We start from the raw sequence: 66,965 nt of genomic DNA, 5'->3' as shown, positions 1-66,965 counted from the left end.
ACACAGCAAAAACGCAATGCACTCATAATCTACAGCGTTCTTAAGAGAACAAAACTGCTCTGATACCAATAATGTAACATCCCAAAATTATACAGTCATCAACTATATACTTAGAATAATTACACGTATCAATAATCCAAAACAGTTTTAAAAGTAAAGGAAACGGATTAAACAAATGGCCGAACGGCCTTTCATATATAAATTAACGAGCGTTTACAAAAAGGCAAGGACGAACGGTGTACAAAATAATGACCGCACGTCCAACTATTTACAATCAAAAGAGCGCTCGCTCACAGCCGCTCGCTACTCTAAATACACTAACTAGAATCGAACGCTCACTGTTCGGCCTTCACTTCAACTTCGACGAGGTTGGCTTCCTCCAAATTTTCTTCTTCCAGCGCTTCTTCAAGTAACGCCTCACCATCTGCTCACATCCACACGAATGATCATTGCATAGACAAGACGGAGGTTCAAGTACGAACGACAACACAATAAATAACACAGGGTAAGCTTATAGAATTTAATTCAGGCCAATGCATACATTTCATATATACTAAATACAGCAAGTAAGTTCACAACATATTCATTCAATTCATACGTAAATGTCATTTAAAAATCCTGATACTAGACGACCGTCCGGACTGTATGAATTCTGTGTAGCTACGACGTCCATGCACCCAGGTGTGATAGCTGGAATACTCGTCAGCAGCCACCTGAGGTTAGTCCGTTCTGTCCAAGTTACAGTTATGGACTAAGACCTCCTACCATTCCCACGCATGACATACTCCTCTCTACTTGAGAACGAGCACTCACGAAATATCAGGATGACCCGCCAGCTAAGCTTGCCACATTCATACTTCACAAATCTCAATTTCCAACCAAGAGTCGTTCCACCCTGGAACGCTCGTTCAAAATCAAAAATCACAATTTCAGTTCTCATAGTGGTCGCACATCTTAATTTATCTTCTTGAATACATTTTCATTCTATGTTCCACTTTCATAAAAAGACGAACGTTCACTCTTCTTCATAATGAGGACGAACGTCGAGGGCGAGACCAAGAAAGAATTATTGAATTAGTTAAATGAACTAACTCTAGTACAATCGGAAAAATACTTAGAATCATTTAAGTTTAATGACTCTGGAACGAATCCAATGGATAGATACCTCACCAGTTGGTTGAATAAAATAAACCGAACACAATTTAATTTAGGGGACGAACCGCCAGTAATTGACCGAGCGCGAAAGTAGACGTTTAATAATTAATTTGGACGAATGTCACCGAATAATTGGACGAACGTCACTAAATAAATTGGACGAACGCTATTCAAATTTTAGGACAAACGCATATGGAAATTCAGGACGAGCGTTATCCTCGCTCATTATAATTTACGGAAAATGGACGAGCGTTCGGTCTGAGACCGAGCGCCACTTAGGACGAACGCTCATTTCAATGTCGAGCGCTATTAAGAACGAACGTTCAGTGTAAGACCGAGCGCTACTTAAGACGAACGCTCAAATAGCATTTCAAAGGAAGACGCTCGCTCTACGACACAACCTTTTTCCGTATGAAGGAATCTCACTCTAAGTCATTTTTAAAAGGAACCGAACGGTATATGACCGTACGATGACGAACGTTCATTTTCATATGATTTTCATATTTACATTACACATACAGTAACCATATTTTCTAGTATACTTACATTCATTTAATCATATCATAACATATCTCATACTTCTCAAGCGTTGAATTAAAAATCATATCCAATCATCCAATACCAAGATCATACGACATACAACTTTACAGATTCATTCATATACTCAAGCATAAAATTCTCAATACATACATGCATCACTTTTTCATATATTATCTCAGAATCATAATCATATTTTCAAACTTCACACACGCACATGCAGTACAGAGATCACATGAATTAAATCTAATAAGCTTCCCTTACCCGGATTGCAGTGAACGTCCTAAACTGAGTGGATCTTGATTCGTCTAACCGAGACTCTTTCAACGTTTCACTTACGCTTTCCAACTAAACTAATCAAAGAAAAATGGAAGGACTTAGTCCACGCCATTGCATGCAACGGGATAGGGTTTGCAGGAACTTCCAGAAACGAGCGTCCAAAGAAAACTTACCAGAACTGTAAGTTGTTCGGTTCAATCTGGAGCTCTTGGTGCAGTGATCGTCCTCACGGCTCTGAAACGTGATCGGAGTGCAGAATGATGAGTTACAGAAGAGAGAAGAAGAAAGGTTTTAGAGAGAAGATGGAGAATTTAGGAGATCAGAAATTTGGGGAAGAAGATGAAGCGTTCAGAGGAATGGGAAGAGTTTTTCAGAGAAATTAATTTTCTCTTCCCACGTAGGACGAACGTCCATTCGCGTGCTGCCACTTGGATCCCACTAACTATTTAGAACGTTCCAAAGTGACACTTGTCAGCATGCATGCAATGTGAGCGTGAGTGCGTTTTAATGGAAGGGTGTGTGTGTCACGGTGCATTAATGGAAGCACAGTGGTGACTCATCAGTGTAATTATTGGGGCGTGACAAAAACTAAACAAGATAAATTGAGAAGAACGTACTACAAATAAGTACATGCCATACACACGGCAATTTTTATTTCCTGCATAATATCATTTTGTATTTTTTTTATTTGTATCACTGTTTAAAAGCGATATGATATTTTTCAAATTATTTTTGTCATTTTCTAATTCACTAATTTTATCTGTCATTAAATTAAAAAGTATATAACCGTCCAATCTTTATATCTAAAAAGAAAAATTCATAATTCTTTAATTAAAGAATACATCAAGAACATAATTCTTCAAGTATATATGCAATTGATCTTACCTCTTATATTTTGTCATTCACAGAACACTTCAACATTGCCTCAAACCACATGAATATCAAACATTCAACATTGAAAGTCTTTGAATCATATATAACATTAGTAAAATTGCTGAAAAAATCATAAACAATATTAACGAATCTTCAACCGTTCTTACTGCTGTTATTATCTTCTGGTTCATCATTTCATACCATCTACCAAATTCTGTTCATTTAAAATACGAAAGTGTTATTTTAGAATTCTTGTACAAACAGTTACAAAATCATTTATCATTCTAATTCTTTTACGTAACGGCCAATTATAGAAGCATGAGATGGAGAGAGAGATTATTAATAGTTGAGTAGTAATAGGGTGACACGCCTACGTGTCACTTACACTCATTTGACACGGTCCACGTCAGCTTTTTTCAAAAAAAACTGCAAAGTGATGGAGGGTAAAAGTGGAAAAACACCTACTAGGGTTTGTTTTTTCAGAATCGAAATCCCCATTTGAGTTTTCTTAAGAAACTCGATTTCCACCACTGTCATATGGTTCTCAGTTTCATCTTTCAGACACCTTAGTCGTTTGTTGTGAACGTTATTGAGGCGCTTCATTGGTTTATTGTGGAGGCGTGTGCTTGGTGTATCGATTTGTGTCGCGCGTTTCGTCTTCGAATTTTACGGTACAGGTTTTTGATTTTTTATTTTCTGTCTTAGGCTGTGTAGTTTTTGTCGCAATGTAATTTTTTGCTACATCGGTTTATTGATGTGGGGTTGTGGGGGACCAATCTCTGATTTTTGGGTTGATGGGAGGTGGGGTTGGTTTGTTGGTGATGTGTTCTATGTTGGAGGTGGGGTTGGGGTTGCTTTGCTGGTAACGTGTTTTATGTAGGAGCTTTATGTGTGGTGCGACAGGAAGCAGAGTAGTAAAAAGGTTGAGACTTTTGAGTTTCATTTTGACCCTAGGGTGTAGGCGTGATACGGGGTCCATTTGGTTTAAAATTGGGGAGGTGGTTTTTTACACTTTTGAGTTTGTTTTTGTCGCTATGCCGTTGACTGAGGTGGGTTTTTAAGACCCTTTATGCATGCATGAGTTGAGTAATGAGTTGTAGTAAGTGGTTATGTTGTTAATCCTATGTGGTTATTTGTAAATCTGGTTTTGTACTGCCGTAGAAGTTTTTTATATTCAATGAGACAATGAGAGCCTTAGAAACAATGAGACCCTTCACAACCTGCTAAGCCAGTGAGCTTGCAGGACAACCTTTTCTTCCACTCCCAAACGAAATCAGATTGCAATATTCTCCCTGCAGTAGCTGGTTATCTTGTTAGTCGGATGTGGTTATTTGTAAATCGGTTTTTGTACATCTGTAGCAGTTTTTATATACAATATCAATGTCCACATTTTAAACTGCAATAAGTGGTGTTATGGTTAGTTATGCATGCATTAGTTAGATACATTGTATTTTTTGGTACAGTAAGTGGTCAATGTTCAAATTTTAATATCACAATTCCACTTTATGCATGCATTAGTTTGATAAATTGTATTTAACCAATTTATTAATTTGAACATGTGACTGTCAAGTGAGATACATAGTATTATACAATCAATTTTATTTTGTTTTGTTAAATTTGCAGGATATAGTGATATGGACAAAGAAGTCAGTGAAATGGTAAGTATGGTGTATTTTTATTAATTTACTATTAAATATGCACATTGTTGTATTGAATTAAGTAACATATGGTTTGATTTATACTTGCATGCCTCACTTAGAGTTAGGCATCGAGTCCAGACACAACATATAGTTCAAGTGAACGGTTGCCTATCATCCTTTCAAAAGGAACGTTTAAAGTCAACACCTTTCAAGTGGTTGGTGGATATGGTTGATGATATGGTTATTTCTAGCCCTATTCTTATAGAGTTAATCAGTAGGTGGGACGTGGTTCATAAGGCGTTTAGGATTAGGGAGAATTTAGTGCCTTTTAGAGTTGATGAAGTTTGTTTGTTTTTAGGTTTACCTAATGTTGGTGAGAGTGTTAATTTAGAGAATGATGTCGGTGGCATTGTCAATGACTTGTTTAAGGATGAGGACATCACAATTTTAAGTATAATGGAAAAGATGAAGCATAAGACATTTAAATCCAAAAGAAGTGTTGACATGTTTTGCAAGTTGTATATTTTGTTAGGTTTTGGAGCATTTTATTTTCCTAGGAATAGTAATGTGATAAACAGTGTCCCTTTTAGTAAACTAGATAACATTAATGATCTAAATATATACAATTGGGGTGATGCTGTACATGGTTTGATAGTAAGTAGTTTGAATCGGGCATGCAATAAATACAATAGCAGATCTTACCACGAAGTTATACACATGGCTGGGTGTGCAACAGTTTTGCAGGTATGTTTATACATTCATTTATTTAACTATTACAAAATAAATAATGATATTTTTTGAAAGAGATATAACTATTGTAATGAACTTTACAGTTGTGGGTTGTTGAACACATCAGTTTGTATCATCTTGATGGACGATGTATTTATCCCCGATTTCTTCATTGGGTTGTTATTAAAGATAAAAGGAAAAATGCCCGATTACACAATGGTTGGTCTTCTTTAAGTATATGTTTGTATTGTTTTATATGGTTTTTGAAAACAGGTTATTAATTATAATATTTCACAACTGTAATATCAATGCAGGAGCAATTACAACTTATTCGACAACAAACGGTTTGTGATTGGGTATTACATGAAGGAAATATGCATAGAAGTACAGTAATGAAGAACTGTGGAATGCTATAGCAAATGAAGAAGTGATGAAGTAGGATATAACTTGTAATGATGTTGGTGGAATATGATAGAATATGAAACAATTTTTGTTATCGTTTTTTAAGTTGTTTACTATGTATAATGAAGGATCACAAATTGCATTACTTATGCACTAGTATCACCAATGTCCAATGTAGTTCCAGGAGGTGTTAAATGACCAATGTCCATTTTGTGTACATAAGCTATTAACTAAATTAGCAGAACATGCAGTGAACAAAAGTTATTGAGCAAATAACCATATAAAACTTAACAGATAACCAGTTACTGTATGAAAAATATTTGACATTGAAATTGAAGTTGAACACTTGTATTGTTGTACATAACCTATTCAGTAAATAACCGAATAAAGTTGTCCATATATCCAGTTACTGCATCAAAGAATTAAAACTTTGATATTGAATTTAACCAGTAATATTGTTGTACAAAATAAAATTCAAAAATAACCACATAGGTCTAACAACATAACCAGTTATTGTAACCAAATCAGCGCCTATGCATGACGTGCCCGAGCGCTCTCTACACGTGACCGAGCGTCCACTATGTCCAGCTGACCGAGCGTCCAGCGTTTCAGCACATCACCGTGTCGCCCAGGACGCTCGTCACATAACGAGCGCACGAACATTTCATAGCAAGCTGACGCTCGTCGCCCCCTGCACACACAAGAGGACGCTCGTCCACAGAATATCAAGTCGACGCTCGATCTGCTAGTGGACGCTCGTCCATACGTCCGTCGCTGGCACATGGACGCTCGTCTAGCGCTCGTGCAGACGCTGGACCAGATGGACGCTCGTCCAGACGCTCATCCAGACGCTCATCCAGAAGGACGGTCGTCCAGAAGGACGGTCGTCCAGAAGGACGGTCGTCCAGAAGTGGACGCTCGTCCAGACGCTCGTCCAGAAGTGGACGTTCGTCCAGAAAATTGGACGTTGGTCCAGCGAGACAGCCGTGACTCAATAATTGGACCCTTGTCTTTAAAAACCAGATCTCGAGTCCAGAACCAGAGAGTTCTGACGGGGAGGAAACCAGAGGACGCTGCAGCCGTGGTGGTGTAGAAAACCAATTCAATAAATAACCACTTGTATTGTTGTAGAAAACCAATTCAATAAATAACCGAATAAAGTTGTCCATAAAGTTAAACACTTTTAATTTTCACCAAATGAACTTCATATAAAACTTATAACATAACGAACATTACATAAGCACTTAATGCAACAACAAATTGATCAACATAAGTTAAGTAGTTCACAAATTTTTCTAAATAACACATCCATGTAACCACGCACAATATTCGACAACAAACAACAACGATAAATCTGAAATACAGGCAAGGAAATTATGAAAGTTTTAAAGTTGTTGCATTTATATTGTTCTTCTTTCATCCAGTGCCTTCAGGTTTGTGAAGAGGTGGAATCAATTTCGATAGAATGTCATCAACGGAGCGTGTTGGTATCAATTGGTATTGATAGACGTACTAGGTTATTAGTTGGGCCCCCAATATCACTTCCAAAAACCTGCACAATCCGAGAGTATCATTTAAAGTCATAGAAAAGTTTACAACATATATAACAGTACAATAGAAAATTGTTCACAAAAATCCCTTTTGCAAATAAGCAAAGCAAGCCCAAAAACACTAAGGACAGTAAATAATCCTACAGGTTTGCCCAATCCAGAATTTTATCTCTCACGACATTTCCCCCTTTAGTCTAGGGTTTCCGAAAATAAACCAAAAATATAAAGAAAGATAGACAAATTATGACAAAAGAAGAAAGGAAGAAGAAACTCATACTTTATATTCTTCAAACGGTACAAAGGGGAGAAATTAGAAAGGGGACAAACCTTCCGCGCTCCACATCGATGACGTCCGGTACGAACTTTTCCTTCGGCTTCACCTTCGCTGGTACAAACTTTTCCGATCACGTCCAGCCTCCGGTGGCAGCAATGGAGTTCTCCTTTTTTTTCTCCCTCGATCTCTCTCGTTCTCTCGTTCTCTCTCGTTCTCTCTCGTTCTCTCTCAATCCTAACCCTAGCTCCAACTTTCGAAATTTCAAATCTCACACACGATCCTAACGCAACAAGTGAAACGCAACGTTTCATTTACTTTTTTATAAGGCAACTCAGCACCAGCCCATAAACTGAAATGACCAAGCTATCCTTCATGATGTTGACAATTATCGGGTCCCACTGCGTGTCAAATGAATGTAATTTGCTTTAACCGTGTCAAAGAATCATTTTTGTTAATAGTTTTCATTATGAAAGCTGAAAGGATCATGAAACTCAAACACCATCACTCATCATTGCACCTTATTATATATCTTCATTTTAAACTTTAACTTAACCAAATATTATATTAAGAATCATACATAAATTGATAATTTCACTGCCATTTTACTCATTAATTTGACATCATCTCAACTCATATACTTTGCAAAACAATAACAACACTTAAACATTCACACTGGTATCTGAACCATAACTTGAAAAACCCAGCTCAAACCACATGAAAATCAAACATCCAGAGTTACAGAAGAAAAAAAGAAAAGGAAAATATTACCCACATGCAAAATATTTCAAAATGTTTAATTTTTTTCTTAACAGGTGGTAACGGTTACTATATATATATATATATATATTAGTTTTTTATTTATGTATAAAGGAGGGGAAAAGAAGAAGCAAAAGAAAAGAAAGATTCACGAAAAAAGGTGGTATATTTGGGAAGTTACACTAAAAAATTTGCATCCCATGAATCTTTCAACTGCTCTTACGTTGCCTTCATCACTTCACACCATATAGCACACGTTCTGTTCATTTATATGATAAACTTTAAAAAAGGATAAACTTTAAAAAGAAGTACACTTTCAGTTACCCAACACTCTTTCTTCTGCATTTGGCAAAGTCTTATTTTTTCAACGTTTATGCTAAGAAAAAGACAAGAAAACTACAGTCACATAGACAAGGTTGTCTAAATTCCTTGTATTAAACCCAGAAACGAACCTATGTTTATTTTCTTAGATGTTTCATAAAAACGATTTGCATGGCTTACTAGGATTGGAACGTGTATATATATATATCACCATAACGCTCTCACATTTATTGCTATCAGCTACTCCACGCCTCAACTCTAAAAATAAACCGTTACTCCACATATTCATCAGTAACACAAGCTTTTTGTTCTCGTTTGGAGTTTCATTTTCTCACTTTGATCTTATAATAACACCCCAACATTTTTGACACACGCACACCCTCTCTCCTTCTTCATATGTTTGGTTTCTTAATCTTTGTGGGAACACAATGATGACGATGCAGTTGGTGTCTTCCGGAGTTGTGTTCTTGTTTGTGACGGTTTTCTTGACGTGGGTTCATGTGGTTATAGCAGAAGGTGAAAATGGTTATGGTGGTATTAGGAACTACATCAGTTGGGAAGATTTGCAGGTGGATGAGCAAAGGTTAACCTTAAAGCGCCATGATGATGTTAGAATTATTATTGTTAACAAATATGGTTGGGGGCACTCCAAAACTGTTCAAGGTGCCGTGGATATGGTTCCTGTTAATAACAAACATAGGGTGAAAATTTACATTTATCCAGGAGTTTACAGGTCAGTAATCACTCATGCTAGATTTGGTGATGTTTTTCTTCTAAAATTGCAGTTTTGTCATATTCAAAGTTAGATTTCATCACCACTGTGTCATTATAATTCAGTTCTAATCAAAAGCCTTGTTTCTATAATGCCTATTCTTCTTCTTTTGAAAGCACAATGTTATATTTTGGGTAATGAAGCTGGGATTTGGTTGATGTTTTCAATGAAAACTTTACTTATGTTTTTGTATACCCTTTTGTTTGTATGCAATATTTGCAGAGAGAAAGTGCGTGTGCCTGTGAGCAAGCCTTATGTATCATTCATAGGGAAAAGAAACCAAACAGCAACTCCTGTTATTACTTGGAACAGTAAGTCATCTGATAAAGGCACAAATGGCCAAGCATTGGGCACCTTTGATACAGCGACAGTTGGAGTGGACTCAGATTATTTCTGTGCAAGTGGGGTCACTTTTGAGGTAAGAACACATTTTTTGTATAAAATTTTCAACACATTCATTACAATTTATCAGATGAAAATTGGACTACTCTTGTTTTCTTACTCAAGCAACCTGAAACACATCCAAATTCATTCAATTGCAAAAATTGGATGACTGTGGAAAAGTGACTGCATTACATTACACATGACAAGTACAATTTGGATCATGTCAAACACCAATGTTTGTGTACAGAACTCAGTGATTGCAACGGCTGGTGTGAAAGGGATGCAAGGAGTGGCACTGAGGGTGAACAGTGCAAGAGCCATGTTCTATCAAGTGAAGATTAAGGGAGCACAGGACAGTCTCTTGGACAACACAGGAAGCCATTACTTCTTAAAGTGCCACATCCTAGGAAAAGTTGATTTTATCTTTGGCAATGCAAAATCACTGTATGAGGTAATAATATAAGATGAGCCTTCCTTTTTCTAGTGACTAAGTTAATTTGATTCTGACCCTTGAGAGCTATGGAGCAGAATTGCCTTCTTCAGTCAATAGCAGACAACTTTGGAGCGATAGCAGCACATCATAGGAATTCAGCAACTGAAGACACAGGTTTTTCTTTTGTGGGGTGCAGTATCAGAGGAAGTGGCAGAGTATACCTTGGCAGAGCATGGGGGAACTACTCTAGAATTATATACTCCAAATGTAATATGGATGACATTATTATTCCTGAAGGGTGGTCAGATTGGAATCACTCAGATAGAAAGAAGTGAGATATTATTATAATTAAAGAGATTACATAAAAAATACGACTTAGTTAGTAACTTTGTTCTTTGTTGAGATATGACAGTATTATTGCATTAAAGAATTGATGTACAGAATATATGTATGGAATTTCAGGACTGCAGTGTTTGGGGAGTATGAATGCAATGGAAAAGGAGCAGATAGAAGCAACAGGGCAGCTTGGTCAAAATCATTCAGCTATGATGAAGCAGTGCCTTTCCTGCAGAAGAGTTTCATACATGGAGACCAGTGGCTCAGACTATAGCATTCCGATGCATTATATAATTGATTAGGTTTTGTACTTGTTAATTATCTTATATATCCCACATATTGAATGCTTTTTATGTGTATGTGTGATATGTGATTAGAGTACGTACAGGCTCCCATATGCTTAATCTGTATCATAGTAATAGAGAATATTGATGTGCTCCTACCCTTGTTAATACTTGAAGCAGCACTTGCCATGAAATGAAAGCACTATCTTTGCCATGTTATTTGGTACCCTGATATGCTTCTATTGAATGCACTAAAATCAGAAGGACAATGGATGAAAATAAAAGGCTTGTGAAGAAGGAAAAATAAAAATGATTGGTGGGAGGACCATTTACTTTAAATAAATTAAATAATCTGTTATTATCTTGGAACGCGAAATGGAACGAAATGTTTAATAGATCGGACCGAGATAGGAAACATATATGTTATCTTATTTCAAATATGTATAGATTTACTCATATTTCGAATAGTGATAATTTTAAAAGAATTATTATTAATATTATTTATCGTAAAATATTAAAACCTTTGACGTACTTAAATAATTAAAAAATTAAAATCTTTGATCAGCGAATTAAAAAACACTAATCCCAATAAGACTAAAAGCATACTTTATTTTTTAATTGCTATCATCAATATCATTACACAATTTAATTCCAAATATTAAAAAAAAGACATTTTACAAAATAAAAGAACTAAATTTTAAAAAATAGTTGAAAGAACAGTACAAGTAATTCTCCCTGATGACTATCAAAGAACTTAACATCTATGACCTATCATTTTTTAAAACTCCACTAGTCGTATCTCAATAATCACTACGTTCTTCCTCTAAAGTGAAATATAAAAATAAAAACTTCCAATATTTTCTTGGAAATTATAAAGCTCAGACAAAATGAAAACCGTTTTTTATTACTACATCGATATTCAATATGAAATTGAAGGAATAATTAATACTCATATGAAAGCAACTAGCATCAAATGTTCAAAATAAAAATGATATACCCTGAACAAGTGACAACAGAAAGTTCCAACTAAATGAACTATAACTCGTTCGGGTAAGATCTTCTATTATGTCAGTTGTAAAAACTGTGCAACTGAATCCATTGGCCAATTCTGAGCAAATATAATAAAGATTAATAATAACCTTGCTCGGGCATCAAAAACTCATCAGGTGAAAAGGAACTCCATTCACCTAAATTGATATGTGCTTTCCAGCAACAAAATTACAACAGGCAAAAAAATAATTGTTCAAAGACATGGGTTGCAAGACTCCCATAAAACAAAACCTACATTTTCTCTATTGTACGTAATAACTCGTCAACTCGCAGTGACCTCAAAATCAATGGAAAACTGATCAATCGACTTGCAATGAAATTGACAATCTCATTTGCTAGCCCCAACAAAGAACAATTGTTATCGACTTGCAATGAAACTGGCCATCTTATTTCCAGAAGCGACCACGATGCTTCTGTTCTTGCATTCTCCTGCATCATTTGGAAACACCCAGAGTAAAAATGTTAGCCAAACAGAACAGGATAAATTACCAATGTATCAACCAAAAGCACAAAAAGAACCTTCATCCACCAACACGAACTCAATCTCTATGATTGAACAGCAATTTCATCACAATCTTATGGGGATATACATAAACTACCCAACAAATATAGTTTGACTTCACATCCAACACTTATGGGAATATTTTGAAGCTCGTAACATCTAGTACAGACTATCTCAATGCACCCAAATCCTTAAATAAAATGGTCAAAACTTGGGTCGGGTGCGGGTGGGGGTGGGGGGAGACAGCAATTGTAAATTATGATATCTATGAAAACCACCCCATCTGTTTCCCACTCCCAAAATCCCATTGTGTAATATAAACCGTGCTCTGATAGATGGATCAGAAAACAAGAAAATACAACAACACTCTAACTTCAGCATCCATGCTCAAGACCGTCCCTTGTGCCACATTAACATAAAGGAAAGATAGAAATATCCTCAAACTTGATGCAAAAAAACCCTGCGAACTTGAAATGCAATTAGACCAGACAAGTAAAGGTGCATTAGGTTTAATTCCTGATTCATTTAGAGTAGATATTTTCAATGACAAATACGTAAATGCCACTTTGTTTTCAATTTGTTTCTTGTTTTCAAAGATATGCAAAGGAAAATCAAATAACAACAAAAGCTTAGTTTCGTCATTTACTTAAAAAAAATTGAAAACAACACTACATTCACATAACTATCGGTAAAACACAATTGAACACAAACCAAATGCCATCAAGAACATGTTTGACTTGCTCTCTTGTTATTAATTTTACGTGTTCATTATAATTATAAAAATTATATACACTGCTTTCATTAGTTTTTTATTTTATAATTAAGAAAATGCTAAAAATAAATCTTCCAGGTTTGCTAAAAGATTAAATGTTACCTCTGATGCTCTTTAGAGCGCCTGATAAATTCACTGGGAATATCACATCCTTCGTAAGAGGCTAGCACTGGTCTTATATCAGATGGACTACTACGGGCAACAACTGCAAATAGATATAGGAGAAGGCAATGCAACTTTTATAAGCATTAAAGTCACCACAATAATTTCAAGCATGAATTTGTTTATAATTACATCTCAAGGGAACAGAGTTACACTGAAGGAGTGATATGAAAATAAAAAATTATAATTCAAACATGATCTCATTCTTCAACATATCTTAAAGGAATGCTTACACTCAAGAAATGGTATAAAATCCAAAAGGGCCGTGTCATCTATATCTTGCTGCTGCCATGCCTTAATGGGGACACAGTTCTCAGGCTGCAGGCAACTTTCCAGAGCATGGCCGCTTAAATAAAGGACTTTTCCTGGATTTCTGTTTAGTTTAGAAAGATCCTGCCAAGCAAAGGATGGAAAAGGGGAAAAATATCTCATTAAAAGAATATCCAGAAAAGCACATGCAACGTATCATGATAAAACCGTAGGTTTTCTGTTTACATTCTTCAGATGTAAGTAAAATTATCTATTACTATTATTATATTATACACACAACGATGCAATATCGCCAAGATACTTGTTCTTATTATTTGCCATGATTGGCTATACTCCTTTCACAGGAATTTATATGTATAATTTGAGAGACAATACTATAAGAACATAAAAACATACTCTGAAGTGTTTCCCATCTTGATACTTAGTAGCTGGCCTTGACAGCCTATATCTAATGCAATGCTTGGTATCCAGCCTTTCTATAACAGGGTCAACAAACTGCACAAATCAACAAATGTAAGGAAATCTTATACAGGGGAAAGTATAGAGAATATCGAGCAGAATCAGATTACCATATTCTGTTCGTCTGTGTACACTACTATTTCATAGAACTGAGCTAAATGTTCCAAGAAGGCATCAACTCCAGGTCTTTTGAAAGTCTGCCAACCTGTATCTCGCTTTACATACCATATGAAAGTAAAATTCAATATTATAGTCATAGTAAGGACCGCAGCAATGCAATAAGAGATCCAATGCATTTTTTGTGACACAAAGTACATAAAGAATTGAGGAATGTACGCAAAGCAGCACACTCTTTACTGTTGGTTGAAATTCACGAGTATCAAATTCATTGGCTCCAAGAGATTAGTGCATCCCACATGAATTTCAACCAATACAAAATAGTGAGTTGAAAAGAAAATGCTGCTGTGGTGATGCCTGATGGCACTTCTCATAAAGGGAATTGTCCCTCAAAAAAGCATAACACTACCTAGCAAAGAAAAAGTGGGTACAGTAGACATCTTACCGTCCAAATGTAGTGAATCAATGTTTCATTCAGATCAAGAACAAGAGTAAACACATGTTGCTCCTGAGGAAGCAAATCAGGAAGTAGCTTGTCCGTATATGGTTCAGTATAACTCTAAAAAGAAGCCAGAGTACCATATTAAACAAGGTAAGAAATAGATTATCTTTAAATGACAATTGTAAACCAAATCAGCATACTAAAAAGCAAGAACATACCTGAACTAGTTCTTCAATTAGCCTTCTTGAATCCAAATAAAACTCCACTGCTTTAGTAGGCACTGGGGTATCACGTAAAAAAGAATAAGCATGGCATACAAATTTATAACGAATTGGGAATTGAATACCACAACCCTCCCCCCAAAAAAAGTCCACACAATGTCAATTTGTATCCAGTGACGCTCCTCAACAATGCAAGTTCTTGCCCCTAATTTCTTATTTTCCTACCCCCACACCCTTCATAGGTGTGGCAAGAAACTTGATAACATACCACATTCTCATCCACTTTTTTTTTCAAAAAAAATATCTTCAGTATATGTAAGGGCATATAACGGCTATAATTACACAGAACCTATGCCTTATCTGAATATGACCAATAAGTTAGCATAAATCATTTACTTAAATGAACAGAGCAACCCTAATACAGGATAAGTGATGTACAGACTAAAGCTTACACAGAACCTATGGCTTATCTGAATATGACCAATAAGTTAGCATAAGTCATTTACTTAAATGAACAGAACAACCCTAATACAGGATAAGTGATGTACAGACTAAAGCTCAGAGAACGCACCGGCCATTGCAGTTGAATAGAGCAAACCTTGAAATTTCTGCACCAAACATGGACTAGAACATGTCACCTTAGGATATATTAAACTGAAGAAACTGACAACTATTATATCGAAATCAGCCAGAATCCAAAACTATGTAACAGTGAGGTCCAGTGTGAGAGCATTTAAAAGATGAAGAATAACAGAAATTAACCCAATATCAATAAAGGATTTACACGAACAATGAAAAACTACTGTATCAAATGACGAGCAGTGTTGGCAACAGTCTCTTTTAAATACACTCTATTTTAGCTGAAATTTATTGAAAATCAAAACTTTCTGTGGGTTTTACTTCTTATTTAATGAGTCTCTCTTGATTTTGTAATTATCTATAAATTTTAACCAAAAGTAATTTGTGTTATAGAGTGTCACTGAATCCCAATCAAACTATTATGTGAAAGTTAAAGTGGAGGACCAGGCACCCACAGAAAAAAAAAATAATTAAATGGTGGCAAAGTAAATTCTACGCACAAATGTGAAAGTTAGTAGCCAATGCAGCCTATAGCAATAAACAACAACCCAAAAGGCCATTTCATCAACAAAATTCAGGTTAGGTATTAAACCCGCAATATGATTCTAACAAATCCAGATAATAAGATCAAAACACAGATTCAGCAAAGAAGAATGAATACGAAGACAGCTTGAAAAGGAGTCAGAACTTACATCGAGCGCAGTGCCTCCATCAACAGCAGTGTGTTTGGCAGACTCACGGAAGGACTTCGTTTTCTCTTCTATTTCCTCCAAGCTGTAAGCTGAACATCGCGATCCAAAAGAAAAACAGAATAATCAACTAACATCAATTCCAGATTAATACAATTGAACAACAACCCTAACCTATAAAAGTGGCTATTCCGAAATAAGTAACACACGAACACACAGAGAGACACGCAAAAGATACTTAGATTCTACGAATGCATGAACCATAAACCACTACAACGAAAACGGAAAGAAACAAAAACGAACCGTAAGAAGCGTAACCGGCAAAGCCGGTGGCTCCGGTAAGTGCACCGACGATGGCGTATTTGAGGAAATTCCAGCGCCTGGGAGAAGGAGGAGGAAGAGGAGCGGAAGCTGCATTGGGAGAAGGAGGAGGAGGAAGAGGAGCAGAAGCTGTATTGGTGCAGAGAAATCGCTTCGATACGAATGAAATCGCGCGAGATCGAAGGATTCCCAACGACATAGTTGGATTCTTGTGAGCAGTGACAGAGAGCAAGAGAAAGAGGTTCAAGTAGGGTTTTTCTCCGGCGCTCTTGAGAAAGAATCGCCCATCAGCTTCTACTATACCCTGTTTGGCTACGTGTTATTCCGTTCCTTCGTATAAACGCTTTTTTTATTTATATTTATGTACGAAACAAATAATCATTTTTTTTCTTTCTATTAAATATTAATTAGTTGATGCTTATTGGCAATATAAACCGCCTTACAAAAAAATTAATTATAAATAACATTATTAAATACAGATTATCTCTTTCATTATTTTGTATCATAAACATTATTTAACGAAATTTAACTCACGATATCATTAATTAAAACGGTTTATTTAAAATAAAAAGAAATGATATTTATTTGAAACCAAAAATATGATATTTTATGTTAAAAATATACAGGAAATTAATGTATATTTGAATGTTGTTTAATTTTATATGGTGGGAATTTTTTCTAAAACTAATGAAACAGTGATTAATTACCAAATGTGTTTTATCTGTTCAAACTGTAGAGATGTTTGTTCATAAATTTTTGACACTAATCTTATGTCATTTCAGTTTGATTAAACTCTCTTTGGAGAAACGTAGATCAATGTTAAAGCTTTCTAGAAATGCCAAAATATCAAAAACTAGAGTCCATGTTACAACTGCACCTTCCATGCATGTCTATCTTTCTCTTCTTTCTAAGCACAGGTTGTCTCATGTTTCTTCTTTTCATTTTCCTTACATTGGAAAACTCAAACAACATATAATTGCAGAACTACTCGAAACAGTAAAACTTTTCAATCTGACATCATCCATTCTCCAAATGTTAATCATTTTCTTTTGGAGATTTCTTTTATGTGTAAAGATAAGACCAAATTACCACAAATACAAATATGATATTTTAAATTGAAGTGAATTAATATTAGAATTTACTTCTTAATATTTTATCAGAATCTATTTATAATCTTAATTCCTATGTGGGGGAATAATCCAAAAACAGAGCTCTCACTTGCACAGCCAGCATGATAACATAGGATTTGAGATGTACTGTTAGGTGGTACGCGGTTCCATGATAATTTTTTGTCACTTATATGCCACGTTCAAACACCAACAACACATAAGCATTGAGCTCATAATTTTGAACTTATACCATAGGATTAATTTCTAACAATTGTGTTTAAAGTCTTACATCAACTAAAAAGTCTTATATCAATTAAAAGTAAAACTAATTTAGATTATATAAATTGATACAAATTTATTTTAAAGATTAATTTTATGGACGCAACTTCTTAACGCGATAGAAGTGTAGCTAATTTTGTAAAGTTGAATTAGATTTAAAATTTACTCTCTTATCAATAAATGTAAAATTGCCCCTTATGGAAACCTCAAATTGGTGAACATGAAGAAAACATTGCCAATATCTCTTACAAACAGTACTTAGACAACTGGCTTCTCACTCTGCATGTAGTTATCTTCATTTATGGCACTGTCCATGAACACCAGCTGAGCCTAATATGCCATATGCCTCACAATTATTTGCCATCCAAGGGCATTTCAGGAAATAAAAAAACAGAAGAATCATCACACACCACTCTATATAAGGAGGTCACTCCCATACACCAACCACACCATCTCATACAAAACTCTGTCACCAACCCTTTCCTTTCCTTTCTTTTTAGCACACTATGGATCAACTTAAAAACCAAACCATAACAGCCTTCACTCAAAGCTTAAAGGCTCATTACTATCTACTTATGTTTACTCAATTATTCGTTTCAGTATCTGTGTGTTCCTTCCTCTTCTCACCTTCTTCCTTGCTTGTTTTCCTCCATTACTTCAAATTCTATTTCTCTACATTCCCTTCCCAACTCTTCACCCACAACATAGACAAGAACAGCATGTTTCTCCTCTGCAATGGTCTCCTTGTTTTTGTTGGTATCACCAAATCTCTCTCCCGGTCTAGTTCTGATGATAAGCCTTCTACGTTTGTAAAAGATGATGGTTCACAATCCCAGTTCTCGGTTACTGGGGCCAGCGATTTAATGTTGGAGATAACAGAAACCGTGGTGCAAAGTAGTGAGCCTGATCAGCATAAGAACGCTGCAGCAGAGAAAGTAAAAGAAAGGGAAAACTGTGCTGAAGAAGAAGTACTAGAAAACGTGGAGAAGATAATTGTGGTAGATGAAGGACTAGAAAGAGGAAGTTGCATAGTTTTGAAAGCAGAGAAGGAGGAGCTGGATGAAGAAACTGAACAATTGGATGTAAGTGATGGAGAGCAAGATAAAGGGTCAGAAATTGATTACATTCTGATTGAAGAGAGCGTAGAAGAGGAAGAAGAACATGCAGAAGAAGAAAGCAGCATGCTGAGCACAGAGGAGTTGAATAAAAAATTTGAAGATTTCATTAGAAAGATGAAGGAAGATCTAAGAATTGAAGCTCAACGGCAATTAGTCATGGTTTAACTTAGTAACAAACAACAGTGTTCTTCTTCTTTTCATTCTTAGGGAGGCCTAGTTATCATTTGTGAGGTCTTTATCCTTTTCAGCTGTAGTTGTATGTAATATATAATCTCCTGAAATTTTGCACTATTATATCTCTTCTTATGCTTGATCTCACCAAAGAGCAAGCTCTGAACATGAATTTCTTGTTTAAAATGAAGCCATAGGATTTAACAATATGATGTGATACACCAGAATAGAAATAAATTTGGACAATGTTGTATTCTGGAATATAGGATATGATCTTAATTGGGTGAAAAGGAAACAATCTTTTATTATGAGACAACTCACATCACATGATTGATAGCAGAAGTACTTAGAGTTGTTTCACGTGCTAAAGAGAATTAATGCAGAGTAGATGTGATAGTTCCTATTGTTTTATTAAAGAAAAGATTAGTGATATGAATGCAAACAGACAAGTGATTTAAGACCAGAGATTCATATTAAGAAGAATGTCAGTACTATGTTTATAGCAACATGTTTAATTAGTTGTCTGTTATCAGTGTTTATATCATTGTCTGGCCAACAAGTGGTAAGAAAGCCTGTTGAACTGTGGTCGTTCTCTATTGTTCAACAGTATTCTAAATAATTGAAAATGGATTTGTGATTGAATTAGCCAGACAGCAAATTGTACCATCAGAAATCAGCTCAGCCAAAAGGTTGGTTACTCACTGATTGCTGAGAAAAATAATATATAGATATTATTCCCATAAACTTAAAGTACAAACATGGTACGATCTTATTCTTATTCTTTTTATTTATCTATATTTTGTTTGTTAGAGGCTTTTTTCCATACTTGAATACAACCAATCTGTGTTAGTAGAAGGTAGAAGGTGATGGAGAGAATTACTGATTACAGTACACTTTCTCTTTACTTCTTTTTTTACTTCAAAAGATTGCTAATAATACAAGATGTGTATGCATAAAAAGCATCAACACTATAATTTACTTACTATCACTGTAAATTTCTGTCAAAAGACCATCTTTTACATGCTCCAGTAATGTTAAAATTATGATCATTCGTATCAATTTAGCAATAACACTTTTTGTAACTGTGGAAGCTATGCAAAGTTAAAAGTATGTTACTCTGCTAAAAACCAGATTTTGCAGTTACTTGCATGCATGTGCAGTACTTTAGAACTGTTATTATCTATAACGGATGTCCTTTTGTTATTATTCTTTTCACTTCCATCAAACACGGAAAATTTACTTTTTATACATCAGAAAGATTGACCTGAGTACGGTTATAGGTCTCTCAAAGTGGCTAGTAGCAAATGCAAGTCAATGATTGCATGCGCCCAACCTAGAACAGCCTAGTGAAAGTGAACTTTCATAAATATAAAATCTGAATGGCCCATGAAATATCAATAATTGACTCAGTTCTTTCAGGTTCAAAGAATTGTTAAAGTAGTTCACTTGTCCCAACAAAATGATCTTACACAAAACTGAAATCAAATTTCTCATCCCAACAAAATGATCTTACACAACATCTGCAGTACCACTTTCTGCATAAAATGGTAAACAAAAAATGTAAGTTTAACACAACACTAGCTATTTTCTGGACCCTTCACAGAGTCAAAACCATTGGGCCATGTTACAACTTCAGTATTGTTGTCTATGTTAAACAAAGTTCTACATAAGATAAAATAATAAAGGGACATGTACTTCTTAATTTTTGGAGTGGTATCAAAAACAAATCTGTAAGATTCTGATCTAAAATAGATAATATCTTATTAGTGTAGAGATCTGTGTGTGTTGTCCCTCCTTACTGTCTATCTCTTTTGATTTCTATGGGAGGAGCCAAGGACCAGGAGAAAAATGGTCCTAAAGGGCAAGGATTTTTTCTAGGATCAATTATAAAACACCAATTCATGAACAAAGACAAGAGGGCATAGCATAATGTACGGAAATCTTATCTTAGATGAATATTGTTAATCTATTTAGAATTCATAAAATCAAATATAATGAGAGACTTTTGTTTTTATCTCTGAAAGCGAGTCAAGGATGCGTGTCAATTATTTACGTGAATGGTGTACATATGGCCAAGAAATCATAAATGTCATTACATTGATTATGCAGAAAACTATGTGCGTTTCATTTTCAGTTTCTCTTAAGTGGATTATCATTAAATGAGTTTATGTTCCATGTGGATCCTCCCCACCAAAGTGAAGTCAACCTCGAAAGTGAAAGTTTTTGTTTGATATTTCTCTTCTGTCATGGTAGGAAGGTGGGACTAACTCTCATCAGACAATAAAAACTACATGACAGTAGTGAAGTCTTCTTGACATCCTCCCACAGGGTACTATAGTTCATGCATGCATAAGAAAGGCAATAATAGAAAGAAAGGAAATCCAAGATAAAGAATAAAAGGGTACAAATGTAACATTGTTGCATCAAAAGGGAAGGTGATTGTGTATGCATGTGGCAAGGGTGCATCTGAGATGAATTATTGATGGCTCTTGATGTATAAAACTAAGGGTAGGAAATTGTATGCATAAATCACATTGATGGGGACAGTGCATAAGATTGTCCATTCAATATCAATAATGCATATATAACTACATTCAAAATAATGAAGTGGGGTCTTCTAATTCGGTGCCTTAGGCCCTTGAAAATAGAGTTAATTTCATGCTGAGAATGAGAAATGGGAGCTGTATGCTTGCAATTGATTACATCACTGATTTTATATCAATAATGTACTTGAAAGTAAATACATGTATATAAATCCAAGAGGAAAAGTGCCTCCTACTTCGGATAACTGATTAAGAAATGCTCAAGTGCTTATCTTTTAAGCGTAATATTTTTAAGGTTTAACCATATAGGAAATCTCTCTTAATATTTTCAATTGAGGCTTAATTTAAACTTTTTGTTTATTAACTATTCAAAATTATTATAGTTTTTGATTGAACATGTGTAGTTTAATTCTTTTACTTGTCTCTGCGTAAAAATGCGAGATTAACCTGCTCGCGATTACAAGGAGAATAATAAAAATTAATTATTAATTCATTAATCATAATATTATTATTTATTAAATTTCTTAACACATGTTAAACAAATAAAAAAAAATGATGAAATATGATAATAATCAGGTCATTTGAAAAAAAAAACTGAAACTCATGAAAAATATAAAATGTTGAATATTCAATAAAAAAATTAATATAAACTCAATAAAAAATAATCAAATTACACTTTAAGTTTAATAAAAAATAATTAAATAAGTGTATATATCAATTTTGTTTTAGTTGCAACTAAAACTATATAGATAAATTTCGATGTTATATATTATAAAAAATAAATATCTTTAATTTTATATAGTATAGTAGAGCATTTTTATAATATCTTCACTTGAAATAAAAATATAATATTTTTTTTTCCACAAAATCTCGTTTGAAGTAAACTCACGATTAACTGAAAGAGAGGATAAGATCTCAAAATAAAAAATCACATTAAAGATGCTCATTGAATGGATAAAATTTCATTAAAAAGGAAATAAAAAAAAATGGCATGCCATGGGTGTGCTGTCGTCACATGATGAAAACCAAGCACACCTTAACTTTTGTTTTTTTCTCTATCATATATGCAATGCAATTTGCATAGGCTTTTTTAGTAAGTATTGTCGGTTCAGTATATGGCGGCTTTAGTGTCGGTTCTCCCAAGCTGGTTAGGCTTTCCAAAATTCTTATAGGGCCGAACCTTCAAAAGCAAGTATTTCCAGAAGGCATTTTGAAAATTAAAATATAAACTTCTAGAAACATTCTGTGTTCACAGTTCTAGAAACTTTCTCGAAAGAAAATTTCGAACCAATTCTAAATATTTCTGCAATAAATCGTTTAGGGAGCCTTAATCTTCCAGAAACTGTAATAAATGCATGTACTGATCATGCCCTCATCCAGTTGCTAGTGTAGAACTTGACACATGAAAGATCAACATGCTACATGATCAATTTATGCTCAATTTTAGATGGGATGTAAGAATCGGACAAGAATGAAAGTGCGTGCGCAGATAAGGCTTCAATCTCAAACTTTACTCCCTTTTGGAGCATCAGCTTTAGCTCCAACCTTCACAAGCAACAAGGCAAGACACGCAGCATACAATCTCAATCCGTTTGGAAAAGAAGGCCAAGGACATGGACTGTAAGTAATCAATACCTCCATTGTGGTACCTCCCTTTGAAGGTAGCATCTAAGTAACATGGCTTCAACTTTTCTTTTGTCTAGAAGGAATATTGAGAGCACTGTATTAGTAGATCAGATGGGCAACCAGGTCAATCTTACGCACTACAAGTAATATCTTATTTACCCTCAGCAGTCAAAGGAAGGATACACTGCTTTGGAACAAAATATCTCTCGGAATCTGAAGGAAAAGCTCCAAGCCAGCGTATCTCTGGGACGCGAAGATGTTTCGTGTCATAAGCCATTTGCTAACATAATCCAGAGAAATAGATTAGTTAGGTAGGATATGAAACTTCAACTACGCCATTACAGAGATAGATTCAATCCACTCAATGATCCTATAATTTGATAATCAGATCCTTAAAATTATAATCATGTTGATGTATTTCTCAATTGATAAACTAACAAATACTGACCATCGAACCAAATCTGTAAGTGGTTAGAATGTCAAAGCCATAGGGATCACAATCTACCAAGCAATAAACAGGCAGGCGCAAATTCTCTACCAGAAGCCGCAAAAACCTGTTAGTATACAAAATGAATATAATCAGAGATATATTAAGCATGTAAGTTCCTAACTTTGCGCACAAACAAACACATTTGCTAGGATTTACGAAAAGCCCAGTTGGCATATGGCTTGATAGCATAACATCATAAGCATATGAAAAAAAAAGTTCACACCTTCTTGTAGGAATATCTGGGTAGCCTCTTCCCTGTATAAAGATAGAATTCAAACAAAGAAATATTGTTCCAAAAGAAACTAGTGTCTTCAGAAGATTGCTTACAGTGATGACAATACAGTGATTTACATTGCAGAATTGGTCGTTTGCCAGTCTTTGGAAAACTGCAAGTGGGGTTCAACATGGACCGTCTTTTCAATAGAATTTTCTGTTTTTTTTTCCTCTTTTCCTCCAAAACAAAAGCATTTGTTTACCTGATTCTTTCTCCACAACTAATATGTATTGTGCAACACTAATGATATCTATGATCAGGTTAGGAAATGTTTCTCCGCAATTCTAATCACTTTGCACTTTAACTTAATATGAAGTACCAAATATAATTATAAGAAGGAAACTGAACAATTGCAGTATTTTCAACTGGAAACAAGGATACCTTTAACTTCCTCAACATGAACGGGGACGGGGTGGACCTGCACAAAAGCCAAATGTCTGCGTTTAGTTTAAATGGTAAAAACCACTACTTCATTCAGGTCATTCTTAGTACTTACACTGTTGGGAGAACTAATGCAGTCAAATTTCCTCTCTCCTTCAGAGAACCTTATCCAGCCCATAGTTAACCTACAGCATAAACAAACTTGATCCATAAGTCTTAGCACCTTCTAGTTAAACTTGTCATTATAATATGAAAATCTCAATAGAAGGCAAAAATTATCAGCTTCGAGAAAATTAATTAATCATTACTACAGCAGCAGTAGAAAAAAATAACCAATGCTAGCCTCATTATTGTACGTTAATGGAGTCATATTTTCTCACTATCATCAATTATAAAATCAATGAAACAGGGGATCTCATAATTTTAAAGCAGTAGGTAATTAAAAATACGTGTCCTTTGAACTTCATAACAATTTCTATTTTCTAGATGCGCCAGAGGCGAGATGTTATTTTTATGCAAAAAAGTGACACATTCATTAAATATTATTACATGAGGAAATAAAACCACTACTACTATTATTATTAGGAAAATTCTGACAACACAGTGCATTTGCCAAGATTGAGTGCGATCTCATACTGTACCCATTCCCTGCGGAAACCTAAAAAGGGAAAATTAAAAAAGTATAAGCATCTCAAACGTGGATCTTTTTGTCTTTAACATCAAATAAGTTGCAAAACAAGTATATCGGAAACTCAAATAGAAGTTTTTTTCGCCAAACCAAAAGAAAATTGACAAAAAAAGTAACGATAGAGCAGAAAACTACCACATTAAGGTTATGGCGACTGCACTGCATTAGAATACATATATCATTAATTGCTTGGTCCACCACTGACTGATCTGCATTGTAAAAAAAAAAAAAAAGATACATGAAAAAAATCCAGTGTCATGAGAAGTTAAACCTTTTCCATAAACTTTAAATAGGTATTGGCACTGGCTTTTCGACAACATAATATCCAAGATTGTGATAATTTGAACCTGAGTATAACTAAAATTATGGTACATTTTTGCAAACTTTTGTCACAAGAAACATCTGAGCTTTTTTTTTTCGCATTCAAGGGCAATTGTATGGGTAGAAATGAAACTTGCAAAACCAAGGAACTTGATTTCGACCAAGCAAAAGTAGAGAAACAACAACCGTATTTTAGTCAATGGTAACCTAGAACTCTAACGCAACATCAACTTATAATAACAGCCAGATCCACAGAGCATAAAGATCTCAAAACACGAAGAAGAGAAAGACAGTTGAAGCCATAAATTAGGGAGTCCTAAACTCGTGATCAGCAAAGGCAATTTGGTTTCAAGATGAGATACTGCAATAATACATAATAATGACAAACTTTCTCCGTATGTTCTGAAAATGAATACTATTCGACTCGATTTTTTGGTTCTCACGTTACAGGAAAGAATACAATCCATCCAGCAAATCGAAACTCACCCAAAAATAAAGAAGGATACGTGTAATAAATGTCTCTCTTGGAGCTATGCTTGTTCTCTTGCAAAAGTTTCTGAACAATCAGCATCACCCTCAACATGACAACTGAAAGCGGAACCCATCCAAAACAGAGAGTCTCGTAATTCGTATTCGTAATTGCGTATACAGTTAAAGAATAGCCGAAAGGAAATATACACAATAATTCAAAGTCATGAAATGAGAACGAGAGTGACCTAGTCTGTGCGCGCGGGATTTCGTGCGGAGTGTGAGAGCTTCCTTTCCGTACGGCAAATCTGAGGCACAAAAGCTGCATTGCAAAAAAAGGTCAGAAACGAAAAGGTGAAACGGTGATTAGTTGGAGTTAGAACGGAACCAGTTGGCGTTGGGAACGGCGCAGTAGCTTCTGAAGCGATCGATGAGAATGAGTGGTGAGCGTCCATTAGTAAGGTCTGTGAGCAAAACTCGAGTGAATTCTGGCAATGCAGAGAGAACAATTCTTCAACCGATACTCAAGGTGAATGTCAATAACAACTTTTTCGGCTTTCGGGAACTGAATTTCAATGCTTTTGTTACCTTTGATTTTCGTGAGAAGAAGCACACTCTCTCCTTGTGACTCCATTCGTAACCTCCTCCTCTTTCCCTCCATTTTTTCCCCCTCTGTTCTTAACCCTCCTCAAATTCTTATATATATATATATATATATATATATATATATATATATATATATATATATATATGAAAGTATTATTAAATAATTATAAAATCAAAATTTAGAGTATATGAATGAATATAAATATTATCTTACATACCAATTTTAATAAATTAAACTTAAAATTTATTTCTTATATATAAATAAAAATTAAAAGAAAACAAAGAAAAATTAAAAAAATTAAAACTAATTTAATTGATGTCAATGTCGCCTTTTCTTTACATCTATAACCAGCCTTGAAAGAGAAGCCAAAATATAGTTGACGAAAACTACCGCGTGGACCACATACATGCGACTTTTTTGTTTTGTCCCTTTTGAAAATCAAACAAACAACTACTAAATAAATAAACCAGATATTCTATTGGTTTATGAGTGATATTAGATCCACTTCAACACTGAATCAGAAGCTTTCAGAAGCCTTTTCCATACTCTCATCTCATCTCCTCCAGCAACAGTAAACCACTTCAAAGGTTAGAGCTTTCCTCGGAATATGAATTACATTTGTTGTTGTTATGATGGGTTTTGTTTGCTCTTCGATTCTTAGTTCACCACGTGCCTTTCTTCTTCAAGTTCGGTTCCTATTTCATTGGAATCGCCACTGCTTAATGGTTTCGTTTTCGTTCTCTTTTCGATGTTGATTAGTCATCTGTGATCTGTAAATTTTGCAAATGTTTTCTCTGTGAAGAGAGTGTTAGGTTGAACTTGAATTGTACTGTTTTTGTTTCTAGAAATGAGGAAATTTCATGCTCCTTGAAATGGACCGCAGGACAAATCTTTCGCATGAACAACCTTAAAGTATTCATTGTTGCCCCAACTCAGATCACTAGGCTTTAGGTTGTGATATTGAACCATATTCAAAGGCTCTTGCAAGTTGTTATTTTTAAGGCATAAACTCCGATTTGTTTTTTGTAATTTTGGGTTACTGTTGCTGGGAACTGTTTTTGCTTACAGGGTTGCCCTTGGCCAGAGGAAAATACTTCCGAGGGTAAAATCCTTGAGATGAAATTGAATTTACTTCCAGAACCAAACTTCGTTGACTTTTTTATTTTGACAACTTAGTAGGAATGTTAAATATGATGAAGCTTGTATAGCTTTCATTAGAATTTGAAGTGTTTTGAATTGGACATTGAGAAATTAAGAGCTAAAGAAGAAGCCCTTGTTCATTAGTTGTGTTTGTTCTAGGATTCTGTTTGGCATCTAAGGGCGTAATTTGCAAAGTTGAATCTTGAACATGATGTTGCTTGGTTGGACTGTCTTGCAGCCGAATCGGTTCCTACATCATGACCAACAATAATGTAAAGGAGCCCTTGCTGTCAGGATCACTGAATGAGACTCAAAAAGCTAAACGGCTTTTAAACAAGAGAAGGTTACACCGCTCTAGAAGTGCTCCTAACACCGATCTTGTTCCTTCTGAGACACAATGCAAAGAAACAACTCATCCAAAAACATCCATATTTCAGAATTTACATCCAAATTATAAAAGAGTGGCTATCTACCTTGCAGTATATTTAGGTGTAGGTGCTTTAATCTTCTTTCTTGTCAGGGACCAGATCAAGGGGACGAAAACAGATGGAATTCTTGATGCTTTGTACTTTACAATTGTTACAATGACCACTGTTGGATATGGAGATCTTGTGCCAGATAGCCACCTAACAAAACTACTTGCATGTGCCTTTGTTTTCTCTGGGATGGCATTGATCGGATTGACTGTAAGCAAAGCAGCAGATTACTTAGTTGAGAAACAGGAACTTTTGCTAGTTAAAGCTATGCACGTGCACCAAAAAGTTGATTCAACTGGAATATTAAGGGAGCTTGAGACCAATAAAACAAGATACAAACTTTTTGTAGTCTTTTTCCTCCTTTTGGTTCTCTTCACTGCAGGGACAATTTTTCTGGTCACTGTTGAGAAATTGGATGTTATCGATGCATTCTACTGTGTTTGTTCTACCATTACAACCCTTGGTTATGGGGACAAAAGCTTCTCAACTCAAGCAGGAAGAATATTTGCCGTGTTTTGGATATTGACAGGTACTATTACTTTGGCTCAGTTTTTCCTCTACATTGCTGAGCTAAACACCGAAATCAGACAAAAGGAGCTTGTGAAGTGGGTGCTTACAAGGAAAGTGACCAATTTAGATTTGGAGGCTGCTGATCTTGATGAGGATGGAACTGTTGGGTTAGTTAAGCATTCTTTGAAAGTCATATATTATTATATAATTGTTCTTACCGGATAATTGTTCTTGCTGGATTTGGCCGAACACTCTGAGATCCCAGTTAGCTCGGAGATTGTTCGGTCAAATTCGCCAAAAACAACGTTTAATTATGAAAGCATGGTTTCATTAACTTTTATCCGTGTTTTTTTTTCTCATAGGGCTGCTGAATTTGTTATTTATAAACTGAAAGAGATGGGGAAGATTAGTCAAGAAGATATATCACTTGTGATGCAGGAGTTTGAACAGCTAGATGTTGATGATTCTGGTACATTGTCACCTTCGGATATAACACTTGCTCACTCAACTTAGATTAACACATTACATTTTGGTACAGTGTTAGTATTTTTTTTTTCTACTATCAAATTGTTGATCACTTAATCACCGAGCTGCTTATACATCTCATGTAAGCATTCATATATATGTATATTATATGCTTAATTTTTTCTTCAATATAAGCTTGAAACTTTGCACTTCAGAAATCTTCTGTAGTGTTTAATATATAATTCTTCAAGCTTATGATATGTAAATGAAATTTTTTAAATTTGTTGAAGACCCCTAGTTGTCAACTAAACAATATAGCTAAATGATGATATATAAGTGAATTCAAATTTAATTTTTGAAAACTAAAATATAGCTTTGATATAGGAGTGAATGCAATTTTTTCTTTTTTATAAAAAATAATTTTATTAAATAGAGTTCGACTCACACTGTAGTAAGTTATAAGTAAAATTTTATTTCAACTTTAATTTTGTTTAATATAACTAAATGTAGAATCCCACTACCATTACATAGCAAAAAATAAAGATATATTTTTTTAAATGAAATATATATATATATATATATATATATTATTTGATTTCTTTCATTTTTCACGAATATGTATTTTTGTAAAAAAACAAAAATCTGTAGAAGTAATTCTTCTCCTTTATACATATACATTAATAGAACACAGATAATTAAAATATGTCAGTGAGAAGTTTGAGCGAATTAATCTAATTAGTACAACAGTTAAATACTAATTATGTAAATTAATTAACAAACGAATATTTTAAATAAGCTATGCCTCTGTTTATTATAGTTGAGTTTTAAGTTTTGAAATTTTAAAAAACTAAAATTTCCTTTGAGCTTTTTATTTTCCCACTTTATTCTTTCTGTTTTTTTCAACTTTTAAATTTTAGCACCAAATATTACATACTACTTTTCATTGGCATGACTATTTTTATAAGGGTGTTGCTCCCTCCATCACCACCACTTCTCCAAAAGAAATTTAATTACAAAAATAACATTTTTTACTTTTAACCCTATTTATTTACTTTAAACTCAAACATTATCTTTCTACTCATTTTTACTTTTTACTCATCCCCACCTCTCAACTCTCCTTCTCTCTCTTCAGATTCCCACTCCCCAACACTATCATATCTATTTGTTTTAATTACAAAAATATTAATATAATAAAATTATATATTTCATATAATTAAACTAATAAATAATTTTTTATATAATTATAAATTGTTAAAGAATAAAAAATATATATTATACAAAAACATTAAAACAAAAAACTAATTATATATAACTGTAAAATACAAAAAAATATAAAAATAAACTAATAACAATAAAGATCTTCAAAAATACATTATTAAAATACATCAAAAATATATTCAAAAATAATACATCAAAACATATAAATTACATTATTAAAATATCTCCAAAATTAATATAAAAAATAAACTAATAAAAATAAACATGTAACTTTAAACGGATGTGAGCATACATCGGATGTCAACATCCGTTTAAACGGTTGATCAATTGCGCACAATAAAATAATGAGTGGACGAACGATAAAGAGGAAAGAGAGTTGTCGCTGGATACATGTAAATGATTGGAGTGGATAGAGGTTAAAAAATATTAACCCTAAAATTTTACTAAGTGTAAAATAGGAATGAAAAAATAAAGAAAAAGATAAAATATGAATGAGGTGGTGGAGGGAGGAGGGGTGGTGGTAAAGGGAGCAACACCCATTTATAATTAGGTTAAAAAAAAAAGACTACAATCTAACTCATCTCATTCATATAAGAAGTTTATTGACAATTATTCCTCCTTTTGTTAAATTTTATGGTTTAATAATCTCAATAATTTATACATTTAAAATTTTATTTTATTGATAATCTATTATATATATATATATATAATGATTATTACATGTATATTAATATGATATTTTCTTATCATATTTAGTTTAATAATTTAAAATTTAGTTTCAGTTTTCATATTAAAAAAGAATAAAAATTGTATTTTTTTTTTATAAAATTAAATGACACATCCTTTCAACTCGCCTGCATGTAATAAGTTAAGTGAAATTTAACTTTTGAAATCGAATGGCAAATGAACCAAATTGGATTTGGCTACTAAATCATTAAATAATATTGATTTATTGATTTAGTTTAATGCGTGTAAGGCTGTAAACTTCTGACAAACAAACTGGTCCATTTTTTTTCAAATTATCATAAGCAATTTATCTGAATAATTTCTTTCAAATTGTAAATTTAAACTTCATATCAATGTACAAGGAAAAATAAATTAAAATTAGAAAATTTAAATGCCTTAAAGTTACATGTCATAAAAGAGACAATAGAGATATGTTGAAGTAACGCGGCTGTTATCAACATGTACCAGGAGTTCTCTTCCTTCACCATCAGCAAATTCTAAAAACACTGTCATAGCATCAACTCCGTTTTAACTTTATCCCGGTTTTTTCTGCAGAAACAATTTTCGAAACAAGAGAGAATTACAAAGCTAATTGAAACGATCCAACCGTTAAATGGCCCAACAAGACATAATTATTCTTAAGAACCTCAAAACATAATTTATACGAAACAAACACCTTTTAGCGGTTTGCCATGAAAGACTGTCTCTTTTCTTCAATTAACCGACATTTGAATACTTTGAAAGAAGAAAATAGATGGGTGCTAGATAATGACCTAACCTTGATTAGTCAGACTTGTGGCGAGTGTCGGAGGGCAGATCATGGTGGCCGGCAACGTAATCGAGGAGGCCTTGGCCGGCGCTGTAGAGGGAAGTGGCGTCGGAGGGGGGCAAATGGGAAGTCCTAGCGATGAAGAAGACAAGGGCAAAGACTAGGGCAGTGGAGAGGAAAAGTGGCCAGAAATAGGCCAAGAGAGTGAGGAATCTTGGAGCCATGATTGTGAGAGAGAAGATGGTGAGACAGAAGAGAAGTGCCCCGAGAAAATGGTATCTGAACTTGAACAACTTCTCTTGGACCTCCATGGGAACGATGTGCAAGGTCGGCAGAGAGAGAATCTCTCAGACAAAAGTGTTTCTTTGCTTGATTTTTCGGAATTTCAACTGAGGAGGAGGGACACACTATTTTCATTCCAAATCACATTTTTTATCTTGATAATGATTCAGAGATGATCATAAATAAATTTTTGTACTTCAAAACAATAATATTAAATATAAAATGTTTATATATTTCAAAATATATTTTTGTTTATCCTTTAATTTGTTAGGTTATCAAAATATACATTGATTACACTTTTAAAATACACTTATGACGTTAATTTTTATATTTTAAAATGGAAAATAACACTTGAACAACCATTTTTGACAACATTTAGACACGCGCACACGTATCTAAATTTGAGTGATCCATTTTTATTTAATTTTTCCAACTGGATCACTCAAATTTAGACACGTGTGCGCGTGTCTAAATGTTGTAAAAAATGGTTGTTCAAGTATCATTTTCCTTTTAAAATATATTAAAAAATTTAATATACTAATATCCGTATTTTTTAGTGCTCGAAAAATGGGAAGGTGTAGGAGCAATTTTGGGGGACTGTCATTGTAAATGGGCCAGTAGAAAAATGGAGGTCCAAGCATGAGAGAAAGCCCAATAACTTTGATTTTTGTTTATGGTGTTGGAAATGGCGGTTGTGGAGCAGAGAAACAGAGGGTGGAAAGGAAAAATGGCGCCGGTGGCAGCGAGAAGCGCGGGCGCCGTGGGTGTTGGTGTCGCAATCTTCATCTCAGTCGCTCTCACAACCTATTTAATCTGTGACCGCCGCTCCAAGAAGAAGAACATATCAAGGAAGAATGGGGTCGTGGAGGCCATCGGTAACACCCCTCTCATTCGGATCAACAGCCTCTCCGACGCCACTGGTTGTCAAGTAACTGTCTATCTTTGCTCATCTCCTATCTTTACGAATTCATTTCGCTAACCACCAATTTCTCCTCAGATTCTCGGCAAGTGCGAGTTCTTGAATCCCGGAGGCAGTGTCAAGGACCGTGTTGCTCTTCAAATAATTCAAGAGGTTAATTCAAAGTAGTTTCAATCATTCGCGTGTGCTGTTACTCACTGTTTTTCATACAATTATCAAAGCTTCGGTTCATCCTATCGATGTCTCACTATTCTCTACTTATTTATTTATTTATCCTTTTGTTTTCGTTGGGGATGAATGTCAATTTTGTCACACTGTTCATTCATTCTCAATCTGATTACATATACGTATCAGCCTGAAGATTTTCTCTATGGTTGATTGCGCAGGCTCTGGAATCTGGCCAGCTACGTCCAGGTGGAATAGTCACTGAAGGGAGTGCTGGAAGTACTGCCATTAGCATTGCTACTGTTGCTCCTGCCTATGGGTGCAAGACCCACGTGGTTATACCAGATGATGCTGCCATTGAGAAGGTATTTTATAATTATTGTAATGTAATCCACCAAGTCTGCTAATCAATCTCGTCCTAAACTTAGAAGGTTTGACCATTTTTTGCCGTTTAGAAGAACTTGTGTACAGCTTATTTGGAGAGCTTGTGATATGTCTATATGTTGTTTTCTTCTTTCAATAAGCTGTGCAGGATTTCTTGTGAAAACAGCTTATAGCGTATAAGAAATCTGTTTAATCTTAATTTCCTTTTAATTATATAAACAACTTATACGTAAGTACTTGTTGAATATCAACTTAGGTTCTCGGAGACTACCACGCATCTATAGTCTTGGTGAATCTCTACATGACACATCATCAAATTTTCCACTGTGTAAAAATGAATTAATAACGCTTGAATGCATGTTATGTGGTGATTAGTCGCATACCTTCTAATAATTTCTTGTAAGGATTTTGTATCTGATTGATGATTGTCTTGCATGGATCAATCTTCAGTCTCAAATACTTGAAGCCCTTGGGGCAACTGTTGAAAGAGTGCGACCAGTGTCCATTACTCACAAAGACCATTTTGTAAATATCGCAAGAAGACGGGCATCTGAAGCAAATGAGTTTGCGCTGAAACAGAGAAATTTACAACTGAATGACAAGGACACTGCGAAAATAAATGGTTATGAATCTGATGGATACCATTATAGCTCTCTGTTTCCTAGTGACTGCCAAGGTGGGTTTTTTGCAGATCAGTTTGAAAACTTAGCGAACTTCAGGGCCCATTACCAGGGTACAGGGCCTGAGATTTGGGAACAGACCAATGGAAAGTTAGACGCATTTGTTGCAGCAGCAGGCACTGGTGGCACTGTGGCTGGTGTTTCTACGTTTCTTCAGGTTTGACCACAGCACACTTTCCTCCACTTTTTAGATTCCATTTTGGGTGTGAAAGTTGTCTGATATATTTCTTGTCTCATGTTAAACAGGAAAAGAATCCAGAAATCAAATGCTTCCTCGTAGATCCTCCAGGTTCTGGTTTGTATAATAAGGTAACTCGGGGAGTGATGTACACCAAAGAGGAGGCTGAAGGAAAAAGACTTAAGAATCCATTTGACACTATAACAGAAGGAATTGGAATTAACAGGATAACAAAGAATTTTGCGATGGCAAAACTTAATGGCGCCTTTAGAGGCACCGATAGGGAGGCTGTTGAAATGGCTAGGTTGTTACTTACTCTGTTGTTGGCTTCCCACTTTTCATTTGTTTGTTCTTTTACTTTCTGTATCTCAACCAGAAGAATGATTACATGAAATGATGCATGTATCAGGTTTCTTTTGAAGAACGATGGGCTCTTCCTCGGGAGTTCATCTGCAATGAACTGTGTCGGAGCAGTTAGAGTAGCACAGGCAATTGGCCCTGGCCATACCGTTGTGACCATACTCTGCGATAGTGGAATGAGACATTTGAGCAAGTTCTGTAATGTTGAATACTTGTCTGAGCTGGGTTTGACACCGAAAGCCGCTGGATTGGAGTTCTTGGGCATCGAATGAATAGGTTTCCTCAGAGTTTTGAATTTTTAATGCCACTGGGTAAGTGCTTAACGCCTGCCTCGGATGGCAGTGACCACTTAGAAGTTAGAAGTGAGGATATTTTGGTGATTGATATAGATAGTTAGAACTGGGGGTTTGACTGGGGGAGATATGTCATTCGTTGGCACACTTGTTTGTAACTAGAAGTCTCCAAACTTTTGTAAACTCTATCGTGATGACAAGGTATTCAAAGTGAGGACTGTTAATTTCTTTTATCAGTTATACTTACTATTTCTCCCATGAGTTGGATTCAGAATCTAATATGACTATTGATTTATCCATATCTCTCTTTCCAATAATAAATCTGGTTGGCCAGTGTATTAAGGAAATTCATTAGCACCTTAATATTTTTATTTGGTCTGCATTAATAGGCGATATTTAGATCAAGATGTCAAGTCCATTCCCACAAATAGCTACAGTTTACTGTGCGGCACAAGATCTTTATTATCAATCGACTAAGAGTGCGATTGGATTACAGTTCCATCCATCTCAACCTTCTAAGTGAGTGTTTGGACTACATCTTCTGAGTGTGTTTGGATTGCAATGCCATTCAACTCAACCTTCGTACAATAAATTGAAAAGTACTAAACTTCTCTTCAACATCACCCTACCAATTGAAAAGTACTAAACTTCTCTTCAACATCACCCTACCACATTTCCAAACAAACCCTAAGTGATAAATTTATTATCATGGTACATAACCTCCCAAATTGGGAGTCTCGAGAGAAACATCAAACTGTATAACAAAAGGTGCTAAAGTGGACAATCTCCAAGAAAAAATAGTCCAAAGACACCAAAATCTCCAATGCATTACCTTCTCTCAAACTGAGCTTCTTGGCAATGTGGATCTAACCAGTCTTTGGGGGATCCCTTTACCAAGTTCACACTGCCCCCACCCACAAGCTCCCTCAAATTATCCACCTTGTTCTCCCTACCCATCCCACCATTTCTCTTGTCAGCTTCTTTCAGCTTCTGCTTCAGCCTCTGCTTCCGGTTAGACGAATTTAGCTCTTGCTGTTTTGCTAGTGAAGGAGGTGCTCCGTGTGGGCCCAGATAGATGTTCTCTTCCTTCTTAGCCTACAACAAACTAAGGTAGTTAGCATTCAGATTTTCTACGCAACCAGCATCATCAAAGTCTAAAACCAGCAAATTATAGTCTCCAATAAGAATATTTTCTTTAGCTAACCTTTGATGCAGAATTCGAAGATTCTACAGTAGAAACATGAGGTTTACTTTGATCAGAGTCTCCAATTCCCAAACTTGGAATCACAAATCCATCAGTGTCTACGACAAAAAATAGTCCACCCATTAAAAATCAAATGCATTTTTTACCCGAAGAAGTTAAATGTTAAGATGCATACATCTCAGAGGAAAGAAATAACTATTCCATAGTTAGTGGGTAAGAATCTCCAAAGACAGTCACAGAGTAGTTCATTTTCATTGCAAACGTACAGCAAAATAAATCACAAAACTTAAAAACATTCATCCGCAAGAATAAACATAAAGAACATACAATAATAAACCTAATTCAGTGCTAAAATTCTCTGTATGCTAGGACATGATTTCAACCCAAACTAAATTCTCCATAGTTAGTGTAAAAATAAATAAACAGCATAAAAAATTGAATCAGCAGGATATCAAATTAAGATGGACCTATAAGCATTCCAGACGGATATGCTCCTAAGATAAGCATCGAGCGCCACAGGCAATGGCCCCAGAGAGAAAAAAAAATCAGAAAAGATGACAACCCCGCAAACTAGAACAGCAAATTAATCAACAACAATAATAATAACCAATCCAATTTCAAAATTTTTGCTTTGTGATTCAAATAAGATCCATATAGATGCAATATATCAATAAGATTCAATCTGAAACTAACGCAGAATCAAATCATCATTGCAGTCTTCAACAATCTAAAAACGCCCCATTTACAAATCCATCAGTAAAACCCCACCCCTCGAAAGAAAAATAAGAAAACACACAACACAAACAACCTCAAAAGATCCCTTTTTTCTACCCTCGTTCTTTGTTCCCGGTGGTGTCATCCGGAACCAGAAAAGACAAAAATTGAAGGGAAAACAATGGCATACCCCACTCGTCTTCTTGTTGTTGAATCTGAGGAGAGGGGTCCATCGTAAACTGACGACCATGGATTTGAACGCGAGCTGGGCGATGAAGCCCGGTTGAAGAGAGAACACCCAAAATTTCACCAACACAAATCTCGAGAAAGAATATTACGTTAATAATCAATCGATCGAGTGTTTGAAGATGCTTTCTTTGTGGAGGAAATTGAGAGGGCAATTAAACCCCAACTCTAGGGTTTCACTGTGCGCGTTCGGTCGCGTGCCTGAATTACCCCTTTGATTTGGGGCAAAATAGTGTAGAGATTGGACTGAAGTTCTCCACTGCTAAAGGGTAGTTTTGTCATTGACATTCTCGAATGGGATTCTTCAGAGCATATGCTTGTTTTTTTTTTCCTTTTTTGGTAGGAGGATGATTGACAATTTATTAAAGAAAAGATTCGCAAAAATTATTTATCAGGTCATTTTTATAAAAGTTGTCCTTCTTGTATTTTAATTCCTAATCAATATTCCATTAGCAATATTTAAATGAAAAAAATTATTCATTATAACTTTAATATAATATTTTCCTTTTCACACATTTTTATATTATTCTCTCATTTCCATGACCAATATATTTGTGTTACAACTCCTTCCAATTTATTAAAAAGGATAATCTTATCACATAATTTGAAATATAATTCTGCATAATGAAATTTAAAATATAGTTTTAAATTATATAATTTAAAATATCAATTTAATATATTCCAACTTGGAATACAACCAATTCTAACTTATCATTATTTTTACTTTCAATGTTATTCAATCATTCATGTTATAAAGTCACTGTGAAACTAATAGAGAGTGGTTCGTTTTAATTGAACTTATGATAACATACATTTCAAATTAAAATGAACTTGATAGTAATTTAAACACTTATCTCAACTATATATTAGAATTAAAAACTAATTACACTCAATTTACTTTAAGGCATACTATAATGATGATACAATAAAAAATATTATTAAACAAATGATGAAAAGTGATAGACTTTTAAAAATGTCAAGAACAATAATCATTGAGGAGAAGGCATAATAATCCACAAGATTTTCCACCAAGAAACACAATCAAATAAAGGTCACGATAAAGCATTTGATCAATGCGATGGATGTCTTTTTGTGAATGGCCTCTGTTTCCATGTCTTTCTTGTCTGTTGTTCTTCATTTTCTATAGCATCATTTCTGCGTTGGCACGAGCAAATGATTATGAGAGGGATTAAGGCTAAGGATTGTATAGAACAATGCAGAAAAGGGTGAAAAAGCTGACAGGTGCATTTCACGTTTATGATATTGTTTGATTACGCTAAATATTTTAGGAGTTGAAATTAGAAATAATTTAAATATTTTTTTAATCTTTTAAATAATTTATATATCATTATTTTTAGCTTGTTTTAAAAGTCTTGTAGCAATGAAAATTGGAAGCAGTTGGTCCTGATAGCTGATATAGAGTGGAACAGGAAAGGAATGGAGAGTAGCTGAGAATGTTATGGATATCTTCCATAATGGGGCCTCCACTCCATTAAAGTCTGCATGAGCATGACATGCAGAAGCAGAAAAGGACTTTGAGGACAATTACTTTTGTATGTATAATGAACCTAGGTAATAATAGTAGAAAGTGGATTATTCATTAATTAAAGAACATTGCTGATTGCTTATTTAATGTGTCTTAGTTTATTAAGAATTGTAGTTGTGTTTGCTGGGGAGTTTAGTCAACCTGCCATCATACTCAAATTTCATTCCACTGGAGCAAAAAATTATTTCGAATGTAGGATCCACGATTTTCACAAAACACTTTTTACACTTTATTCTAAATTTGTTTAGATATTTTTTATGCTCAAGTAAGTGATTATTCCAATTAAGCTATAAAAAAATTTAAAATTCACAACAAATTGTATTACCTATCTTATTATCTTTAACCTTTATATATAGGTTTCATATTTATAGGTTTCGAGATAAGTATGAGATTAGTGAAATCCTAATCATGACCCAATCTTAATTCATTATCTACTAAGTAACACTTACCAGTAATAATATTAATTAGAAACAATGTTTAGGGTGTTGGGTCGGCCGTTTGCCCGTCCATAATTCTTTCTTTATAATCGTACGATCGATTAACAAGCATAGTTCTCTTATCTCAAATTAACGATCTATTGTGGTGTTGATTACAACCTATTTGAACCGATCACCTTTTTTTGATGATCTTACCTAATCAGGGTTCTTTATGTGACCATATGATAATACGGTACAAATATGAATTTGATTTATTAAGAATATTTTCAATCCAAAATCTTAAAGTAATGGATTAATAGACTTTTTATTTTTATTTTTATATTTATATTTATATTTATATTTATATGATGTTCTATTTTTTTTATTTTTACCGGACTTAGAGTCAGACTTAAATTCTGAACATTCGCTTGATGCAAGTGATGGAAATGTAGTACGGAAAAGTGTCTTAGTGTCTCAAGAAAGGAACTCCCGTAAAGAAGTGTTGTTTGGAGAAATCTGTAGTTTCCTGAATCGGTGTGTTGGGTTTCTGCAAATGGGTTTTGTTTGGTTGCGAGTGAAACAGAGGGAGAAGCAAGGTCCTTGTTGAGCACATTATCCATTGATTTGATAAAATTGTTTTCTTGGGTCAGGTATCTAGCCATGTGTGCTGGCACATGCATCGACAAGTCCAAGGCTTTGAGGTTGTAAATATTCTCGGGAAAAAGACAGCTTTGCTATCTCCAAGAGAATCACATGCTATCTCCAAGAGAATCACATGCAGATAATGAATAATAAAAGGTTCCATGCCAGAGAAAAATAGAACAAACAATTTGCTTTGAAGTTGGATTCCTTGCTAGCAGAGTTGCTCTGCAGTGCAAAGGAACTTGATCTTCCAAGAATCAGACATCACCCTTATCAGGTTTGATGAAACATGCTCAAAACTTCACAGAACTTGTTTTCTTTGGGGTTCTAGTCATCATCTTACAATTACAAGTCTTGTTTGACATTGAAAAGCTAAAAATTTCCCTCCTTTTCTTCTTGTTTGACATTTTAGCAACTGATTAAAAAATAGAAAGTAGGGCACTTGGAGAAAGTTATTAACTAATAGCTTAAAGGGCTCTCATGGCACCCCAAATTCCTTTATATCATGTTGAAACTTATCTCTAACTTTGCTCTCACAATCTGTATTTTAAGCAATACAGATTGAAAAAATTTCTGCTTCTTTCTTTTAGTCTTTTCCAAAGACCTTCTCCTTATTAACAAGAAGTATATCTTCTTGCAGCCTTTTCATTTGGTTTGGATTTTACACAAGAAGTATATTTCTAGCTAATGATCATGGTGAAAGTAACAAAGCAACAGATCTGTCACAAGCTGTGTTCAAATTTTGGCAGTTTATTATCACCAATCGTTCTGGTTCTTGTCCTTCTGTTTTCAATTTTCATTTTCTTTTCAGTTTCTGAATCCTCTCCTTCCCTTCTTACCCTGCTGATTGTTCTTCTATCTACCACGTTTCTTGTCACAATGACAAAGAAAAAAGGGTCCTTACATGAAAATCTCGTCCAAGATAATCAGAAGAAATTGGAAATACAGCCTTCATTAGAAGATATTACTACCCAACAAAATGAAACTTGTCAGAGCCAAGTTCAAGCACAGTCAGAATCCTCGTTTCCATTAGATTGTGAAAGCAGGAACATCACTGATAAAGGTTTTGAAGTCAGTGTTGAGAAGTATGAGCAACAAGCTGATCCAAAGTCAGATACTGAAAGCAACAGCAGCTCAACCATGAGTGGAGAAAGTTCTGAGATTCATCACAGTAGAAATCAAAATCTTGATATATCTGATAACTTGGCGATTTATAGTGATGATTGTGATGATTATGATGAGGAGGAGGATGGCTTGATTGAAATCAAACTTCCAAACAATCACTTTTCAGAGTTCCGGCCAGAATGCTTTTTCAAACAGCAACGTTTCACAGAGCTCTTGGAAGAAATTGATGAGATGAATGAGGATGAAAACTTAATTGAGATTGATATCTCAAAGGGATCCTCAAAACACCAAGATTTGAGATTGGAGAAGGAGTTTTCTTGAACTTTAGCATGATTTTGTTCTCTTTTATTAACTTGGCCTATTAATCTTTAGTTTCATTTTTACAATGATGTGTTATAGCAGTTTTGTCACATTAGATAGCATAATATGATTATGTTTTGTTTGAATGCTACAAGTTGCAAGATGAAGGTAAAGGCTTTTTTGCCAAACAATTCTCAGTTTTGATAAGTTGTTGGATAAATATTTGGGAAATATACAATACAAAAGAAGAAGGTCAGTCGTGTGTAAATTATTGTTTTAAGATATAAAAACTTGTATTTTATTCTGACATTTTAAAAGTGAATAAAATAATGCAGCTAATTAATTAGAAATAAGCCGATATCTTAGAAATTAACTAGAGATTACATATGAAACTATTATTATTATTATATATATATATATATATATATATATATATATATATATATATATATATATATATATATATATATATTAATTAGTAGACTAAAAAGCTAATTCAATTTCACAAATCTTATAAAGTGAAATTTGTATTCACTTCTAATAATATATATCTTAAAAATATTAGTAATCGAAATACACGCTTTTAGATATAAGAACTATATCAATAAATACTAATATTGGATTAAAGAATAATCTTTAGAGTATCTGATTATATTTTTATAAAGGATTCTATAGCATAGTACATAACCATTGGAAGGAATATGGTTAGGATATGCTGATTTTAGTAAGTTTAATTATATCTAACTTAAGTTTATAAAATTAATTTGTGAAGTGAAATGGTTTTTCACGATTATCAACATTAAAACTAACAATGATAATACATGGAGTGAGTGCATATTTGATTATCTTATCTCTATTTTTGAAATAAAAATTTCATCCAGATTTTGATCTCATTTTATTTTTGTTGGATAAGAGCTATACTCTTAAACCTTCAAATATTAATTAATTTATTTATTTACTAAAATTGTAAAAATCACAACAAGAGAATGTGTTGTTATCAATGATTAAATATTAAGAGGATCGCGTTGTGAATTTACATAATTGAACACGTGAAAATATAAGTAAAAAATAAATAATAAATACAAATATTTTAAAAAAATAAATAATCAATGTATGACTAAAAATGATTTAATTTAAGAAAATTGAGATTTGTGTTATATGGAAATGAAGATGTGTAATCAAATTGTACTAAAAATAAATTTATAGAACGAATACAAAACTGTTGTGTGGCACACAAAAAAGAAAGGTTTAATTTCTAATTTGATAATTTAATTTCATTCAAATTTTTAAAAAGAACACTGGTTATTAATTTTTTCAATTTAATTCTTTATAAAAACATCAAAGTTGTTCATTTTTTTAATTTGGTTGGTGATTGCTTTCTTGTTTGAGCATGAATGATGATGATCTAAGAAACATAAACCTACGATTAATGGAATGGAATTAAAGGATCAAGAACAATCAAAATGAATGTCTTTAAAAAACTAAATGACTAAATTTGATGTTTTAAAATAACTAAACAACAATATTTGATGTTTTTAAAAATAAAAAGGACTAAAATAGAAAAATAAAAAATTATGAAGATTTTTTGAAAATTGAAATAAAATTAGAGGACCGTATTAAAAATTAATTAAGTTAAAAATAAATAAATGCTTTTCAAAGAGAATGAAATTAAGGACTAGAGACATTTGAAAATAAATTGGTTAGGTTACCAAATATAACAATGCATGAGAAAATAAAAGAGACGAACAAATAATAGGAAACAAAAGGTAAAAGACGTGATATTAAAGGAATGATGCATTGGTGGGTGACAAATGCAAAGTCACCATTAAGTATAACTAAACTATTGCCATCCATTTCCTTAAAGCCCTTTGTCGCTCTATCATTTAACTATTACTCATTATTTGCAACCTCATGCAAGACCTTTTACCTACTATATCTTTCAAGGTTATTATTGGAAATTTTCCTATTTATTATTTTTGTATCTTTTTTTTATCTTTTAGAAACTTACATAAAATCTTTTTTTTTTTACTTTTAATAACATTAGAAAAATCATGTACTATCTACTTTAGGAATCCATGGCATTAGTCATTGCAAATATAATAATTTTGTAATGATTATAATATCCCATATTTGTAAATATAAAGCACAATAAAAAAAATGTTTGAGTTTTAGGTATTGAAAAAACATGGGAGAAACGTGGTTTAATGGCAATATGGCAATGATTTGGGAATTTATGTCTTATATTCTGAGTTTAGATAGATATTTGGAAAATCTAATTTTGCTTCCAAAGGAAGAAAACTATTACTCTTTACCTAACAACTAATTATTCACCTTCTAATAATTTGTGGACACTCACACTCCAATGAATGCAAAATTACAATTAATTACAAATTTTTTAATCTTAAAATTAGTAATTATTTGTTTGGAAAATTATAAAAGAAAATTAAATAACATTAGAAATTTTTTTATTCGTACTCTTTTATATAAGATACTCTTTTATATTTTTTCGTTCTCAAATTGGAAGAATAGGGTCGAATATTTTATTATTTTGGTATAACAAAACATTTTTTTTATTTAGGGTCTGTTCACTTTGAGGTGATACACTGTTAAGGAGAGAAAGAGAACGATGGATTAAAAATGCAGGGTGTTCACTTGCGTAGTATTGTGAGCGATGAATCGAAGGTAACAGCGAGATTCACGTACTGTAGCATCACTCTCTTAACTGGGATGATTTGCAAGGAAGAAGGGTGATTTGCCTAATCTGCCCTTTTGTGATTTGTTATTATTCTCATATAATAATAAAATTTCAAACCACCATAAAACTATTCACGAGTGGCTGCATGCCAGAAGAACAGTGAAGATTCCTGAAGCTACAGCCATGGTCACACAGTGAAGATTCCTGAGAAGCTACAGCCTGGTCACGTTGCACAGGAAAGATTCCTCCTCTTGATAATACACAACGCTGCACTGCTGATATAGCTTTTTGACCATGTATTAATATGGTGTATGTATGTTGTATCTGTTTGAAGGAGAAGAAGAATTGTCTACTGCTGCGCAAGGGAAAGGTGGTTGGGTGTGAAGAAGAAAAAGGAGGTGAGGTTTCTATAGCACTGTGTAACAAAATTTGCAGGAGTAGTGGTGTTTTTGAAGGGAAGGAAATGGCTGCCAGGGGGTGTAGACGAAGAAGAAGCTGGGTTACGGGTTACTACCACCGGGTGTAGACGAAGAAGAAGCTGGGTTACAGGTTGGTGCATGGTGTATCCAGTTACCATTTCACAAAAGTGAGAAGCCATATCCGAATATGGTTTTTTGGATTCGCAGGTGCATGTATCCGGATCACTGAAGCTCGTATCCGGTTACAGCCCTTTCTTCAATTTCCGTATTTGGTATATCCGGATTGCATTTGTATCCGGTTACAACCATCTTCTTCTCCTTCTTCTTCGCAGCCATCTTCTTCTTCTTCTTTCGTTACAGCCATCTTCTTCTTCTTCTTCTTCTTCTTGTTTCGCTCCTGCTGCTTCTTCTTTCGCTACTGGTGCTGCTTCTTCTTGGTCCGTTGCTGGTGGTGCTTCTTCCCGGTCTGCTGGTGGTGCTGGTGGTGTTGCTGCTTCTTCGCGGTCCGGTGCTGTGGTGCTTCTTCCCAGTCTGTTGCTGGTGCTAGTGGTGTTGCTGCTTCTTCCCGGTCCGGTGCTGTGGTGCTTCTTCCCGGTCCGCTGATGGTGCTGGTGGTGTTGCTGCTTCTTCCCGGTCCGGTGCTGTGGTGCTTCTTCTCGGTCCGCTACTGCTGCTGTTGCCGGTCTACTGCTGCAGTTGGGCCATTGTTGTTGTTGTGGCTGAAATGGCATGAAGGTGACCAAGGTGGAGGATGTGGAGGGGAGGATGGACACTGGCTGGGAGTCTGTGGATGGTGACGAAGGTGAAGATGCACAACCACCCTAACCTAAGCTCTGTTTTGTTTGTGTTGTAGGTGAAGGACTTCTAAAGAAAGTGAAGGTACTTGTTGTTTAAGTTGTGGAGGTTAAGCTTGTGAAGGTGAATGTTGGACAACTTCATCCACTTGGTGTATTCGTGGAGTGTGGTGAAGGTTGAAGGAGTTAGCTACTAAAGTTGAAGGAGTTAGCTGAAGTTCCAGTATTAGCAAGGTTTATTGAAGGTATATAATGGTTAAGAAAGTTTTTATAATAGTATTGTATACTATATTCATAAGTTTCTAATCTCGTTGTCATTTTTGTTGTATTAGGGTTATAATCTCGTTGCCATGTTTGTTGTATCAGGGTGAAGGTTTCAAGTGGACGTCCATTGCAGAGTGAATCTTCATTTTGATAAGTCTTCAAGAGGTATTTTTTAATGTATATTTTAAGTAATTGTTTATATTAAATATGTAAATATATGAAATGTGTGTTAGATTATATTTTCTTTTATTATAAGTCAGTGTGAAATGTGTGAATATAATTTTTGAATATATGAAAATAATGTTTTAATTTCTTTAATTTGCTGTTTGTAAATGAAGATTGAAGATAGGAATGTTATTGCTCGTTTATTTATAATAAATAGCCTAATGTTTTTTAATGTGTTATTTAAATATTTTTGTTTTGTTTTTAAGTAATATATGATTGTATTAATGTATATTGTTCATGCATGAATATATGATATATGATATATGAATGTATTAATGTATATTGTTCATGTATGAATATATGATATATGATATATGAATGTATGAATATAGGATTATCTTTAATTAATATATGAATGCATGATGTTAATTATAGTATGATTATTTGTTTAAGTAAATATAGATGGAAGAAGAATTTGACATGTCGTACTTGGACCGTGAAGATATAAATGATGATGTGGTTGGTGTTGACTTTAATATAGTCGCAATACTACATCAAAACTTACAAATAACCACCTCCCTGGCTGCACTAACAATGTTATGCATTGTTTGTCATGCCTTGAATATATTGAATATGTTCTCGAGTGATCCAAGTAGTGTTAGCAATTTCCTTCCCGACAAAGACCGTCGCAGACAGGAGTTAATGTCGTACCTGGTGCATACTACTCAGTGTCGTGACATTATTCGGATGGGTCCAGAGGCATTTATTAATCTTTGTGAGAGAATAAGATCAACTGGGTTAGTTAAAGACGCCATTCGGTCTACAGTGGAGGAACAAGTAGCTCAATTTCTTTATATAGTTGGGCATAATGTCAAGAATCGAAGTGTCGCATTTTTCTTTCATCGATCTGGGGCGACGGTAAGCAAATTCTTTCACAATGTGCTGAATGCTATTATAACTCTAGAATCAGAATTTTTAACTCAGCCATCAGGAGATGAGGTTCATCCATATGTGTTGAACAACAGTCGGTTTTATCCTTACTTCAAGGTAATGATTTCAATGTGTTAGTCAGACTGTTATTTTATCAAAGGATGTTAATGTTATGCAGTTGTATGATGACTTGTTAATTCAATGTTTAGGATTGCTTAGGGGCCATAGATGGTACTCACGTTCGTGTTAGGGTGCCAAGAGAAGATGCTCCAAGATTTCGTGGTAGAAAAGATTGGCCAACTCAAAATGTGTTTGCCGCATGTGACTTTGATATGAAATTCACTTACGTTCTAGCTGGGTGGGAAGGCACAACATCTGATTCTAGAATCTTAAAAAATGCTCTTGATCGAGATGATCTGTTGGTCATCCCCCAAGGTAAGTCTCTTCATTGGAATATAATGATTGGGAATTTATTGTAATTCATCAGTACTGATGTGAACATACCTGTAGGAAAATACTATCTCGGCGACGATGGATTTATGCTGAAAAGTACGGTTATGACACCATATAGGGGCGTCAGATATCACCTTAAAGAATTTTCTCGCAGAGGACCACAAAATGCATGAGAGCTGTTTAACCATCGACATTCATCACTAAGAAATGTTATTGAAAGAACATTTGGTGTATTGAAGAAACGGTTCTCTATCATTGCAAGTGGCACTGAACCACATTATGAATTGGAGACGATGACGGATATTATTTTGGCTTGTTGTATCCTACACAACTTTATCCGTGGAGTTGATACGGATGACCCATTGCTTAATGAGGTTGATAACGAGTTAAATGAAAGGGAAGAGCAGAATGTGTCATCCTCTCAAGTTCGTGAAGATGATTATAGGGTTGGTAGTACTATTAGGGATGCCATAGCGGATCAAATGTGGCGAGATTATCAAAATTCTTAGTTATTGTAATTAATATATTGTTATGACTCTATGATTTGAATATGTCATGTTGTTACTTTTATGTTTAATTGAACTTCACTTCTTACTGGTTTCTCTATCAAATAGGTTTAATATGGACAGGGGTAAGGGTGCTACGACTGATACCTCTGGTGGTATCAGAGAGTTTTGCAAATGGACTGAGGACATGGATGCAAAACTTTTGCATTCTATGATTGAGGAGAATCGTTTGGGGAATAGGATTGATGGTAGTTGGACAACCCAAGCATACAATAACATGGTTCAATTCCTTCATAACACTGGTTATGTTTATGTTACTAAAGCTAATGTAAAAAATCGTCAAAAGGTATTGAAAGATAGATGGCGGGAGGCTCATGACCTCTTTAGTGGATTGAGTGGCTTTGCTTGGAATAGTGTCACTATGAGGTTTGAAGCTGAAGACGAGGTTTGGGCTGACCTAATTCAGGTATTTGTTAAACTTTGACTTTTGGTACATTCTTAAAATATATAACTTCAACCACTACATTTTTCATTTACGTTGTTTCAGTCAAGGCCAGCTACATCAAAGTGGAGAGTTTCCAGCATAAGACATTATGATTTAATGGTGGAGTTGTGGGCTTCTGATAGAGCTACTGGGAGTGGTGTTCGGACCGCTCGTCAAACACGTCGTCAGATTACGCCTCGTGTTAGTGTTGATTTGAATCAGAACATTGAGTACATTCCAGAACAACCTGACTGGACGACATACAGAGACCCAACTCCAGCATCACCGCCTCCATCTATAGATGAATATAGTCCAAGGAATACTGAATCCGTGCCTTCCGTTCCATCTGGTGGAACTTCATCCTCAAGAGGCTCCAAAAGGAAGGCACCGCTGGTCGATGTCGTTGATGCTCACTTTAGTGGATTGAGGACCAGTCTGGACGGTTTCACTGATGCCCTTACCTCTTCAAATGTGCATCTCGGGGTCATTTCTAATGCAGCCGTAGAACAAGTTTCGACGATGAAAGATAGGAATGAAATATTACGTTCTCAAACAGAAATTCTTCGTCGGACCCCGAACTACACATATACAGAAGCTGACATTTACGATATGCTGAGTGGGATGCAGATATCTGATGAGACTTTGTTGGAGCAATGCTATGACTTCTTATGTTCAAATCCCACATGTGTGAAGAGGTTGATGGGACTTCCACCGCATAAGCGGTGGAATAAATTATGTAAAATGTATTCGGGGGGAAATTGATAGGATGTGTTAGATCAGTACTTGTATTAATATTATATTATGACTTCTATTTCTAATGTAATTATGACTCATGATCTAATTATCACTACTTGTGTTAGTAATGTTTATGCTTATGATCTAATTATTTCACGTTGGTTGTACAAGACTTGCAATATGGGAGGGGGTACAAGACTTGCAACACAGAATGCAGGGTATGGAACAAATGCAGGGGCATGTTCAGCGTATTGAAGATAACTTGGCAAACCTTTCTCTCAACATGAACCGACAGTTTGCTCAGCTGAATCAAAATGTTAACTTAACTATTCACCATTTAGATGATTAAGTTTTTCATTATGACGTCACTGTATGCAATGAGTTTTTATTTGATGTAATGGATAATTATAACTTCTGTTAATTTTATGCGGTCTACAAAATGAATAAATTTTACTTCCATAACAATTAAATTTATACTTCTTAAAACTAAATTATATCACAATCAAGTACTATATTTAAAAAAAATTCATTTCAATCAAGTATAATTTAATTATATTTTTAAAATTATTTTTAATAATTATTCCAAATTTTTAACTTTTAATAAACATTTTTACAATTAAATATAACATTAACAAATATAATTTTATATTACTTTAATACCTAGGGACATTTTGGCAATCTTCAATTTCTACCAATTAAACTAATTTTATCAAATCGTCACATCAATCAAATCCTACACTAATTCTCACAAACTTCAACCCAAAATTCACTCTCAATTACCTTCAAATCCACTCAAATAAACACACAAAAAAATCACCCTCAAATCCACTCCACCACTCTCCCCCAATCACTCTCCCCCAATTATCTCCAACTAAAGACACCCTTACTCTTTTATCCTTTTTTTATCGGCGTGAAACGGCATCGAGACCATGGATAAAAGTTTTGAAGTCAGTGCTGAGTGGGCGATTAGACAGTCCAAGTCAGAGTGGAACATGTAGCGGATACGAAACCAACGGTCCAGATCGTTGCTCCATCGTCAAATCCAACGGTCAAAAAGCCCTCCGTGCAAGCACACACTTATCGACTAACAACGGTGAAGAAGGGTCCACGTGTCCAGCAGATAGAGGCTTATTAAGCCTCTGATCCAACGGACCCTGCTCATTCCATTCTTCCATTTTCTCTTCACTCTCTCGCTGGAAGTCAACTGAAGGCAGAGTAGAGTGTTGAATTTGTTGAGCCTTCGGAATCCGCGCTGAGTCCATGGCTGACTCGGACAACGACTCGGGAGGAGCGCAGAACGCGGGGAACAGCGGCTTCAGTGAGTTATCGCCTCGGGAACAGGACCGCTTCCTTCCAATCGCCAACGTAAGCAGGATCATGAAAAAGGCTCTGCCGGCGAACGCCAAGATCTCCAAGGACGCCAAAGAGACCGTGCAGGAATGCGTGTCGGAGTTCATAAGTTTCATAACCGGCGAAGCTTCCGACAAGTGCCAGCGCGAGAAGCGCAAGACAATCAACGGCGATGACCTTCTGTGGGCCATGACCACCTTAGGATTCGAGGACTACGTGGAGCCTCTCAAAATTTACCTCCAGCGCTTCCGCGAGATCGAGGGAGAGAAGACCGTCGCCGCACGCGACAAGGACGCCGCCGCCTCCTCCTCCGTGAGCGGCTACGACTACTCCCCGTCCTCCGCCGCCGCCATGATGCATCATCCGGGACACGTCTACGGGTCCCCCGCGTTCCATCAAGTGAGTGCCCCTCCCGTTATGGGTAAGCCTGGGCCTGGGCCTGGGCCCAGTTATCCTGCCCCTGGTAGACCCAGATAATAGATACACACATACATCTACGTGGTCCTCCATTTGCCACTCCTTTTTCTTATTTCTATATTAATTTTGAAATCATAAAACGGCATATGCATGACTCATCATCATCATAACAAAGACTAATGCTTCATTAATTAATTATTTAATTAAACTGTGAAGTGAAGAAAATTGAAGGAATTTTTGATTTGGGTTGTGCACGCACTCTGTAAAGTTAAGACAGTGACGAGTGGGTGGGTTAGTGATGTTACTGTTACTGTTTCTATCACCTATAGTGCTTCTTAAATCTTTTCTTATTTATTTATTTTTGTACCATATGTAATGTATTATCACTATTTCTTATTTATCATTGTTTATTTACCTCCGATGCAATTTCTCAAACATCCCTTTTTCTTCTCACATCCCCCATTCCAAATCATCTCTACATAAACAACAAAACATACTAAAGTCATCACTGTTTGCTCAATGATTTCCATCTTCAATGCCAAATTCAAACCACAATTCTCACAAAATATAATGGCACTTTTACTTTATGTCCACCTTTGTTTTGCTTCTTCCATTATTTTCTTTGTGCCTTACTTTTGGTCAGCGTTTTCTAGTGAAGTTGTCGTGGGTTTGTTACGAGCCCAGAAAGCCCAAATCTACACCTGAAAGCCCAAATCATGCGTTTATTAGCATTTTCTTCAGTTAATCAACCTTTGATCAAATACAAAACTGGTAATTAGAGTTTGGAACGTTTATAAACAGATCCAATTCAATAAAAGTTGAAAAAAAAGAAACATTTTATAATATTAATAATGTTTTTATGAATATTTGGAAAATTATAATATACAACTTGAATCTAATTATGAAAAAAAATAATAATTGAAGTTATATATTTTTTATCATTTGTTTGAATTAAAATACGTAAATATAATTATTAAATTTTGTAGATTTATACTATTGGTTTTATTTTATTAAAGCACCATGTCTTTTATCAAAGACTAATATCAAAAAATAAGAACATTATTGATTTAAAGCACATTGGAGAATACTTAAGTTAAAACAGTCGTGTTCTTTGATTATGAGAATTAGCGTTTTATTAATAAGAAAAAAGTTACAAATTGTTTTTATTTTTCAAATCATAGAATGTTTTAGTTAAAAAGATAAAAAACTAAAAAATTACACAAATAATTAATAAAAATTATAAGAATAATAACTATAAGTTTACAAAGATAAAAATATGTCAATAATAACACTACAAAGGATTGTTGGTCCATCATCAATATGTAATAAAGCTTATAGTTTTGAATATTCAATCTCATCCCATTTATAACTCTAGAATCAAATTTTTAACTGACTGATTGATTGATATTGAAATGATTACATAGAAGTCAATCATTCCTAAACCGTACAATTTTATAAGAAACAAAATATAATACAATATTTGACGTATAAACTTTTTATTATATTTGCTACATATTTTATCATTTATTTGTTTAATGTTCTTTTCAAAAGTAAAGAGATCTGATACGAAGTGTTTCAAATTAAATGGATGGAAAGACGAATTAAGAAAATCAAAGTAATTGTGTGGACAATTCTTTTATTCAAAATCAATTCAATCTAATATGCAAACAGCCATAATTAGAGTATAATTTTTTGTTTATTTGCATTTTTATTTTATTTTTGAATGTCACCATTCTTATTAATTCTCATTTGGTTAAAATCAGACAAAAAAACTATAATATTTATATCATAATGGAATTTTCTTGGTATTTAAATCATTCTAAAATGGGAAAATTGTAATTGATGAATATTTTACGAAAAAATCTTCTTACAATAATGTAAAAATATTTTATAAATACAAGTTGATTTCAGGTTTAAGGTTTATTGTACAAAAAATTCTATTATTGTACCAAAGAGATAAGATATTTATAATTTTTTTTCACGAACTCAAGACAAAGATATTTTTGAAATGTTGTTGAAATAAGAAAGATTGTGAGATGTTATGTAACCTTGTCCATCTTCTTCTCACACCTCATCTTCTATACCCATTTGGCATCACAGTATCGAAAATCGAATCCTTGGTCGGAACATGGCCACCTCCACCTTCCTCTGCCCCGTAGCTTCTAGCTTCTCACAAAAACCACTTCAATCCACCTTTCTGCATTCCTCCGTCAACCCTTCTTTTCTCACACTCAACATTCTTCCAAAGAAATTGAGGAAACCCCATCAACTGAGAAGCCTTGTAGTGGCCAAATCCAATGGCAGTGATTCTGCCGATGTTCCTGACCGTTTAATTTCCGCACTCTGTTACTTTTACCCTTTCTTCGATGGCATACAGTATGGAAAGTATGTAATCACTCAGTTCTACCCTGTTCAGGCCATTATTCAACCACTGGTCCCTGCAATAAGAGTTTTCAAGAGCTTCCCCTTTAATGGGTTTCTAGTGTTTTTGACCCTTTATTTTGTTGTGGTGAGAAACCCCAATTTCAGTAGGTATGTGAGGTTCAACACTATGCAAGCCATCGTCCTTGATGTGCTGTTGATTTTCCCCGACCTCTTGGAAAGAGGGTTTAATCCCAGGGATGGGTTGGGGTTGGATTTGATGATGAGTTTGGATAGCACCGTCTTCTTTTTCCTCTTGGTGTGCTTGATTTATGGTTCTTCTTCGTGCTTGGTGGGTCAAATCCCCAGATTGCCCATTGTTGCTGAGGCAGCTGACAGGCAGGTTCTTTGAATCATCAACCCATTATTCATAATTTACTTGTATAGCAAAGCAACTTAAGCCTAGGTAGTGGAGAAGTTTGCTTTTTCACTTCCGAAATAGCTATCCTAGAAACCTTCCACGAAACGAATTTTAGTTGTTTGTTACATTTCTGGATTCTAGTATGTCTTTCTAAATCGGGATTGGATTATTGCAAGACGATGAGAAGCTTCCCTTTCTACATTTTAATTGAATTCAATGTTATTTCTCTCTGGATTTACTGAATGTTTATGGATTTTCAGCTTTCACGTTTCTCGCACACAAAGACACATTAACTTCTTAGTTCTTACATTGTTAGGTTTTAGTTTGAGCTATCTGAGAGTTCAGACTTCAGAGTAGTGTTTTTTTACAATGGTTATGCACAAGGGTGGAAGAAGCACAGATAAAGGTACTCTGATAATGTTAGAATATTTTTCTGTACATATTTTTTGTATATCCATTTGATAAGCTTTTCTACATATGATGGAGGCAAGGCAACCCAAAGAAATTGTTTGCTGCATACATAAATAGCAATGCAGCATGCAGCTGTGGATGGTATTAAACTATTAATGCCAATTTTCTCTGATTTTTGGTTAAAGCTTGACCAAATTGTTATGTTGCTGTTATTTGAAAAGTTAGTAAATATTGAACTACGCAGATCCCTATACTAGATCTCAATACATTTCATGAGTTTCTCACCTCTGTTTGATTAGTAACGTATTTGTTTGATAAAGGATAATCTGTGAGACAATTTTTGGATTTTACCCATCCTCTTCTATCTTTTATAGCTTAAACACATGTAGAAAGGTCATGATGGAGTGTGAGCCCGACTTGAATGTGAAAGTGGTAAGAATTCCTTAATTATTTATGACAAGACTTGGTTAGTTCCTTACTCTATATGACAAGCTTTTCTGAGTGATATAAGATGGTGTCAATGCTTGAAGGTGGTGGGATTAGGATAATCCTAGAGAGTTTAAGGAATCTTCATTTAGAATCTAAAGGTATTACATGCAATATAAATTCCGATGTGTGAATGTAAAGTTCCATCACTCTTCCCAAGTTTTAGGAGGGCTTGAGGATTGACAACCCTTAAATTAGTTATCTGTTGTCTCAAATAGGTTCAAGATGTCACTCAAGTGGGATATATAACCTTTTCACGTTGATGTACAACAAAAATAAGATTTATAAATTTTTTTGAAATTATACATAAAGTGGCTTTTAATTAATCTTTAATATCAGAGGAATTCTTACTCATTTAGTTGGTTATGTAGTTTGGATGAATTATTATAAGCTCCTGACATATTTGGATGAATAAAAAACATCATCAAATTTTATTGTATGAGAATTATACGTGTGTATACACTAATCTTACTTTTGTTGTACATGACAATTTATTATTAGATAATAGTTTAAAAAAAAAATATTTATGTATAGTTAAATTCTTTAATGTTTAATCGTACAACACAGGTTAGTTTAATCTCCATTTTTGGTGCTAGTCTGGTGCCATACCTACTCATGTACTTTCCTCTCTTCTCCCTTTAAACATAGTAAAACATGCGTATAATTGGTGTAATTCTCAAAATTTCAATTAATTCTTAATTATAACAGTAGCTGTGAATGTTTTTTCTTTTCTTTTTCTTGCAATACTAAATTTAGATGAAATCATATTAATAATAGAAGAGATATTTTTCATAATATTTTACACTACATTATTTGTAATTACAGCAGCATCTAAAATTAACAACCGGATATTATACAACAATAAAGGACCTATGCTTTCTGATCTAAAACGATCCTTAATTTTTCCTATCATCCTAAAACGATGAACAACAAAAAGCAGTCAAATTTAGATGAAAAATACAAAAGAAGAAAAAAGAGTGATGAGAGGAGTTAGAAATGGCAGAATCATAGAGGCAGGGCCTTGACCTTTCCCATAAGGCACGTAGGTGTAGGGATTAGGAGGGGCATAGTAAGGATTTGGAGTTCCATAGCCATAACCATAACCAAAAGTGTAAGGAGCTGGAGGGGTGCAACACTGAACACTTGCAGCTGGAGGACACTTGGATTGGCCTTTTCCTGTCTTGTGTGGTGGTGGTGGAGTAGGAGGAGGAGGAGGGACACCATATGTAGAGTAACCAGTAGGTGGTGGTGATGCTCCTCCATAAGAAGGATAACCAGAAAGGGGTGGACAGTTCTCACAAGAAGTTGTTGGGGTTGGAATGGCATCAGCTAATGCATCCCCATGAGTTTTAAGGTCAAATTTGGACTCTGATAATAAGCAAAGGGCTGTAACTACAACTCCCAGAAACTCTGCTTCAAACATCTTCTCTAAAGCTTAATGTTTTACTTGCTTTAGACTAAGAAAATTCATTTATAAGAAGCAATGATGGAGATTGCAATGATAAGCTTACAAAAGCTTTAGAGGAAAAGAGTGTTCTCGATTTGCTGTTTTCATTTGCAAGCAGGCACCTTTTTAATGCAGTTTTGGATCTTTCGTTTTTTTTTATTCTACACATAGGATATGGTGGCAGCACATTTGTCATCACATTATTGAACTAACACATTAATGTCCTCCACTTTGCATGACTTTGTGTTAACATATTGATAAAGTTGCAACCTTTCTTTTTCACTTCTTCTTTTTCTATCTTTAAGACTTCTTTTAGACCTTGTTATTTTCATCTTAGGTAAATGCTGCCCTACCATTCATGATGGAATTCCTCACCATGATGAGTGTATAAGGTGATTTTTTTTTTTATCAAGAAACTGTCTCTTGAAGTAGAGAAATTTATTGAACTTCGGAGACTTGTGAAAAAAAAAAGCAGTATTCACTATTTTTCACTCTGTTTTGGGACCAAGAATGTTGGGGGACAAAACATGTAGATTGCGGTCATATATTGTGCTTGTTCATAAAGATTTTGGTCGGATTTAAAATGTCTCGTAATGCTTAATTTATGCGATTGTCACATGTTATTTCTTCTGCTATCTGTTCTTATCCTGCAAAATGTAGTTTTGTTGGATGATGAGAACGACCTCTGTCTCCCTCTTCTTTCCAGACCTAATCGCTCTGGCCTTTGAATGAGTTTTCGGCAAATGTTAAACATATACCTGCATATTCTCCAAAATAATTAAAGTTTTAAAAAAATTTAGTTTATTGGAAAAGTAATTTCAAATTATAAATTGTAATTGTCCATGGTGGAACGGCTTTACACTCGTTAATTAACAAATTTTTAATGTCATTAGTTGATAGAAGTTTTAAAGGAGAAATTAATTCTAATTTTTATTAAAATTAATGATTAAAAATATATTTAATTCATTATCCATTTCTCACATTCATATATCCCATTAATTCATTTTACAATTCTTTATTTATAATATTTTTTATTGAGAAGGAAAAAAATATTTAATAAATTTAATACTGATTAAATAAATCAAAAATTAAAAAACTCAATAATATTTTCAAGTTAACTTTCTTGTGAAAACTAAATAAAAAATAAAAGAAATGGAATAATTTAATCAAGTTAAATTTCAGATTTAGTTGTAAAAATTAAGGAAAAATGTGTTTTATCTCCTATAAAATTTTAAATTTGTACATATTATAATTTACAAAAAATATTTTTATAAGATAAAATTTATATTCTTATATGTATATATATATATTATAATTTTGTCAATTTTTTTTAAATTGTGCAAAATCTATAACAATAGATGTAGTAGTAGTTTAGTAGGATGATCACGTTGCTTCTATTACTCTTGGCAACTCCTTTGATAGATGTTACGGAACAACAAGGTTTGCATTTTTGGATTTATGATGTGGTTGAATATTATATGGGTTTTGGTTATATATATTCTGATATGTAAAAGAGTCATGCTACTTTATAGTATTTATTTTCGGATTTTCAATGCTCTTGTGTTAAAAAAATGTAACATTTTGTCAAAATGTATCTGAGAATTAGTATATTTAATCGTATTTTCAGGTTAATTTTTTCATCAGCATCTAATCTTTGGATTCATACTTCAATTAACAGGTTAATATAACCAGTACATATGATACTCCATAAGTGATATTTAATATGTTTGTAACTATAAAACCTTTATACACAACTAGCAATATCAATTGATAAATAATTGTTATTTAAGCATGTAAACATGAATTCAATATTTGAACATATAAAAAATTTACTGATATATTAAGCTTTTAAATAAAATTCAAAGACTCAGAACCAGAAATATCTCGGACTCACAAAACAATTCACAGTAACAAACTTTGGAAGAGTTTAAGAGAAAAATAAGTAGGAAATTATAACAATAATCTTGAGTTACAGAATTGTACATTTGCTTGTCATAATAACAAGACTTATTCACTCGCAGTTCAGACTGAGTACTTGCAATTGATTATATAAATATAGTCATTTTATTTTTCCGCAAATTACAATACAAAATTATTTCTTCATTGAAAATGGCTCGTGCAAAGATCCATATGTCATACAGAGTGTAATGAAAAACAATAATAATTACTTCTCATTTAAGTATAATTGTTGCTCTCTGATATAGTCAATCACTTCATCCGCAGTAAGGTATTTTATTGATAATCCTCTTGCAATGCAATCCCTGAATGGTAAAAATGACATTGAAATATGAACTACGTCTCCCTTTTTTAAATTATCGTCCAGTAACTCTTGAAAGTAAGCAAGGTCATAGCATTACCTTACTCTGGTTGAACTGATTTGATTTGGTACAAGTTCATCCACCACTTTGATATTAACCTAAAAAAATTGCAGAGGAAAATTTAAATATGCATAAAAGCTGAGTAGCAAACCAAATAATTCTTGTTCATTATAAAAGCATAGCAAAACCCAAAGACAAACACTAAAGTTAGGTCCCGGAGTTGATCCACACGCCTTTGTAAATGGTACATCAAAATTTGACCTTGATATGGTTAAATACAAATACAAAATAAACAGATATTTGGAAATGTCCAACTTGATAAACCACATTTTCTTTTAAACACACAGGGAAATAGAAATAGGTCAAGCTCGGAATGTGAAATACCTTATTCTCATTCAGAATTTCATTTTCAGATATAATTTTCTGAATGTCTTGTCCTTCTCTGCTAATGCATACTACTCCGTAATCTTTGCATATAGATTGAACCTAAAGCACATTGACAAAATTATAGTTCATTGTTTCCACAACCTGTCAAATCAGTAGTCTGTAACATATGCGGCAATTCTGTTTATCCACTAGTCATCCAATCCATTATCATAAATCTTTTTATCCATTCAGTTATAAAAATAAAATAAATAGATTAGCTGAACTACATCACCATTTTTTGTTGGATTGATATTTTGCAATGCATTTAATATCAAGTGGTTCAATTGCTCCAAGTTCAGTACTTTCTTTATGAAACAAATATTCAGTCTATGGTATTTGGGGTATAACTATTAAACTTTATTTTATAAAAAATATTTAGATAAAAATGTAATGGATTGTTGGAACTTTTTTATTGTGAGTTACGGATGGATTGGATTTGTTTAAAGCATTTTTAAAGGGTCGTAGATGAATTAATGATTATCTATTTCAATTCAAAATGTATCCAATTCATTAGTTTGACACTCCTGATATATATTTCACCCATGCTTCGTGTCTACATGGGAAGAAGTTTTGACACAATAAGCTTGTCATTTCTAAAAAAAAACACCACAAAATCAATCTAATTCCATTGAATTTGAATTCCACAACCATTTAAGACTCATTCACCAAAATTATGAGGAGGGGCAGAGTCTTGTTCCAAGAATTGTCAAATAACTCCATGTTAAACTAATATGTGATAAACAATATTATATTTTTCTATTATGTTGAATGCATAAGTACCTGGTCAGGAATCCAGAATCCAGGAATGCCAAAAGAATGAAGGAGATCAGAACCACAGAGAAGCATGACCTTGAGGGATTCTACACTAATCAATATAAACCCAAGTTATTGTATTGTTATAACATTGTCATAAACCTGTGTAGAAAGAAATGAAAGCCCAACACCGCATTTTTGTTTGATGAAGCGAACTATAAATGTTCCTTTTAGACCAAGTAACATTTAAATTGATGAACATATGGGATAGATGATACGCAATGATTGAAGGCTTTGGCACCATACAGAACCAAGTTGCCCATCCAATCATGCATCTACATTGCACCAAGAAATTGCACAAGATATGTCCAAAAATTAAAATCCATGTATTAATTATTTAAATCACAAAGTATTCCAGCACCAAATCCTTAGCACCAATTTTTTTCAAGTTCTTCAGCAGTAGGGATTAACATAAATGTGACTGGTATTTCATTCTTACAAGGGATTAGGGATATGTTTGGGTAAACTTCTTTACTAACCCTTCTAGAAAATATAATTTTTTTTTTCATAAGCTAAAACTTGCTTATGCATAACTTAAAAATCTGATTTTGGAGGTGGTCACATGAGAAAGTTTCTATTAACTAATTTATGTACAAGTTAATTTTAATTTATCAAGAAGCCTATTTCATTTTTTCTTCTTACTTTCTTCTCTTAGAAGTGTTTGGGAAGAAGTTCATCGAGGATAGTTGTTTCAGAGTCACTTCTTCCCTTTGAGATGGCAATTAGACTAATATGATTTCATTAAAGGCTTTTTTGTCGAGCATACCTCTGGATACCAACCCTGTCTCACAAACAGAATTGTAGACTCTGGAGAGAACAGTCAAAGAGCGTTGATACGTGCTCTGACTTGCCTGTAGCAGTTTATAGCCAGATATAAATGCAAAGTATTAAGAAATAAGGTCGAGAGAGTAAAATATTTCTTGCAACAAATTGACATCAAAACACTGTCTCTCAAATTCTCTTCACATTCAAAGGGAATTGAAAGACATGCGCAATCTAGCCGATATTACCTCCCATTGATCAACCATTACAAAATCTGAACTTTTGCAGGCTAAATGGCATAATTGTATTCGATGTTTAGCAGATATTAGGCCCTACACAAGCATACAAGCAAAATTCAATTAGACCAACATGGGGCAGTGAAACTAATAGCAACACTTAACATACGATTTGATCTCTTTGCTGAGAAAGTAAATTAAAAGTTGTGTTTTAAATCTCAAACAGATTGCTAACTGACTCTCGATAATAGTTTTCCCCCGAGCTATGTTTTACTTTATTCAATCATTTAATTTGCTAACAAGTTTTACAGTCTCGCAAGCTTTAATATAATAAATGGATAATTTTTTTCTCTCCTTGCTCGATAACAACATACCTTTTTCTTGTATGAATCATTCACAGGAGACAAGTAACCTCCAATTACACAGTAGCCGTTTGAATTCAACGCATCTCTCGCAAGCTCTGAGGATAACATCCACAATTCTTTTTTTTAGAAAAAGATCAGACAATCAGAAAATAAATGAAAAATTAAATGTGAGGGAATATTCTGATCATATAATATACTATCATCCTCATTTCATGCACTTATGGCTATTACAGTACTGAGATACCAATGAACATTTATGATGTATATGAGATCTTAATACCCCTCCCCCCAAATTCTTCTACACTCAACAGAAAAAAAGAAAAATATCCATTTTTCCATTATCAATACTTTCAAGAGTGAAGGTACAGTCAAGATGCCATCTTTTCTTTATTTCAAAGGAGTGGAAGGAGTTAAAATTATTCAGATATGAGTTTCATAAGTACGAAAGCAGTATGAATGTCTCAAGGTAGAGGAACAACAATTTTCTACCGTGCAAGAGATGAGAACAAAGGAAAGAATCTGAGCTTTAAATCCAACTCACCAAACATCCGTAAATGCATGAAAGTAGGTGGATTAAAGCTTCCAGTTGCAACCAGAATTACGTATATCTTGTTGCTGTTTTATTGGGAAAGAGAGAATGAATGTCATAAATCATTGTTAGGTCAATAGAAAACACCCCACAAAATTACCCATGATAAATATATAATAAATAATAAAGGAACATACTTGCTAGTGTTTCCAGGGGCGGGTTCATTATTAATCAAATTTAAAGCCAATTTATCCAGTGGCAGTGGAACATCCATGACCTGAAGCCATTAAAATATCATATCATTGCTGAAATAAAAAAGAAGAAGCAAACAACTAGTTTTTTCCTTGATTAAGTGAACATGAAATTCCAGTTTCAAGCTCTAAACAGAATACAACATGTGTTTTTATTCAGCTAAACGTGAAGAGAAGCAGTTTCAAGCTAGAAAAAGAAAATGAGAAAGCAGAGACAAACCGGTCATTAAGAGCTAATCCACAAACTCGGTACTTTTCAATCAAGTTTAATTCGATGAGAATGAGGTGCAGGTGACTGTTGATGAAGCAATAGAAGAATTAGCGTCACACAATATATAAAAGCAGTGAAGAATGGGTGGATTTGCTAAAGGATTAGAGTGAGAAATGCGAATTTGGATTTGCTCGGTGATTGTAATTGGAGAAGTAAAAAGATATTGCAGTGAATTATAAAGAAAAGAATTAAAATTAGAGAGAGAAGGAACCTGGGTTTGTTGCTTGAGGAGGTGAGAGTGCTCCTTAATTTCAACATCCAACGAATACACAAATACTACAATTCATGAAACTTTCTTTCTTTGTTTCATGAATTTGGTTCCTTCAACGAAGGCGTCAAATTCCACATTCCAATATTCCATTTCCATGCTCACACCATACTTCACGCTTCTTCTTTTTTATTTTCCAATAGAATTCAATTGATGGGCCAACAAATACCCGTAGTCTGACACTGGCCCAATGTTGAAAAACGTTCTCCGTGCCCATCATCTTACAGGCTTTTACTTCCTGCACCCCACAATTTCTTCCCACATCCCATAAAATTTTCAAAATAAAAGTGACTTCCTAATTACATGTTTTGGAAACTTTTCACAATATTTTCGGAATATAATTTTTGAAAGAAAATTTCTGAAATAAAATTTTATAATCACTAATAATGCCTTCCAAAAACGAAATTTTCGAAACACCCCTACTTGAAATATATTTTAGAAAGAACTTTCTAAAATATAAAATATATGTTTTGGAAATATTTTTTCGAAGCTGAGTGTTTTTCCGCATTTGTTCTCTACAATTTTGATGGCAACAATGATGGTGTGGAGGTTTGGTAAAAGATATTTAAGTCTTTTCCTATTTTGGTGTGTATAGTAATTGTGGGGGTGTATGAAGCTATTTCCTATTCTACACCAACGTATACTTTAGGCCTCTTAGGGAATGAAAGCAAACTTTTAAAACTAATATTAAATGAAAATAATAAAGTAGGATTTATATATATTTTTTAGAAATTAATAAAATTATATATTCGATTTTTTTTACTTAAATAAAACAAAATCTATATATGAGTAATCCAATGAAATAAACAAAAACAATATAAATTTGAGTTAAATTTAATTAGTGAAATTTCATACCCACCCAAGCATGACTTGGTGAAGGCTAGCAAAAGTATTTAAGTTGTAGTTTATGATGAAAATAAGAAAAATAAAGTTATATTTTTCCATTGATTGATTGAATTCTTGTTGATTCTTGGAGAAGGCATGGGCACGTGCATGTGCATGGTTGTCTTCTTCGTCTTCATGCTCTTCTTGGGCGCTCTATGCGAGGTGGCAGCCGCACAAAACAACGTCGGCTTCGACTTCCCTTCTTTCACCCTCGACAACAACAACATCACCCTCCTCGGCGATTCCTTTTTATGGAGCAACGGCGTCGTAAGACTCACAAACGTCGCATCCACTTCCAGCACCGGCGCCGTCATCTACGCCTACCCCATCCCACTCTTCCACCCTCCAACCGCCACCTTCGCCTCCTTCTCCACCACCTTCACCTTCTCCATCAACAACCTAAACCCCGCCTCCTCCGGCGACGGCCTTGCCTTTTTCCTCTCCCCGAACACCACCTCCACCAATCTCTCCCTCTCCGCTCCACTCGGCCTCCCCTCCTCCTTCGTCGCCGTCGAGTTCGACACGCACTTGGACCCCCGCTTCGGCGACCCTAACGAGAACCATGTCGGCTTCGACGTCGACTCCATGAAGTCCCTCAAAACCGGTGACCCCATCTTGCACGGCATCGACCTCAAGAGCGGCAACACCATCATCGCATGGATCGACTACGACGCCGGTCGAACTTCTCTCGCCGTTTTCTTGAGCTATTCACTTCCAAAACCCGTGGACCCCGTCCTCTCCGTCAAGTTCAATCTTTCTCAACACTTGAGAAACCCCGTCTACATTGGATTCTCCGCTTCCACTCAAGGAATTACCGAGATTCACCAAATCCAGAGTTGGACCTTTCACAGTGCTTGTGCTCCCGCAAGAACGAGGTTGCACCCTCACAACGTTTCCGTGATGGGAACTGTACCTATTTCTGGTTCGGGTTCAGGTTCTGGTTCTGGTGGTTCTACTTCTGTTTCTAGTCCAAGCACTAATTCTACTTCCAAGAAGCATGGCAAGAGGGTTGGCGTTGGTGTGGTTGTTGCGGGATCGGTCTCTTTCTTTGTGGTTTTTTCAGTCTTGGGGTATGTTTTTGTTCGGAGATCGAGGGGTGGGAGAGAAGAAAAGTTTGAGAATGGTTTCGTGGCATGTCCTAGGGCGTTCGATTACAAAGAGTTGAAGTCTGCGACAAGAGAGTTTCATCCGAGTAGGATTGTTGGGCACGGATCATTTGGGACGGTGTATAAGGCGTTCTTTATCTCTTCCGGAACCATTGCTGCAGTGAAAAGGTCGCGGCACTCTCACGAAGGGAAGACAGAGTTTCAGGCTGAACTGTCCATCATAGCCGGTTTGCGGCACAAGAATTTGGTTCAGCTGCAAGGTTGGTGTGTTGAGAAGGGAGAGTTACTGCTGGTGTATGAGTTTATGCCCAATGGAAGTTTAGACAAGATGCTTTACAAGGAACCTGAAGTGGGGAGGTTGCTGAGTTGGTCTCACAGGGTGAACATTGCTGTTGGGTTGGCCTCTGTGCTGGTTTACCTACACCAAGAGTGTGAGAGGAGAGTGGTTCACAGGGACATTAAGACTGGGAACATATTGCTGGATGGAAACATGAATCCTAGGTTGGGGGATTTTGGATTGGCAAAGCTGATGGATCATGATAAGAGTCCTGTGTCCACTTTGACTGCTGGAACAATGGGGTACCTTGCCCCTGAGTATCTTCAGTATGGAAAGGCCACTGACAAGTCTGATGTTTTCAGCTATGGGGTGGTTGTGCTTGAAGTGGCTTGTGGAAGGAGGCCAATTGAGAGAGAAGGGTCGAAAATGGTGAATCTGATTGAGTGGGTTTGGGGGCTGCATTCTGAAGGAAAGGTGATTGAAGCTGCTGATAAGAGGATGAATGGGGAATTTGAGGAAGAGGAAATGAGGATGCTTTTGCTCTTGGGATTGAGTTGTGCTAACCCTGATACTGCTGGGAGGCCTTCCATGAGAAGGGTGCTCCAGATTCTGAACCATGAGGCTCCACCACTTACTGTGCCAAAAGTTAAGCCAACACTCACCTTCTCCTCTGCACTTCCCCTCACTATTGAGGACATTGTTTCTGACACTGAAGAAGTTTTCAGTACCAGCAGGTCTGTGTGTGAGATCAACTTTGACTGAACTCAACTTATTCTTTTCAAGGATCATCGTTTCTATTCTCATACGGTGACACTTCATTCACTGAACTATGATGTGTGTGCTCAGGGCACAACAGAGGAAGCTTGTTTTTGTTTTAGTCATGGCTCAAACTAGTTACAATAACAAGTGTTTGCAATTTTACAAGTCTACAAAATGAGGAAAGTAGGGAGTTGACTCACAAGTTTGTATATTACCACTCATGCACTCATGTTACAATGCAGAATTCTTGATGAGGACCTTGTTCATAAAATGGGCCTTGGGCATTCTAAGATTTTACTTCCTGCACCTCACCATGACTAAATTCAACTCATTAATAGTGTAAAGTATTGGAATACCCTTACACCAAACCAATGAAAAAGAGAGAAAGACCACTCTAGAGGAAGAGAAATTACTAAATTACTTGAATTCTTACCAATAGGTACATATGATTACTAAATTACTTAAAATTTTATACCAATTTCTAGGTATATATAATTAATGTTAGTTTTTTTTTTAAGTAATGAGTTTAATTTTTACATACTAAAAATATAGAAAATATTTAACAATAAAAATGTTGATATTATATTTTAAAATTTTTGAAATAATAAAATATAAATTATATGAATATAAAATAAAATTTACAATATTTAGAACTGTGATTTTTTTTATTATAAATATATATTTTAAGATTTTAAATAAATTGTTAAGTATAATATTTTAAATTTATTTTATTACAAATATAATTATTTAAAATCTTATACAAAATTCGATGCATATATATATAATTCATGGTAATTTTTTATTAAATAATATCAGTTTAATTTTCACATAATAAAATTATGAAGAATATTCAAAAATAAGAATATTTCTGTAATAATTTAATATAAAAATGATAAATAATTTTTTTTATTCAAAATTGTTTCTGATAAAATTATTACATCACAATTTTTGTACGGTGTAAATAATTTGTATTATTAATAAATATATATTATTTTCTAAATTGATATGGAGATTTTAAATTTAAAAAATTAATAATACTATTTAAGAACTTAAATAATAATTTATTAAATATTAAATGATAGAATTGAAATATAATTCTCTAAAACAAATGAAATTGATAAAAGAGTAAAATAATTCGTTAGAGAAACAATTCTTTATATGGTAGTTGAAATATAATTATCTTTTTATGATAAATCAGTTAAAAGCAAATAAAAGACTAAAATAATTGGTTAAGAAAACAATTGTTTATATAGTAGTATAAACAATTTGAATTATTAATAAATATATATTATTTTTTAAATAATATTATTTTAAGAAATAAAAGTAAAGTATATTTTTCTAAACTTAATTTTATTAAATTATCAAATACTTAAAAATTATAAAAGAATAAAATAAAAAATAAAAAAATAATATAGAAATAATTTTTTTTAAGGAAAATCAGTTTAAAAATAAAATAAAAAGATAAAATAGTAATTAACTAAAATAGGTTCTATGTAATGCGACAATAAATTAAATATATATATAACAATATGAAGTGATTAAAATCAAACATTTTGAATACATGTAAGTAAAATAAATATTAATAATAAAGTAAACTTCTTAATATTTTATTTTTTATATTATAATTATAGATAATATTATATATACGTATATGTTTTTTTATCTATCTTCTAAAGGAATTAATTCAAATAAAAAATATATCATGGAAATTAAATATTAGGTGAACAGAGCATACTAATCTTAATTAACTTCATCTCTCCACATAAGGCACTTCTAGTCAGGTTTAAGAAACAAGTGAGTTGAATGAGCAAAGAAATGAAGTGTATCTTTGTCCAACACTCTTTTTCTTACAAATTTGAACTACATTGAGTTTGACATAAGTTGGTTCATGACTTTTCTATCTTACCATCCATCACTGTCAAATAGGTCTTCAACCTCAATTTCAGCCATGCAAGAAAAGAGATGAATGGCTAACAACCTATGCCTCAAGCAATTAAAGACCCTAATTCAAGTTCAACAGCTACAAGATGCAAGAATATGCAAGAACGGATCCTTTCATAAGGGACTTCGATATAAAGCCTAATGTTAGGCAAATGTATCCATTTGGTGTACTTTTTTTTTTAAATATCAAAATATACAATTTTTTTTATTACATACGTAAGTCGTGGCATGAAGAAGCGACATTATAGTCAAAGCAGAATTTGTGGACTATGGTGACA

The 66,965-nt window shown here is 34.2% G+C and overlaps 15 protein-coding genes and 1 long non-coding RNA gene across 23 annotated transcripts; 10 read left to right on the top strand and 6 right to left on the bottom strand.

Annotated features, from left to right (window-relative positions):
• The first annotated feature begins 8,892 nt into the window (after positions 1-8,892).
• On the top strand, positions 8,893-10,919 carry LOC108337876 (pectinesterase QRT1). Its single transcript, XM_017574474.2, has 5 exons — positions 8,893-9,249; positions 9,511-9,706; positions 9,920-10,123; positions 10,201-10,436; positions 10,568-10,919. The coding sequence occupies exons 1-5, from the start codon at positions 8,945-8,947 to the stop codon at positions 10,713-10,715; spliced, it is 1,089 nt and encodes a 362-aa protein (XP_017429963.1). The 5' UTR covers positions 8,893-8,944; the 3' UTR covers positions 10,716-10,919.
• A 916-nt stretch (positions 10,920-11,835) lies between these two features.
• On the bottom strand, positions 11,836-16,653 carry LOC108336171 (mitochondrial import inner membrane translocase subunit TIM50). Its single transcript, XM_017572503.2, has 10 exons — positions 16,292-16,653; positions 15,992-16,080; positions 15,292-15,328; positions 14,718-14,779; positions 14,503-14,616; positions 14,051-14,155; positions 13,878-13,976; positions 13,445-13,604; positions 13,152-13,254; positions 11,836-12,204 (listed from the first exon to the last, which is right to left on the bottom strand). The coding sequence occupies exons 1-10, from the start codon at positions 16,506-16,508 to the stop codon at positions 12,162-12,164; spliced, it is 1,029 nt and encodes a 342-aa protein (XP_017427992.1). The 5' UTR covers positions 16,509-16,653; the 3' UTR covers positions 11,836-12,161.
• A 1,482-nt stretch (positions 16,654-18,135) lies between these two features.
• On the top strand, positions 18,136-19,109 carry LOC108337703 (uncharacterized). The gene has a single exon (XM_017574277.2). It carries the CDS (start codon positions 18,204-18,206, stop codon positions 18,978-18,980), a length of 777 nt encoding a protein of 258 aa, XP_017429766.1. The 5' UTR covers positions 18,136-18,203; the 3' UTR covers positions 18,981-19,109.
• Positions 19,110-22,726: 3,617 nt separating this feature from the next.
• Positions 22,727-26,446, bottom strand: LOC108336490 (meiotic recombination protein SPO11-1). Of its 6 annotated transcripts, XM_017572971.2 has the most exons (15): positions 26,366-26,446; positions 26,166-26,265; positions 26,026-26,099; positions 25,796-25,897; positions 25,124-25,197; positions 24,942-24,958; positions 24,416-24,485; positions 24,301-24,337; positions 24,122-24,169; positions 23,973-24,031; positions 23,869-23,900; positions 23,604-23,709; positions 23,315-23,435; positions 23,165-23,228; positions 22,727-23,074 (listed from the first exon to the last, which is right to left on the bottom strand). In XM_017572971.2, the coding sequence occupies exons 1-15, from the start codon at positions 26,436-26,438 to the stop codon at positions 22,948-22,950; spliced, it is 1,104 nt and encodes a 367-aa protein (XP_017428460.2). In that variant the 5' UTR covers positions 26,439-26,446; the 3' UTR covers positions 22,727-22,947. The 6 variants fall into 6 exon arrangements, with proteins under 6 accessions (XP_017428460.2, XP_052736345.1, XP_052736344.1 ...); XM_052880385.1 differs by having other exon boundaries at positions 23,869-24,031; XM_052880384.1 differs by having other exon boundaries at positions 23,604-23,900.
• Positions 22,988-24,188, top strand: LOC128197746 (uncharacterized). Its single transcript, XR_008250523.1, has 2 exons — positions 22,988-23,149; positions 23,233-24,188. It is a non-coding gene; the product is annotated as an uncharacterized LOC128197746 (long non-coding RNA).
• A 337-nt stretch (positions 26,447-26,783) lies between the features above and the next one.
• Positions 26,784-29,193, top strand: LOC108337291 (two-pore potassium channel 1). Of its 2 annotated transcripts, none has more exons than XM_052880381.1 (3): positions 26,784-26,971; positions 27,684-28,677; positions 28,873-29,193. In XM_052880381.1, the coding sequence occupies exons 2-3, from the start codon at positions 27,782-27,784 to the stop codon at positions 29,021-29,023; spliced, it is 1,047 nt and encodes a 348-aa protein (XP_052736341.1). In that variant the 5' UTR covers positions 26,784-26,971; positions 27,684-27,781; the 3' UTR covers positions 29,024-29,193. The 2 variants fall into 2 exon arrangements, with proteins under 2 accessions (XP_052736341.1, XP_017429273.1); XM_017573784.2 differs by having other exon boundaries at positions 26,786-26,971; positions 27,763-28,677.
• Positions 29,194-31,697: 2,504 nt separating this feature from the next.
• On the bottom strand, positions 31,698-32,147 carry LOC108337718 (uncharacterized). The gene has a single exon (XM_017574293.2). The coding sequence runs from the start codon at positions 31,997-31,999 to the stop codon at positions 31,703-31,705; it is 297 nt and encodes a 98-aa protein (XP_017429782.1). The 5' UTR covers positions 32,000-32,147; the 3' UTR covers positions 31,698-31,702.
• A 493-nt stretch (positions 32,148-32,640) lies between these two features.
• On the top strand, positions 32,641-35,189 carry LOC108338537 (cysteine synthase 2). 2 transcript variants are annotated; one of them, XM_017575474.2, is made up of 6 exons: positions 32,641-32,898; positions 32,968-33,042; positions 33,276-33,419; positions 33,889-34,275; positions 34,365-34,600; positions 34,706-35,189. In XM_017575474.2, the coding sequence occupies exons 1-6, from the start codon at positions 32,644-32,646 to the stop codon at positions 34,926-34,928; spliced, it is 1,320 nt and encodes a 439-aa protein (XP_017430963.2). In that variant the 5' UTR covers positions 32,641-32,643; the 3' UTR covers positions 34,929-35,189. The 2 variants fall into 2 exon arrangements, with proteins under 2 accessions (XP_017430963.2, XP_017430964.2); XM_017575475.2 differs by having other exon boundaries at positions 32,643-32,890.
• Positions 35,190-35,386: 197 nt separating this feature from the next.
• On the bottom strand, positions 35,387-37,383 carry LOC108338538 (uncharacterized). Its single transcript, XM_017575477.2, has 3 exons — positions 37,058-37,383; positions 36,154-36,251; positions 35,387-36,044 (listed from the first exon to the last, which is right to left on the bottom strand). Exons 1-3 carry the CDS (start codon positions 37,098-37,100, stop codon positions 35,778-35,780), a joined length of 408 nt encoding a protein of 135 aa, XP_017430966.2. The 5' UTR covers positions 37,101-37,383; the 3' UTR covers positions 35,387-35,777.
• Positions 37,384-39,513: 2,130 nt separating this feature from the next.
• LOC108337635 (uncharacterized) lies at positions 39,514-41,398 on the top strand. The gene is made up of 2 exons (XM_017574202.2): positions 39,514-39,994; positions 40,358-41,398. The coding sequence occupies exon 2, from the start codon at positions 40,405-40,407 to the stop codon at positions 41,161-41,163; it is 759 nt and encodes a 252-aa protein (XP_017429691.1). The 5' UTR covers positions 39,514-39,994; positions 40,358-40,404; the 3' UTR covers positions 41,164-41,398.
• Positions 41,399-44,985: 3,587 nt separating this feature from the next.
• Positions 44,986-47,035, top strand: LOC128197841 (protein ALP1-like). Its single transcript, XM_052880665.1, has 5 exons — positions 44,986-45,058; positions 45,110-45,135; positions 45,942-46,526; positions 46,619-46,844; positions 46,920-47,035. Exons 1-5 carry the CDS (start codon positions 44,986-44,988, stop codon positions 47,033-47,035), a joined length of 1,026 nt encoding a protein of 341 aa, XP_052736625.1.
• Positions 47,036-49,278: 2,243 nt separating this feature from the next.
• Positions 49,279-50,768, top strand: LOC108337325 (nuclear transcription factor Y subunit B-3). The gene has a single exon (XM_017573825.2). The coding sequence runs from the start codon at positions 49,848-49,850 to the stop codon at positions 50,412-50,414; it is 567 nt and encodes a 188-aa protein (XP_017429314.1). The 5' UTR covers positions 49,279-49,847; the 3' UTR covers positions 50,415-50,768.
• Positions 50,769-52,357: 1,589 nt separating this feature from the next.
• LOC108337385 (protein TIC 20-v, chloroplastic) lies at positions 52,358-53,367 on the top strand. Its single transcript, XM_017573905.2, has one exon. The coding sequence runs from the start codon at positions 52,483-52,485 to the stop codon at positions 53,125-53,127; it is 645 nt and encodes a 214-aa protein (XP_017429394.1). The 5' UTR covers positions 52,358-52,482; the 3' UTR covers positions 53,128-53,367.
• Positions 53,368-54,942: 1,575 nt separating this feature from the next.
• On the bottom strand, positions 54,943-55,456 carry LOC108336489 (leucine-rich repeat extensin-like protein 3). Its single transcript, XM_017572970.1, has 2 exons — positions 55,060-55,456; positions 54,943-54,947 (listed from the first exon to the last, which is right to left on the bottom strand). Exons 1-2 carry the CDS (start codon positions 55,454-55,456, stop codon positions 54,943-54,945), a joined length of 402 nt encoding a protein of 133 aa, XP_017428459.1.
• Positions 55,457-57,444: 1,988 nt separating this feature from the next.
• LOC108338264 (nicotinamide/nicotinic acid mononucleotide adenylyltransferase) lies at positions 57,445-62,540 on the bottom strand. The gene is made up of 11 exons (XM_017575038.2): positions 61,663-62,540; positions 61,401-61,475; positions 61,127-61,206; positions 60,942-61,015; positions 60,410-60,495; positions 60,048-60,131; positions 59,804-59,888; positions 59,005-59,084; positions 58,183-58,284; positions 57,838-57,896; positions 57,445-57,741 (listed from the first exon to the last, which is right to left on the bottom strand). Exons 3-11 carry the CDS (start codon positions 61,201-61,203, stop codon positions 57,645-57,647), a joined length of 744 nt encoding a protein of 247 aa, XP_017430527.1. The 5' UTR covers positions 61,204-61,206; positions 61,401-61,475; positions 61,663-62,540; the 3' UTR covers positions 57,445-57,644.
• On the top strand, positions 62,540-64,749 carry LOC108338263 (probable L-type lectin-domain containing receptor kinase S.7). The gene has a single exon (XM_017575036.2). It carries the CDS (start codon positions 62,701-62,703, stop codon positions 64,747-64,749), a length of 2,049 nt encoding a protein of 682 aa, XP_017430525.1. The 5' UTR covers positions 62,540-62,700.
• The last annotated feature ends 2,216 nt before the right edge of the window (positions 64,750-66,965 follow it).

Source organism: Vigna angularis, chromosome 7 (assembly GCF_016808095.1).
Source record: "Vigna angularis cultivar LongXiaoDou No.4 chromosome 7, ASM1680809v1, whole genome shotgun sequence".
Taxonomy (NCBI): domain Eukaryota; kingdom Viridiplantae; phylum Streptophyta; class Magnoliopsida; order Fabales; family Fabaceae; genus Vigna; species Vigna angularis.
This window is presented reverse-complemented; position numbering and strand designations above follow the sequence as displayed.

What these genes read in the sequence shown, in the direction of transcription:
- LOC108336489 (XM_017572970.1), bottom strand. Translation starts at nt 55,456, where the DNA reads ATGTTTGAAGCAGAGTTTCTGGGAGTTGTAGTTACAGCCCTTTGCTTA.
- LOC108338263 (XM_017575036.2), top strand. Translation starts at nt 62,701, where the DNA reads ATGGGCACGTGCATGTGCATGGTTGTCTTCTTCGTCTTCATGCTCTTC.
- LOC108337876 (XM_017574474.2), top strand. Translation starts at nt 8,945, where the DNA reads ATGATGACGATGCAGTTGGTGTCTTCCGGAGTTGTGTTCTTGTTTGTG. An exon ending in ATTTATCCAGGAGTTTACAG is followed by an intron (nt 9,250 to 9,510) that starts GTCAGTAATCAC and finishes CAATATTTGCAG; the next exon opens with AGAGAAAGTGCGTGTGCCTG. An exon ending in AATCACTCAGATAGAAAGAA is followed by an intron (nt 10,437 to 10,567) that starts GTGAGATATTAT and finishes ATGGAATTTCAG; the next exon opens with GACTGCAGTGTTTGGGGAGT.
- LOC108338264 (XM_017575038.2), bottom strand. Translation starts at nt 61,203, where the DNA reads ATGGATGTTCCACTGCCACTGGATAAATTGGCTTTAAATTTGATTAAT. An exon ending in TAATGGTTGATCAATGGGAG is followed by an intron (nt 59,889 to 60,047) that starts GTAATATCGGCT and finishes AAACTGCTACAG; the next exon opens with GCAAGTCAGAGCACGTATCA. An exon ending in GACAGGGTTGGTATCCAGAG is followed by an intron (nt 59,085 to 59,803) that starts GTATGCTCGACA and finishes TGATTAGTGTAG; the next exon opens with AATCCCTCAAGGTCATGCTT.
- LOC108337718 (XM_017574293.2), bottom strand. Translation starts at nt 31,999, where the DNA reads ATGGAGGTCCAAGAGAAGTTGTTCAAGTTCAGATACCATTTTCTCGGG.
- LOC108336490 (XM_052880382.1), bottom strand. Translation starts at nt 26,438, where the DNA reads ATGGAGGGAAAGAGGAGGAGGTTACGAATGGAGTCACAAGGAGAGAGT. An exon ending in ATCCCGCGCGCACAGACTAG is followed by an intron (nt 25,898 to 26,025) that starts GTCACTCTCGTT and finishes TTCCGCTTTCAG; the next exon opens with TTGTCATGTTGAGGGTGATG. An exon ending in GTATCCTTCTTTATTTTTGG is followed by an intron (nt 25,198 to 25,795) that starts GTGAGTTTCGAT and finishes TTTACAATGCAG; the next exon opens with ATCAGTCAGTGGTGGACCAA.
- LOC108338537 (XM_017575474.2), top strand. Translation starts at nt 32,644, where the DNA reads ATGGTGTTGGAAATGGCGGTTGTGGAGCAGAGAAACAGAGGGTGGAAA. An exon ending in ATGATGCTGCCATTGAGAAG is followed by an intron (nt 33,420 to 33,888) that starts GTATTTTATAAT and finishes ATCAATCTTCAG; the next exon opens with TCTCAAATACTTGAAGCCCT. An exon ending in GAGGCTGTTGAAATGGCTAG is followed by an intron (nt 34,601 to 34,705) that starts GTTGTTACTTAC and finishes TGCATGTATCAG; the next exon opens with GTTTCTTTTGAAGAACGATG.
- LOC128197841 (XM_052880665.1), top strand. Translation starts at nt 44,986, where the DNA reads ATGAAGGTGACCAAGGTGGAGGATGTGGAGGGGAGGATGGACACTGGC. An exon ending in GACTTCTAAAGAAAGTGAAG is followed by an intron (nt 45,136 to 45,941) that starts GTACTTGTTGTT and finishes AAGTAAATATAG; the next exon opens with ATGGAAGAAGAATTTGACAT. An exon ending in TCTGTTGGTCATCCCCCAAG is followed by an intron (nt 46,845 to 46,919) that starts GTAAGTCTCTTC and finishes ACATACCTGTAG; the next exon opens with GAAAATACTATCTCGGCGAC.
- LOC108337325 (XM_017573825.2), top strand. Translation starts at nt 49,848, where the DNA reads ATGGCTGACTCGGACAACGACTCGGGAGGAGCGCAGAACGCGGGGAAC.
- LOC108337635 (XM_017574202.2), top strand. Translation starts at nt 40,405, where the DNA reads ATGATCATGGTGAAAGTAACAAAGCAACAGATCTGTCACAAGCTGTGT.
- LOC108338538 (XM_017575477.2), bottom strand. Translation starts at nt 37,100, where the DNA reads ATGGACCCCTCTCCTCAGATTCAACAACAAGAAGACGAGTGGG. An exon ending in ACAACAAGAAGACGAGTGGG is followed by an intron (nt 36,252 to 37,057) that starts GTATGCCATTGT and finishes TTTTTGTCGTAG; the next exon opens with ACACTGATGGATTTGTGATT. An exon ending in CTTCGAATTCTGCATCAAAG is followed by an intron (nt 36,045 to 36,153) that starts GTTAGCTAAAGA and finishes AGTTTGTTGTAG; the next exon opens with GCTAAGAAGGAAGAGAACAT.
- LOC108337385 (XM_017573905.2), top strand. Translation starts at nt 52,483, where the DNA reads ATGGCCACCTCCACCTTCCTCTGCCCCGTAGCTTCTAGCTTCTCACAA.
- LOC108337703 (XM_017574277.2), top strand. Translation starts at nt 18,204, where the DNA reads ATGGATCAACTTAAAAACCAAACCATAACAGCCTTCACTCAAAGCTTA.
- LOC108336171 (XM_017572503.2), bottom strand. Translation starts at nt 16,508, where the DNA reads ATGTCGTTGGGAATCCTTCGATCTCGCGCGATTTCATTCGTATCGAAG. An exon ending in TGATTCACTACATTTGGACG is followed by an intron (nt 14,156 to 14,502) that starts GTAAGATGTCTA and finishes TGGTATGTAAAG; the next exon opens with CGAGATACAGGTTGGCAGAC. An exon ending in AAGATGGGAAACACTTCAGA is followed by an intron (nt 13,605 to 13,877) that starts GTATGTTTTTAT and finishes TTTGCTTGGCAG; the next exon opens with GATCTTTCTAAACTAAACAG.
- LOC108337291 (XM_052880381.1), top strand. Translation starts at nt 27,782, where the DNA reads ATGACCAACAATAATGTAAAGGAGCCCTTGCTGTCAGGATCACTGAAT. An exon ending in GATGAGGATGGAACTGTTGG is followed by an intron (nt 28,678 to 28,872) that starts GTTAGTTAAGCA and finishes TTTTTCTCATAG; the next exon opens with GGCTGCTGAATTTGTTATTT.